Genomic DNA, 66,705 nt, shown 5'->3' with positions numbered 1-66,705 from the left:
GAAGGCAGAGAGCTGGGTCAACTTTGTTCTCTATCATCCTCCTCAGATGGTATACTCCTCATATTATCCATCTCAACATTTAAACAAAAGCAGCAGCTGTCTCAAATTGAACCTCGTCATGATTAGGGTAATGCTGATTATGTACATGTTGTACAAGCTGTATATGCATGGATCCTAAACCTCCTTGGTTGTCACTATAAACTTCCCAGACTTCTGAGAGTCTAGAGCCATAGTTCTAACTAACTACAGCAAACTCTTCAGCATTAGGTGTTTTGCTTAAAAATGTGCTGGGATATTAAATCATATCTGTGTTATTTCACACCCAGAAGTGGGAGTTTCTGTATTTTTCTGAGCTGCCATTTACAAAATTTAATTTTCTGCTGTTTCTCACAATATAGCAGTTCACTGCCTGCCGTGCTGCCAAGAAACCCTAGAAATACAATTTACCTTGTAATCTGTACTGTTTAACTCTCCTGTAGAGGCAAATCATGTCTGATACCATTCATTGTGTCGTATTTAAGAACAATATGGATCTTCCCATAACAGTGATTTTTTCATTTTGTTTTATTTTATTTTTTTGGAGCCTGAAGTCCTGGTTGTTAATAAAGGGGCTTCTGAGGTTAATCCTGTATGGATTTTCTTAAGAATATAGTAGACATTTGTTTTTCATTCTTGAGATCATTAGAGCAGCATATGGACTACTTAGTGTAATTCCAGACAGTAATGCCTATTAGTAAACTACTCTTCCCACCTTTAGTTGGCTTTGTGTCTGATTTGCACTGTGTTTAAATATCCAACTCCTAAAAATGGATACACCATCCATAAAGTTGTTCTAGTGGGTATGGAATACAGCAGCCTGCATCCTAAGGAATGCTTATTAAAAAGAACTTTCTAGTTTCTTGCTTTCCTGTTTGCTGTTTTGTTTTACTGCTAGGTCACAAATCTGGATGAGGGCTGTAGAGTTCGCAGTACTGCATGTTCTTGAATGAATGCATGCAAACTGGTTTAGTAACTTAATTTTTTTTTTTAATTTTTTTTTCAATTTCAAGAGCTGTGGAGCTGCCCACTTGAAGGCTAAGACTGGACAGGTAGATAGAATGTTTGCTCAAGGTCTAGCCCACACCTCTTGAAAACTTGTGCAATTAAACATTTGATTTACTGAGAGACGCTTAGAAGAAATAGCATTTATTGCACACATGATTAGAACAAGGAGGTTTGATTGCAAAGGCCAGTATTTTGATCATTGAGTTAATACTTTTGGCAAGGGTTTATTTTAATGCAAAATTGACTTGTGCTTTGGTAAGGATAAAGTCCTGAGAGATTTTGATAAACTACAAACTAGAACTTATTTCTCATGATTCAATAGCAAGGACTGATCTGAAAACAGTAAACAAAAAGCTACGCTGATATGATTACTGCTAGACTGATAGCCTCTATTTTGTGGTGGAGGTTGTAAACTGTTGCTGCTATTTTTAAGAGAAAAACATTAAAGCTAGCATCTTTAAATGACAGACTCTTTGCATTAGAATGATAGAAGTAAGGCTTTGATATGGAAGTCATGACATGGTTTTATGCAGTCACTTTTACTAGCAGGCTTTGATAGCAGTGGCTTTCATTGGTTTCAGTGGCTTCCACTGTTCGGTTTCTGCACGTTTTTATTGAGCAAACTGAGAAGGGTTCATGTGGCTGACTCCCAGTATGCTGAATTGAATAGGTCTGTTTAATTAGTCAGACCTCTGAGCCTGAACTTAAATGAAGAAGTGCTCTAATTTCAGATCATGAAGACCAGAGAGGGAAGTAGTGATAACAGTGTTGGCAGATCCTCTCAGTTATTGTCTCCTGCCAAGGAGACAATAGGGGTAGGGAAATGTGCTCAAAGACATTGATATCATCAGCCATACACAGTAACACATCTAAGGGTTCTAAGAAAATGTTATCTTTTTCAGTCAGCTGCTCAATGCTTTGTGAGCTGTGCTGGGCACAGTGACCATGCTGGTTAACTACCCAGTACAATAGATCTCAGCATCCTGGCTGCTGCAGGACACTGAGCACCACAGTCTACCCTACCAGGCATCTCTAAGGACAGATTCAGGTTTTTCTTATAAACCTTGCATATTCAGCTCTCACAAACACAGCAACTTACTTGCCCTGGAGGTTCTAACTCTGGAGCACTATTACAGTGCTCCTACTGAGTTCAGTGGGAGCACTGTAATTTTTTTTCCGTAAGAGCAGATTAGTGGGCTATTAGATACAGTAGCTTTTACTGTATGTATTTATATGCTTTTGCTATTTTATTTTTTTTTGTGTGCCATGATTTTATAACATATTGTTTAGACTAATTTGGAATTTGTGGTTTTCATACATCTAAAAAAAGTCATAATATTTGCTATAAATAAACGTCATCTGGTTTATTTTGGCTCCTTTGGCTTCTGCACATTTGTAACAGTGTTAGTACTCCCCCTCTTTGTGTAACAGATGATAGATAAAATGCTTTGGCTATGTAACAGTTTTGATGGTTCGATCCTATCTTTTGCTAATGTATATATGTCAGTAAACCATTTCTGTCTAAGCTCTGGTTGGGGTGGGACACAAGACTTTTTTAAAAAATCATTTCAGCTTTTTGAATTTTTAAAATTTTCATACTAAGGGCACAGAATATGTGGCTTCCTTGTCTTTTTCTTGTTTTTTCTAGGCAAGGGACAGCTTTTGTCCCCAAAATCTGCCATAGTCAGGCTCATTTGGGTTGTTGGTTTTTTTTGCTAATAGAGTCAGAGGTTGTAAACGACACTGGTACAGGGCTCAGTGGAACTTGACTGAAGTACTGTTGTAGGTATGAAGAATTTTTATGAGCTTACATCAGGCCTGTAATTATTTGAGTGCTCTCATTTGCCTCTTGTGCTGTATGGTATGAAGAGAATGATGTAAATCAGTTTAGTTGAAAAAGCAAAAAGAGTTTGCTTTATTTGTCTTACATGGATTTTATTATAAATCTTTCAAGTGTTTTAATTGTTTACATTCTCACTGGAAAAATGTTATTTACATTATTTGTTGTTCACATTTTTTAAATGTTGTTTACATTTTCACTGGAAAATGTTGTGAAGCGGCATTCTTTTATTTGTTCTAGACTGATGTACCACCCAGTGTTGGCTCTCAATTTCTAGCGGATGTGTGACTCAGTATAAAATTTTGTAGTCAATAAACATGCATGTGTGTGTACCCATGCATGTGCATATAACAGAAGTTTAAGAGAACAGTATGGCACAAAAGAAAATCAGTATATATATTTTCAGTATAATTCAAATAAGAATGTTTAGATTTTCTAGATTGGACAAAAATAAAATATGGCCGTTACCTAATCAAGGACCTTGCAGCTTCTACCTACTTCTACCTTCTACCTTCTAACCTTACAAGGAGCAGGTTAGAACACATAATGAACTTCCATAGATTTTTAAGTAATGCTTAAATGCATTACATAACGTCTGTGCAAGAGAGCTCAGTGAGGATTTCATTGTCTGCCCAAAGCTGACAGAGATGAACATGTAGCAACTTGGGCTGAGTCTGAAAAGGGGCACATAGAACACAGTTATAAGGTCCTTTATGTGGAAATTGACCATTTTCTTTCATTTCAAAAATATATGAGTTAGTTTCACCTTGTTAGTATTTTCATGATAATGAATAGCCTGTACTGTTTTGTATGATGTTTTCCTCTTAAACTGCACTACTACATGTCAGTATCAAGATAGCAAAGATTTCAGCAAGCTTTTCAAAATGCTGGTGACAAGAGATTCCATCATGCTGAGGGCAAGAGCCACCCCCCTGAGTATGTCATTTGACAACGGACAATCATTGCAAGGACAAGTAAAACAAAAATTTGAACATAAATTCTGACAGTCACTTCCTTCCGAGACTGTATTTTTTCATAATTTTTAAGATTATTTCTTCAGGCCTAAATTTTCCAAAAGACTCAGAACTTTGAAGTTTCATTTTAACAGATGAGTTATGCTATAAAAGTGGCACCTGTGAGTAGGCTTGTGACTTATATTTACTGCAGTTATGTGTTGCAGACTTTTAGTGCAATTAGGTTTTCTTCTTTTCACTCCTGGAGAAGCTCCAAACTAATAGAAAATAGGGTGTTAATTTTCTGGCTTGCACAGTCAGGATGGGATTGTCAGTGACTGTTCCATATCTGGAATGTTTACATTAACACTGCAACCTGAGTCACGTGCGTTGGAATTTTTATTTATTTATTTATTTATTATTGAAAGGCCCAATAAGTGTGGATTCCAAATGGTCACATGTTTCTCACTGTCTGTGATAAAAAATTTTACCTGGGTTCATTGAGAGGTTTTTCTTGCTATTTCTTTGATCTCATTTCTTATTTTCTCTTTGTCATCTGGGTCTTATTCCAGTATACTGAGTGATTTTCTGTGTCTGAGATAAGTTTTTGTGTCACATGAACTGTCTTAAGTGCCTGGTAGATATTACTGCCTTTCATCACTTCTTTTTTAATGTGATTTATATTACACCATTTCTCCACTCTCTTTGATAGGGCAATACAGTTGTCTACCACATCATTGGACTTTGTCTTATCTTTTGTTTAAACCCTTACAGTAATCTTCATGCTAACAGCTTTATAATTCTGATGCAAATCCAAATGATGACCAGCTATCATTCTATTCACATACTTTGGATATGCTGATTTGGTCTTAAAGAAAACTGTTGAATAGCTTTTTGTTCTGTATCTTAGGCATAGTAAAACCACAAAGCATCATATAGTCATATATGAAAGGAAATTAAGTTATATTAGCTTTAATATCCATAAATGTGCAGAATAAGCAAAGTATGGTATTGGATTGTTTTTCATGTTACCTGAAACTCATACTGGAATTGATAGAACCAGGATGAGAGTCCACTTTTGTCAACTGACTGTGAATCCAGACTCTGATGTGATTTAACCTGTAAATCTTCAGTTCCTAACACGGACACGAATGGTTATTTGTGCAGGAAGGAGGGACTGGACATGGGAAGTGCTTAAACTGCAGCCTGGTTCATCAGTGCTGCTCAGCTGTTTGTGCACAGATGGCAAGCAAGTCAAGCCTGAGCTACAGCAAATGGCTGGCATATCTCAGAGTTCACCAGAAACTTATTCATCTCTCCCTGAAGACACAGGCAAAGAGGCATAGTCAGCATAATCACACTGAACAAATTTGTCTGGATAGCCTTAGATATTTAAGAGTGTGAACACAAGTTCCTGCTGTTTGAGAGGTATGAGGAGGAACAAGGAAAGTGGCTCATTGCCTCATGTTCCCTTATCCTACAATTCAACATTAAGAAGTTAATGATGCTCATAGTAGAGAATCTGTGATCTGAACTTCCACTGTAAGATATTGTTAGAGATTTTTTTTTCTGTATTTGTGTATCTATATATACACACCATCATGAAGACTAATTTACTAACAAGAGAGTAATATAAATTCTAGTATTTCTAGAAAAAGTTAGTTGTCTGAGGACTTACAACTTTGAAGTCCTACTTCCTTTCTTAGTCTGTTGCTTCTCTTGCTTATTCTTAAATTGAATATAATTGATGCCTAGTACATCCTATTCCTTACTTAGAAAATGTCTAGAAATTTGTTTTCAAAAAAGCATCAATCAACACTGATGCTGTCCTTTTCACAGTCTAAAGACCAGTTCTGCAGACAGCACAGTCATGTATGCTGCTGTTCCTGCTCATTTCTTTCTGCGCTAACAGTATCCACAGACTGTAGCCATAGCAGCTGCATATCTTCCCTGGCACAGAACGGTTTAGGGTGGAGAACAGATTCTTTCCCCTTCGAATCACTTCAGAAATTTCTTGGCAGCAAGCCAGCTGGTTTGTTTTGTGCAAGTAAGGAGGTTTGATTTATCAGTACAGAAGTAATCATGCACTCTGCTGAATTCTATGAATTCAGTTTCTGTGTCCCAGACCAGTTAACTTTGTTATTTTCCTGCTCACAACAATTTTTTTTTAATGATGTTACTAAAAATTACAGAAATGTGCAAATTTCAGACAATATAGTCATATTACTTCATTTCAATTTATGAAATAGTTTGTGATATAAGTGTGAACTGGAAAGTGTTGGTCACAGACTAGACTGGGAAATACAGATTAAGAAATGCAAGATAATAAAAGCAGTGCAAAGAAACAACTACGCATGACAAAATTAAATTGCAATCCACAAATCTTACATTTCAGCTTGTTGGTTTTTTTTTTTTACTTCTGAAGTACAAGATCTATTAAACAAAGAAGCCTCAATATAAAAATATGATTTGTATTGTTTTCATATGTGCTCATTTCTTTCAAGTCAGTTTTTCTAAATTCTTAGTAAATTATTTGTAAAGGAAACTCTATGAAAAGTATTTTTTAAAGTAATAATGTAAGATGCCCTGTGATATGCCATAAAGCAAAATATTAAAAATCTTCTCAATTCTCTATTAAATCAGTATGGGATGTAACCCTTTGGCTATATTTACAATTTAAGAAGTGTGGGTTTAGCTATAAAAATGGTAACTTTTTCTATTTCTTATATATGAATGCATGTGCACATGTGTATATTATAGAGATACATTTTATCTCAGTTCTTAAAACCATGATGCCTGAATGTTTTCCATAATTCTGTGTTGACATCAGATATGTTTTATTATTCTGTCTACTCAGCAGAAAATTTATTTTATTTCTGTAGCATATTACTAGAAGCATAGTCAGCTGAAGACTGAGATTTGCTGTTCAGCCTGAAACTAGAGAGTCATGCAGAAAATAAAGGTATGGCCCATTTCAAAGATACAAGGGCAGATTTTTGGATGGAACAGGAAGCCAGAATGTTGATACAGCTTTCAAAATCCTTCCTTTTTCTTCAGCAGGATTAATCTTGTCCTGCTACAATCTGGCTTCAACTGTTTGCTGTATTTTTAGTTACCAGTCTTAGCCACATCCTCAAATAGCTCAGAGGTGGAGTTGTTTGTGTCTGATGTAAAACTGATACAGACTTGGCTGGTATTTTCATTCATGTTTCATAATGTTTCCCAGTGCATACATGAAGACAGTGCCTTTGGTGTTCTAGGAGATACTTGTGTTGCTGTGGAGTAGATCAGACACCAATTGTTTGAGACTAATGGTGTTCCTCATGTGACCATCAAGAAATAAGTGAAAACATTTTCATGAAAATGAAATTAGTTATTTACATTGAGCTGAAGAGAGTGTCACAGTTAGAAAGGTTCAGGAAGCTCTTTCTTGAGAGATACCTTAGGGGAAATCTGAGGGTAACTCTAAAGTTTCTCTCCTATTTGTGTTTTAAGTTTGTTGTACAGTCTTGTATGCCGTGAAGGCCCTAAGTGTACAATAGAAGTAGTGGTTTAGCTGGCCCTTTGAGAAAACAGTTAATTCAAAATTAGGCCATTAAAAAGCTTTTCAGACATCATTGGTGTAAAGCTTATGTCCACAAAATATAAACAATATATATGTAAGACCTTACAGGAAGCTTTTATTGATCAGTTAATTTAAAATGGGGACAGTGGGAAACAAATTACTGGCAAAAACTATGAAGGAGGATCATTAATATAATTTGAAACATCTGCTGTTAACTTCTGAAATAAGATTTTTCTTCTCTGTGAAATAATGCATGTTCTCAAGCATTGTAGGATTATCAATTCTCATATTTAGAAGATTGGAATGTAGTTGTTAATTTTGGTTCTGTGCCTCTGAGAAATACATTCAGCAATCCACACAATATTCCGACATTCTTGTTCCTTTAACTTTACGTAGGCATAAAATACTCCAAAATGAAACTGGTTGTTGAATGCAAGCACATTCAACTTTACCTGTGGAAAAGTTGAAACAAGTGTTATGATAAAGAAGGCAAATGTGATTTTTCTATGGTATATTTTATGATCAGGATTTCTATGTAGCTTTGCAACCATGATTAGATTTAGGAGTGTCTTGAATATAGATATAACTGAAATGTCATCTGTGGATTAATTTTGGTAATAGACTACAGCAACATTACAGGTAAGTAAAAGGCAGTGGTGAAATACCTGTTTCAGTAGACTCTTCAAAAGAAATTTTGTTAAGCAGTTTATACAAGATGGATTTTGGATAGGCCATCTGAGTTGACAGTTCTATAGCTAGTCTTCAGAAGAAAGTCCTGGGATTTATTTTATTTAAAAAGGTAAATCCTTCTATTATGATTCAGCCAATTGTTAACAGTCATAGAAACACTGAATTCTTGAATATAAAGGTGAATGATGTGGTATAGTAGAATCAAAAGCCTGGGTCCTCATTCTTGTTTTAAATGTTAATCCAGGTAACTTTCATTTTGGTATTTGAAGGTTAGAAGCTCTTACCTCATGTTCAAAAAATGCATCTTCCAGTGTCTTGTCTCCAGTGCCACTCCCTACACGTTCAAACACAGCCTTGTATTCCTGAAAGCATAAACAACCACCCAGTGGAAATGAGGTACTTTTGTATTCTGTGCAGCACAGGTACCTTACATTACCTTATCAATTAATCTACATTATGTAATCTTCCTGTATAGAAGAATCATGCAGAGATTACAGTTCTATATAAATCAAAAGTTAAAAGCATATAGTCAGCGAAAGAAAGAAAGATCATGTTTGTTCTTGTATTTCTTACCGTCATTTCCTAGAACTTAAAGTAATTTACTAATTTACTGAAGGCACTAAAAGAGACTTGACTTACTGTAGAATGACACATGACCTTTCACTCTCTTGGACAGAGAGCATTGAACTTCTTGTACAAATACTATCTGCCAGAGCCAGAGCTGTAAATGGAGCCAAAAACCTGAACTCTGATCCTCACATGGCTTCTCATTTTATTTCCAGTAGCCAGCTGGATTTGCTTTATGTGTTAATAGTGTACCTAAATCCATTAGTCTGATGCATCATCCTGGAATATTCTGCACAGATAAATTTGACTTTCATTTCTTATGTGTTATATTTCTGTGCAACTTGCTTTTCTGTGCATTTGTTTAGTTTTTCCTATAAAGTTGCAGTACAGTATAGGTCTAGTACAGTGGTTCCCAGATTCATGTATGTATCCCACCATCATAGTAATAGACTTCCTCTGGTACCACATTGACATGGTGACATGCTTCTAACATTCTGCTTATACACAGGTACAAATGTGCACCTCTAGCGCTGTTTCTTCTGTGGGAAAAGGAGTAGACCAGATATAATTTTGTTTTGTGTACTTACATGGAGGTAGCTTAAATAATATAGGTAGTCAGAATATCACAGTTAATTCAGTGTTGCATATTGATTAATCTTCAATGCACTAGGTGCATCAATATTAACAACTTCATCTACTTCTTTATCTACTTCTTTAATTCAATCACAGATTTAGAGAAAACTTTTCAGAAAGGCATTTTTTTATAGTACCCTAGCAATAAATCAGGTTTGCACTGATCTATGTCATGAATTGTTTGGTCAGCTCACTTTAAAATGGCTTATGCATTTGCTTCAAAATCTTGGAAGTAGGAGCTGTGAAGTAAAACTCAGTTTGGGGAAGGTTAATGAAGTAGGAAACATTTTGTTTATTAGAATGTGGTTTGGTCTTATTTAAACATCACTGTAAGAAGAACTTTGTATCACACTAAGGTGATAGTATATCTTATGTCTTTGTATCAAAGGCCTTTGATTCCATATATATCTTTATGGGATCTTTGTTATCTTCATTGGGTTTTTTTCTCTCTCAAATATGCTTTTGAGTTATGTGACTACTCTGAAACTTTGCAGATGTCAAAAGATGTTAAGTGTTTGTATTTTGGCTTTTTGTTCTAAGAAATTAGTTTACATACTGCATAGTAATCTGCAACACACTTCACTTGCTCGTAGTCATCTGCATTGGCCAGCAGGTGTAAGCCTTCTGGATGCAGTTTTCCACAGGTTGGATACAGCTTCTCTCGGTCATCTTTACTCAGCTCAGTGCCAAATGAATTAATGGTGATGATAAAGGCACGTCTGTCTGCCTCAAACTTAATGTGCAAAACAAAGAACAAAGAGGTGTTATTAGAGATCTCACTCTAAATTAAGATGGGATATAGGGGGAATCAGTAAGCTAAACTTCAAAGCATTAGAAACATACCTTATATTAAAAATTGTAAATCCTTATTTGCAAATAAGTGTTAGATTTTAACTAGAAAACGAACAGTATTTTGCAAGCACAGCTTTTATCCTGTTCACTGAAAATATAATCTCTGCTACTTCCTTATTTCCCAGTTTAGTTACCCAGGTGTTGACAACAGAAAATCTCCTCACACACCCTTCTGAAGTTATGAAATAAAGCTCTTACAAATAATGCAGGAAAGTACCAAGAATCAGTAGTACTGTTCTGGGTTAACTCAAAGTGCTGTTGAGAGCAAAGGCTGAAAGGAAATTCTGGAAAAAAAAAAAAAATTCTGAATGCACATATTTAAAATGACAGTTTAATACTGTGGAGGGTGCTGTTTACTTGCCAAGTTAAAGCTTTCAAGTGTTTCAAATACAAGTTAATTTTTAACCCATAGAATCAGAGGCTGTGTTTCTTCTCCCAGCTTTAGATGCCTTTAGTGTCTGTATTTTCCGTGCAGCAGTAGACTGAAAGTCATTCTGATGTCTAGATCTCAGGTTGTTCTTTTGTACAAGGCAAAATTTCATTTGTCATTGTTAGAGTATGAATTAAAAATATAATGGTAAATAAAAATAATCGCACTCAATTCAGTCTGATTTAAAGCTAGTCTTCTGAAATCAAAATTGACTACAGTTTTATTTCTTTATTACCTAGTTTCATGTTGTAAGAACAGCAGAGAACAGCTAATTGTAGACATTATGCAGAAGGATCTTCAAAGGAAGCATATACTGCATATCCACATTTTAGGCAGCTTGCAGAATTTCTCATGCTGTAAAATTCTGATCTGTTTTAAGCAGAAAGGTGCTCTCTTCTGTTGCATAAGACAACTGCAGTTGCAACACAGTTCTACAACTTCAGCAGTTAAGCACATATTCATAGATCCTACTCCTGTGTACTGGAACACACTGTAACAGGGACCCAGCTGCCCTCTGGCACTGACTTCAGAGTAAGGAAAATGAGTAAACAATAGAGAAATAATCAGAAGAAAATAAGCGTGCTTGAAAGGATTTCTAGATAATGAATAACAGGGTCAAATTTCACTTGCCTTATTAATATGAACAGGCATATCAACCCCAGTGAAATTGTTTGGAAGGACAAATGCTTGGTTTTTTTCAGCTTGTTAAAGCCATGTAGAATTTAGCTGTTAGATTTGTAATTTGTTGGAAAAAAGCATTCTCAAATGCAATTGCAACTAATGCTGGCAGGGCATACTGCTGGTGACTCCCAGTTTGAGAAAATTTGCAGGATCAGTCCCATCCATACAGATACATCAGTTCATCAAATTAGTGGCATATGAAGCTCTCCATAATGAGTAAGGCCATGAAGCAATTACTTTGTGACTTGGGATATTTGATTGCTGGAAGTAGAGGTGGAGTCACAGGATGACCATTTCCTAAATGTTCTAGTTTCCATATGGGAAACTGAAATAGCATGTTGGCTACTTGAGAATTAGCATGGGGTTCTGTAGTTTCTTGCACATTCAGGGTTAAACATGCAACATAGTGCATGTTCCCCACTCTTCCATGGTACAAGAGAGACCATCAGTATTTTCAGTGTGGAAGGTTGGCATTGTGACTAGTGGTCAAGGCGTTTGGGAGCCTCATCCTTACAGGGTCAGGATGGTAGTTTTACATATAAAATTACAAAATAAATAGTGAGCATTCTTTTGAATAATTAAACTTTGGCTTTTTGTGAATACAGCCATTAGCAATCTGCTGCATCTGAGTCTTCACACTATTAAAATGTTATAGAAAAAGAAATAATTTTCAAAAAGTTTATCCTCCTGGCTGATTGATGTTAGGTAAGGATTTTACAACATTCTTAAACTAAAGTTGGTAAGTAATCTACTCTCATCGTGAATTTCTAGCTAAAAAATGAACTTTCTGAAAAATCTTGAATCAACTGTGGAAGCAAGTCTTTAGCTCCACCACCAATCTCTTGATTTTAATTTTTTCAAAAAAGAATATTCAAAATTCTTAACTTCTGGTCAATTTAACTTGATTAAGAATATTTTTGTTAGAATATAAACTGAAACATTATGACCTGGTTAAATACAAAATGAAATTGCAATCCCTTGGTTTCATAAGATATAATTTAGGCTCATTCTTCCTTCAGGAGAGTGTTCCTAGGAGTATGATCTCTCCCTTATAATGCAAACTTTTAGTATGATGTCATCAGAGTGCAGGGAATTTTCCTCAGTTTTGCTTATCCAAAAAAAAAACAAAAAAAAAAAAAAAAAAAAAGAAAAAGACTCCTGGGGGCAAATGTGATCTGACTTTCTAACCATGTGTGATAAACCCCCGGGGGGGGGTGGGGGTTGGAGGGGTGGAAATAAAGAGATGAATGCCGAGAACTCAATTTTAGGAACTTTTCATAATTTCTGCATCTTTTATTACAGTAACAGATATAAATGTATCATTACTGCGCTGAAGGTATGATCTGGGTAGGAGGATGTTAGTAATTTTGTATGTCATAGAAGGAAAAAACCTATCCTGAGTAGAGACAAAAATAAAACATGGAGTGTCGGACTTTTCTGTATGATAGTAGTTTCAAAGGTCATTCAACTACAAATTCAACTGTTAATAGGAGAGTAAACAAACATAATAGTGCCATGACACTGAAAGATTATTGATTAGTAAATACACAATAATGACAGACCTTAGCTATCTCAAATTCAATTTTGAACTAGGAGGTGTAATAATAATTATTATTTTTTGTGTGGGTTTTGTTTGTTTGTTGGTTTGTTTTTAGTTTTTCTGCATAACAGAGAAATGCTAAGGGGCAACAGTTTGAGTGTAGTGAAAAATTTATTCTGTTCTGCTTTCTGTTACAGAAAAACATTAACTGAGGCCAACTCCTCTCCGGTAATGGAATAGCTGCACCTCTAGTTAAGAAATAAAAGTCATCCTAGGATAAAATCTCCATTACATCTTAGAAAAAACGGTTTTTATTCAGAGGAGAATCAAACATTTGACCAATTACATTGCAAATGGAAACAAGAGGAACAGGAAAAACAAAGTAACCTCATAATCAAAGCACTGTGGAGTCCTTTCATGTACAAAGACTGAATTTTTCTTACCTCAAGAATAGGTCTCATTATTTCTGCTGTAGAACCACCTTGTTTTTCACAAAATGTATAAAATGCCTCAAGATAAGACTATACATGAAAGAAGAAGAGAAATATTTTAGATTCTCCTTAAGACCTGGACCAGCACAGCACATTATCATGAACCTAATTTTTTATATATTTCAATTAAATTTGATAATTCTACCTATGAATTTAAATTCAGGTATGTGCTTAATTAACTTGCTGGATTTAAAGTTCAAATATTGAAATGCAGATGTCTTGTTACTACAATATGGGTTCAATTTTTTTCAAAAATTTTGAAGGACAAATATGTTTTCTTTGCTCTCTAAAGAAGGAACACTCAAGCTCCATTGAGCTTCCACTGCATAATGAGCAGATGGCTGAAGGAAACCCTGCATTTATACTGTGGAGGAGGGGATTTGGGAACAAGCCACAGCCGTTGGGCCAGCACTATGAGGATGCACAAACTAATCCCTACTGCTCTACGCTAAACCCTGGATTAGGACGAAACAAGAGAGAAAGCTTCTGTAATACTGGTCTGCAGAGCCCTCTGGTCTATTAAGGATTCTGGCTGTCATACCCATTTCAAAATACCTGTCAGGAAGGATCCTAAATATCTCAAAGATGCAGTACCCCCCTCCCATCCCCCAAAATACTGTCTTAGCAAACATTTATGTTACCAAAACACATTTGCTACAACTTCACACAATCTTGTTAAAAGAAGCTGTCACTAACTGGGCAATTAAGTGAATTTTAAATAGGGACATCTCAAGGGGAATCTGCTGCATGGGATTATGCATTAGGTTCTGTAGAGGGCTATTTGATAGTAGAGCTGAAACATAACTGATCACACTGACAGATGAAGCAGAGGAGAAAGGCTATATTAATAATTTAGAAGTGTTTGAAGAATGATCCCCCTGATACTTAGAAGAGTGAGAAGAAAAAAAAATAAGTGTAAATGTATGGTCATCCACACAGGATATAAGAATCAAATCTGTATGCTATCAAATGGAAAAAGAGTGTCTATTTTAGTAGTACCATGAAAGAATTCAAATACTTGGGCATAACTGGCGTTGTTTTGAATGAGAGAAAGTAGCAGAATATTTAAGAATCAAATACTGGCTTGGGAATTTATAAATATCACTTGTAAGACAAACAGAAAAATTTGTTTGTTTTCTCCTAGTGCAATCAGATCACTGTAAGAATAATTCCTGCAGTCTGGGGTGTCCATTGTGAAAGCAAGATAACAAAATAATTTGGAGAGAATGTGCTGGGATGAACCAGCAGCAGAATGAAATATGGATAGCCTTTAGAGACCATCCTACGAGTATTGACCTGTGTGCTAATATTTGTAAAGTACATTGAAAATGCATGGTACATGTTAGATGCATATCTTTACAGCAGTGTTCTGTAGCAGTGCCAAAGATAATTTAAAAAGGAAGAAAATTATACAAAACCCTTAGGTTAAAAAAAAAAAAATAGACTCAAAGCTATCAGACCTTTTCAAATCACGCCTGCCTTTTACAAATAAAAATCAATGTTAGCCAAAAGCCTGTCTAGGTTCACTTAGGAGCTAACAGTTCTCTGGCATTTGGTGGATAACTGAGTTATTTGTAAACAAATGGATCTGGATATTAGCCTGACATCTACAGCATTTTCTTTAACGAGGTATTAAATTAGAATTTGGATGCAGACCTAAAATTTGAAAACTCTCCAAACAGTGGCATAGAAATGACAAGAGCTGGATTTGATTTTTGGACTTGTCATCAGCCAGGTGACCATAGACAGCTTGCTTTATCTCACTATACTTCTGTTTCCCCATCCATAAAACAAGATTAATGATACTCATCTCCTCTTCTGAGACACTTTGAAAAGCCCCAAATACTACTGTTATGTTGCAAGAACTTGCCTTATACAGCTTGTTGCGCATTATTTCAATGTTCATTTCATCCAGGTCATTTTCAGACAAGCAGTCTTGAAAGAAAGCAGCTGAAAGCGGAGATAATTATATTACAGTATAAATCTACATGCTGATAATATGCATCTCTTGTCTATTGTCATTCACTAGTGTGTGAGTAATGATCTGAGGTTTCTGTTGTATAAGACTGATATAGCAGAGAGGAAGAGGAATCCTCTTGCTTTTCCCCTTATCCTCCTATTCCCTCCCCCCCCCCCCCGCCTTTTTAATGAGAATCTGCTGTGAAGGGAATCAATCAGTGCTACAGCCAGAGCCCACATCTCCAGAACAAATCAGATGGAAAATGCTAATGAAAGCCTTAATCTTCTCTGAAGTGTATGGTCTGGACATCACGAGATTTTCTAGTGAAGAACATGAGATACTTTTTATCTTAAATCATGCAGTCATTCTGCAATTGTTAAGGAGAATCTTCTTTCCCATTTTCCCTTCTCCTCTTTGGGCATGTCTGTAGTGGAGGAAAGGAAACAAGTTGTAACCAGTAAGGGGCAGAAGCCTTGACCTTGACCCTCTGTGCTTCCAGGTCCTCTGCAAAACTAAGTAGGTAGAAAGCTTTTGAACAGGGAGATAGATGACAAAGTTCATTTGTGCAGTTAGACTGCATAAAAATACTGTATTCATAACCAACAAAAGCATGACAATCCCTTACTGCTTCTAAGTTGTGCCAGTGGGACAGACCAGTGCTGCATGGCAGAGTGTTGTCTCAAACAGTGGCAATTAAAGTTGGTATTTAGAGCACCTGAGCCTGGCTGTGCTTTGTGGTCCTCTCCCTTCCTACTGTTCCAGCATCCAAGTTTCGGATGGACATTAGAGGATGTAGGTTTGACAATGAACTTTACTGTATCTTTGTAGATAAATGGCCCTTTAATTCATCCCATCTTTTTAAAGATCTGATACTACTCTCTGATTTTACAAATTTGTTTAGAGAAAAAAAAAAATAAAAAAGCTGGAAATTTACTTTCAGCTGTGTAAAAAGTGATTTGTAAAACCAGTTTTCTGCTGGGATTTCGTCTTCTAAAGGATTTGGTAAGCAACAGTTCATAGCTCACTGTGGTCAAATCACTGCCCTCAGAACTTTGTAAACACTGTTCATATCTCTTTCCATCCTTGTCTAGCTACATTTCACTGTATGGGGTGTTAGTGCCCAGGTGCTGGCAGCAGGGGCTGCGTGTCCTGTCCTGTGCTGGACATAACCAATTCCAGACAGTTCCAATGGACCCACCACAGGGCACAGCTGAGCCCTCAGCCTAGTGGGAGGTGCCTCTTAAGGACTTACATAAGGAAGAAAATACAGGATGTAAAAGGAGGTGTTAAAAAAAAAAAAAAAAAAAAAAAAGAGAGAGAGAGAGAGAGAGAGAAACTGCCTTGTACTGACTGTAAACTCCCCCTTCTCCTTGTGCCACTCATTGCCTCTCCAAAGGCATGGAGTGTAACCTGTAATGATAACAAGGTGGCAGAGGAGAGGAGCCTGGAGGAGTGGCACAAAGAAAGGAGGAAAGATGTTTTCCTTAAGTGTGTAAATATTTCTTTCTTTTCTGTTTGTTTCATAATGCCTGGATCAGTAATTAATTCTGCATATATTAATCAACAATAAATGAGGTTAATTTTGCCAAGTTGAGTCTGTTTTGCCTGCAGTAATATTTTGTGGGAGATCTCAACCTACAAGCTCTTTTCCCCATTTTGTCCCCACATTGTGGGGCCAAGCTACTATGCCTTCCTGAGAAAGCAGAACCCAGAAGTACTCAAGGTGAGGGCATACAGTGGTTTCATACATGTTAAATCTATCCACTTTCATCTTATTCTTGGTACCTTTCCCAGCACTGCCCCAAAGCTTGTTAGTTTTGGATTGTGTTGGGTGCTGCACCACACTGAGCAGAGTTTCATCCCAATTTCGGAATGAACATTCCCAACCTTGACTCTGTTTTGCTTTTATATTTAGTTTTTCAAAGTAGCAATTGTGTTTGAATCATGCCCAAATCCTAAGAGGGAATCCAGGTTCTACCACAACATCTAATATTTATTAGTAACTGTCCGCTATTTTTGAGTTATAAATGCAGGTGTTGAAATAAAAATCTAGATGCTCTAAATCAGTGGCTGCTTTGGCTATAAAAGATATTCATTGCACTTCTTTGTGTCTGCTACCCAAGGTTGATACCTATTAATAAATGTTACTAGAAAATGTCTTGAACGTCACTTTAGAACTGCTTGATCCATACTTTGTGTTCCGTGTTACTGAAATACAGCATATTCAATGGAAAACGTTACTTCATCTGAGATATCACTAAGAATATAGGATGAGTAGTTTCAAGAAGCAAATAAGAAATAATTTAGTGCTCTTACCTAACGGTGTGTCAACCAAAATTGCATTGAACAGCTCAGTGGGGTTTGAGGCAATGCTGACTGCTTCCATTTGCTCAAAGCTCCCCAGTGGATGGCACTTGGGAACCAGTTCAGCTATGGGCCGCTGATGTAATGTGCCAGTTATTAAAAGGATTATGTTGTCAATCATATAGCTGTATCTATTTGAAAGAAAAAAGATATGTATCTTTAAGATGAATTTCCCTTTGAAAAAATACAAAACCAAGAGTTTTGAAAAGTAGCAAAAATACTGAAGTCAGAAACAAGCACAGTACTTGCAAGTTTGTACATTCACTATGTATCAAAATGTAAATCACCTGAGCTAGCAGCTTCTCAAGTTTGGGATTTTGTTGTTTCCTATAGACCATCTGGACAGAGAAATGCGGGGGAATCTCAGCACTAAAACTGCTGAGTTCATGCAGGGCGACCAATCTTGGGGCTTTCTTCTCACTCAGCAATAAACATCCTCCCATGAGGAAACTAAGACCAGGTTCTCACAGATTTCTTCTTTATTGCTAAGTTTTCTATCAGCTTCTTACTAGTTTTACTGTTGGAGAGGACAATGACAAATTTGTCAGCGACTTGGAAATGGGAAAGCTATTCCCTTGGATGCTTAGAACAAGGATGCCAGTCTTCAGCTTGTGTTGTTGATTCTCAATGCAGCTAGAGACATAGGAATTAATATGATCTCACACAAAACCTGTGAGGGGGCTTAAGGATCTGGTGAAGTGCAGATCAGTGATTTAATAATTGTGCTAAATATCTTAAACTAGTGTCTCCATTATTCAAAAAACAACAGTGTTCAGAGTTTGTGCCTATACATGTACACATGCGTGTCAGTCAGTGTGAGAAAAGAGCTTTCATAATTTTCCTATTTTCACTTTCATATCCCTGAAGCAAATCGTAAACATTGTATGCCTACTGGTCACAGCTCTCTGAGGACAGTGTTTAAGCTCCTGTTGATATATGAGCCTAAAAGTGCTCAGCTACACTTGACACAAAAAAAAAAGAAAAAAAAAGGAAAAGAATAATGGTACTTTATTTTGCTGTTATGATACAAAACCTCCTTGAAAGTAAACTGGCCAGTCTAGTGTTCTTGTTATAATATATTAAAAAGTTAAGATAAGGGGAGTGAGCATCATTGAGGTAAAATATCCTGCTGATATTTCACTAATCCATGCTGGTAGATCCCTTTTCCTAAAGTTGGTTAAACCATTCATTTACAAGTTTTATTTGTTTATGACTGTATTGAGACCAGAACTTTCTATTCAGCTGGCATCGAACGGCACTTGTACTTTAAAAAAGGTACTTGAATCTTAGTATCTTGCAAGACACAACTGTTTTTAATGTTCAGATGGTATGAAAATTATGGTAGGTGTATGATGTGTCATCTTTCCCCTTTTAAAAAAGTCTTAACTTGTCATGCCTGAGAATTAAACCACTGCCTTGTATATCGTGAAACTGTTCATCTTGCAGGAGTCACCCCTACAAAGTTAAGTTTTGCAAGGTCTCTGACTTAAATGATGTTTGAAAATTAACACCATTTTTCTCAATCTCTTCCACTCCTCCTGCCACTGAATACAGAAAAAAGTCTGTTTGTGTTCTTTAAAATAAGTATTTGCAATAACAACAGGTCTTCATATGTGTATCTTTTCATAACTTATATTAGCAAATAAAGTATGTAAATATTGCAGTATCAGAGTAATTTTGCTATTTCTGAAACTTGATGGAAATTCCAGTACAATACATTTACACTGTTTTAACTGGTAACTGTGTGGTCTTTGAGTCTGTGTGGTGAGCTATGTGGTAATATTACTTACGTAATAAAATTCAGAAATGTGGCAAGTGGTTCAAAAGCATGGTTTCTGAAGTAATGAAATTCTGCAAGTAGCTTTGCTTTCAGTTTGTCATCGATGGTGGAAATAGTGAGAGGGCCAGTTTCGTTAGCCAAGAAGTTGCCATAGTCTGTAGTCTGCAGATGTAACTTCAGATCTGGAATTAGATTCAAGGAAGACCAGGAGAATAAATTGTCATTATTATTGCCTACGAACAAAATAAACTCATTTTAAATATTAATTTCTAGCATTATACTTTCAGATTAAGCAACTGTTTATCAAAAAGATTTGGGCATACATTCAATATAGAGTAAATGCATAATTAATGCATTTTTGTACTGCCTTCTACCAGTAAGAGTTACTGCATGCCACAGGAAAGCACAAATAACTTGCACCTTTGTGTGAAGTTTCACCAGCAGCTTTCATTTCCAGCCACAACAGGTACAGTGTTAGTTACTTCTGTCCCTAGCCCTTTCCCAGTCAGGTTGGTTCAGTGCTTTGCTTTCACTGATCTGCACCATTATAATACATCGGTTGTTTTGTCTCCTGCACTCCTGTGCACTGTTATTCATTGATAGGAATTGTCCTTTAACTTTGTTAAGGTCTTGATTTTTTCATATGAAACATTTAAATTTCAGTTAATATTACCAGCTTATATTATCAGGCTGCCTGAAGAAGAAGAGAGAACACATCTTGCCTGGCTCAGATTCTGGGCTCCAAATGGCTTCTGCACTGAAGCACTTGAAACAGCAGAGTTACACCCTCTTAGCGTTTCTAGTTTGGCTTTGTTTGGTTTATGGCTTCAACTACCAAATCCTATGAAATTATTCCAGAAATTTGGGTTAGCGTGTCATATCCTGTCTGAGCTTCTGACCCTGGTAACTGAGGAAAATATGTTGCTTGGGCAACAAAGTTGAAAGACACTTTCATAATATCAAAGAATTCATTTGACACATTTCCTCCTCTAGCTGTTTTCCACCATGAAGCAAAAGTAAGAATTTGAATTGGTTCTTAGGGTTCAAAGCAGTGTAACATTTATTTTTAGAAAAGCCCCTGCTATATTGCATAATTATTTTCAAATGCTATATTAAAACTGCTGTAAATTGTAGATTGGGATAATATTATGTGGTTTGGGCATTCATAATGTTTAGATTTCCAGGTAAAACCTGGATATTTAAGGAAAAAGACAGCAACACTTCCACTGACTCAAATAAGGGAAGTCAATATGCAGTTATTAAGGTCTGCAGTTATCAGTATCGTAGCTACGCTTTCCTGTTTCCCCATGTGTATTCTTTCTTAGCATGCAGTAAGGTTACCGACACTGAGATGCAAAGCAAAAGAACTAGTACACTGCAAATTCAAACTTCTGCCTTACTGAGATAGACAACCCTCAGAGTTTTCTGTTCAGGTTGGTTGCCACTTGAACTCACTATGCTAGTTACAGAATCATCTAGTGGTTTGGATTGGAAGGGTCCTTTAAGGTCATCTATTCCACCCACCTTTGCAATGAGCAGGGACCTCTTCAACTAGATCAAATTGCTCAAAGCCCTGTCCAACATGACCTTGAATGTTTCCAGCCTCTCTAGGCAGCCTATTCCAGTGATTGACTTATTATAAAAAACATCATCTTTCTATCTAGTCTGAATCTCCCCTCTTTTAATTTAAAACCATTACCCCTCTCCTATTGCACAGACTTTCTTACAAGACCTCTTTCTTATAAGTCCTCTTTAAGTATTGAAAGGTCACAATAAGGCCTTTCTGGAGCCTTCTCTTCTCCAGGCTGAACAACCCCAACTCTCTCAAGCCACCTTGTAGGAGAAGTATTCCATACCCCTGATCATTTTCGTGGTCTTCCTCTGGACCCACTTCAACAAGTCCATATTTTTCCTATACTGAGGACTCCAGAGATGGACACAGTACTCCAGGTGGAGTCTCATCAGAGTAGGGGAATCACTTCCCTTTACCCACTGGACATGGTCCTTTTGGCACAGCCCGGGATACAGTTGGCTTTCTGGGCTGCAAGTGCACGCTGTCAGCTTATGTCCAGCTTTTCAACCACCAGTACCCTGAAGTCCTTCTCCTCAGGGGTACTCTCAGTACCTTCATCCACCAGCCTGTATTGATACCGGGGGTTGCCCAAACCCAGGAGCAGGACCTTGACTTGGCCTTCATGAGGTTCACAGGAACCACTCCTTGAGTTTGTCCAGGTCCCTCTGGAAGGCATCCTGTCTCTCAGAGTCATTGTCCACTACCCACTGGTGACCATCCAGCCAATACCTTATCTATGAAATAGTCCAGCCATCAAATCCATATCAAATCATATCAACAGATTCTTGGATGTGATAGCCTTACTCAGCGAGCACTCAGGATTTGTTAGCATTTCTGTAGAGCTTCCTGCAATAGACTGAACTTATGTTATTAAAAAAAAAAAAAAAAAAGTAAAAAGGTAAACGTACACAATTTAGGAAAGGAAGGAAAGGAAGGAAAGTAAGAAGGGAAGGAAGGGAGGGAGGGAGGAAGGAAGGAAAGGAAGGAAAGAGGAAGGAAAGAGGAAGGAAAGGAAGGAAGGGAAAAGAAAAGAAAAAAAAAGATTAAGAGATAAATAAAAATGCAGAGTTATGCCCCAAAATAAGCCTAAATTTGTTAAGACCATCTTTTTTAAAAATCACTAATATTTTATATCACAGCTACGCTTACTGTGAAAACTGATTATTTTTACTATCTTTTTTATTGCAAAGAAATTAAAAATACTTGGCTTATGGTGGGATCAAATAATACTACATCAGTACATGCAGAGAGCTGAATTCCAGCTTTCCTCGATTCATTTTCACACTAGCCACTGATACCTACCTTGAGTCATATTCTGTCAATGCATTTCAAACACAGAGGTTTTCAGGTACATAAAGCAGACTGCAAAACCCAAATATCAGTCCCAAGCATTGACCATTCCAAAGTGTGTTTAACATCATCACGGGATGAACAGAAACCAAAACTGCTGACAGAGTAGTTTGACAAGACTCTGTTACCTTTGTTAGTTCTTTGGTTGACTGAGTGGCTTCAGAAACCATGCCCTAATGTAAAGCATGAAAAATATTGGCTGCAACACTAATTAGCTTTAGCTGACTCTCAAAAGCTAAGGAGGAAATACTGTGCTGGGATCATTCCATTTAGGACCCTGTCAGTTCCACAGCCTGCTTTATGAAAGTATTTCTTCTAACTGATTTAATAAACACAATCATGCATACTGTATAAAAGGAACAAAATTAAACCCTATATCCTGGCCTTTGCCAAAACAACAAAGAAAATAGTTGTCCACAAGCTCCAATACCATATAATATCAATCAGGAATGTCATCATCAGAGTTCTCACCATGACAGAACTCAGTGCAGCTCAGTCTGCTCTGCTGGTCTTAAATTATAGTCTGCCCTTTTGCTGTTGGTATTTATAATAAGACCTGAGAATTTAACACACTCAGACACCTGTAATAGTAATGTGACCTGATGACCTGGCAGAAGTAGGTGGTTGAGTGTTACATGGGCTTCAGATATTCCTGTCCACCAAAACTTCTTAGTGATGCTAGCTGCTCCTTTGCTCAGGGGCTCTTGGAGACCTATATAAGACTGGGCTTTTCAGCATGTCCACGAGATCACTAGGAAAGAAAATTGCTGTATTTCAGGTATCATTATTGTCATCCATCTGCATTGTGTATTTCCTCCTACAATTCTATGCAGGAAAATCATATGTAGGAAATGCATGACTTTAAAATAATGTCACATCATTGAGTAAAATCACATGATTTTACTCACAATTGAACAGTGACCAAACACAAGTAACAGTTTGCCTAAAGGGAATTAATGCACAAAGTCAGACGAATTTAACATGATGCTGATCAGAAAGGAGTATAGAAAGAACTTAAACAAAGCGTGAACCTGGTCTCTTGGCACCAAACACATGGTGTCTTGTCTGACTCCTCACTTTGATAGCCCACTACCATGTTTTCAGTTACAGTTATTTCAGCCACTGTGTGCTGGTCTGGCCTGGCTCTGGCGAGTTAAGTGAACTTATTTCAGCGGTGTTGGTGGAAGCAGAGCTGGGCTGCTTGTTCTTCTGTGACCAGGGTTCCCTTCTAAAGAGCAGTAGTCTTTCCATCACACAAGGAAGCAAGAAAAGAATTTAACACCCCCCTATCCTACTCCAAAGACTGTCATTAGGGTTCCTCTGGGGATCCCATTCCCCAGAGGGAATAGGGCCAAGCTAATAGCATGCCATGTTGCAGAGGTTTCAAGCCAGCATTGCAGCAGGGTACTTCCATGGAAATTATAATAATTCAAACAAGCCCACAAGGATGTCTGAATTAACCTGAAGACTTCTCTCTGTGTGGCCCTTAACTGAGAGGACATGGTGGTATCGGAAGTTAATTCACAGCCTCCTTTTTTCTTTCTGTCTCACTATTACACTTTGTGATGATCAAGCATACGTAAAGCACTTAGCTACAAATTTCTTGTGGTTCTCCTGTACTGTCATTACGGTTTCCCCTCTAGAGATATCAAAACCACTTTGAAATTAAAAGATCTTTTTTATTCTATTTAGGGGTTACTTGCAGTTGTTTTAGTTTTGTTTCTGCTTGTTTGTTTTAGCGTATTTATAATATTTTTAATTTAGGCCAGGTTTTGTGCTGTGGTGCTATGTAATAGAATGCAGAATGTGGTAAATTTATTATCTTTTAATATACATGACATGAACTGAAGGTACTATTAGATAAGCACAATAGTACTGCAGTACAAATCCACATGCTGAATCTTTCAATTCTATGCATAAAGCTCCAGGGAACTACAGACCAGGCAGTCTCACCTCTGTGCCTTGCAAAATTTTGGAGCAGATTCTCCTGGAAGTCATGCTAAGGCACATGAAAGACAACAAGGTGCTTGGTGACAGCCAGCAGGGCTTCACTAAGGGGAAATCCTGCCTGACCAGTTTGGTGGCCTTTTATGAAGGGGCTACGGAACTGATGGACAGTGGTAGAGCAGTTGACATCATCATGCGCAAAGCGTTCGACACTCTCTCACATAACATAGAATCATAGAATCATAAAATAGGGTTGGAAAGGATCTTAAGATCATCAAGTTCCAACCCTCCTGCCATGGGCAGGGACACCTCGCTCTAAACCATATCACCCAAGGCCTTGTCCAACCTGGCCTTGAACACTGCCAGGGATGGAGCATTCACAACCTCCCTGGGCAACCTATTCCAGTGCCTCACCACCCTAACAGGAAAGACTTTCCTCCTTATAGCCAATCTAAACTTCCCCTGTTTCAGTTTTAAACCGTTACCCCTTGTCCTATCACTACAGTCCCTAATGAAGAGTCCCTCCCCAGCATCCCTATAAGCACCCTTCAGATACTGGAAGGCTGCTATGAGGTCTCCACACTGCTTTCTCTTCTGAAGGCTGAACAGACCCAACTTTCTCAGCCTATCTTCATATGGGAGGTACTCCAGTCCCCTGATCATTCTTGTGGCCCTTCTCTGGACTTGTTCCAACAGTTCCATGTCCTTTTTCTGTTGAGGACACCAGAACTGCACACAATACTCCAAGTGAGGTCTCACGAGAGCAGAGTAGAGGGGCAGGATCACCTCCTCTGACCTGCTGGTCATACTCCTTTTAATGCAGCCCAGGATACGGTTGGCTTTCTGAGCTGCGAGCACACACTGCCGGCTCATGTTCATTTTCTCATCGACCAGCACCCCCAAGTCCTTCTCCGCAGGGCTGCTCTGAATCTCTTCTCTGCCCAGCCTGTAGCTGTGTCTGGGATTGCTCCAACCCAGGTGTAGGACCTTGCACTTGGCATGGTTAAACTTCATGAGGTTGGCATCAGCCCACCTCACAAGCGTGTCGAGGTCCCTCTGGATGGCATTCCTTCCCTCCAGCGTATCAACCGAACCACACAGCTTGGTGTCATCGGCAAACTTGCTGAGGGCACACTCAATCCCACTGTCCATGTCAGCAACGAAGATGTTAAACAAGACCGGTCCCAACACCAATCCCTGAGGGACACCACTCGTTACTGGTCTCCAGCTGGACACTGAGCCATTGACCACAACTCTTTGTGTGTGGCCATCCAGCCAGTTCTTTATCCACCGAGTGGTCCATTCATCAAATCGATGTCTCTCCAATTTAGAGACAAGAATGTCGTGTGGGACAGTGTTGAATGCTTTACACAAATCCAGGTAGATGACATCAACTGCTCTACCACTGTCCATCAGTTCTGTAGCCCCATCATAAAAGGCCACCAAATTGGTCAGGCAGGATTTCCCCTTAGTGAAGCCATGCTGGCTGTCACCAAGCACCTTGTTGTTTTTCATGTGCCTTAGCATGCCTTCCAGGATGGATTGACCACTCAGGCTTACATTGTGATTACATTAATAGTTTAGGCAGCCTCAAAATTCTGTTGTATATGGAAATCATCAGGTTCTGAGCTTCTGATTTCCCAAAATCCATTACTGCATACCCAAAGCAACCAGTGCTTAAGCCAGTGTGAACTTATTATTTCTCCTTGTTCCTTTTTCAAATTAATCTGATAAACTTCATGGTAAAGAAATTATTTCAGTGTGCAATTATAGCTTTAATTTTAGAGTCAGGGAAAGAAACTTTATGTCCCTGTAGAAAAGTGTTTTTTTTTTTTTTTTTTCTGTGGCGTTTTTTTCCTGCCAAGTGACTAAAGGTTTGTCATATGATTCTTTGTACAAGTCTGTCCACATCAGGCTGTGACCAGTCTTGGCCACAGAAGGCTGTTTTGGAAACTAGTGTGTGTTCTCTTTATTATGGTGGCAAAGTCACCTTGAAATAAGCTTTTTCTTTCTTTTTTTTTTTTTTTTTCTTAAAGCTTGAGATTCATTCAGTTTTATCTTTGTTACCAGGTTTTCTTTTCCTGGTAAGTAGACTGTACCCCACTGCCCTAAAACTTGTGAAGTAATAAAGTAATAAAATTATACCTTTTCTAGATAAATTCGTAACCAAATGGTAAGCTTTTAGTGAGGTTTTTGGGAACTATTTTATCGAGCTAAATGATATGAAACTTGAACAGTTTTATAGAGTGGTTAAAATCTGTGAGAAGGTCACCAGTCTTCATAGGAACTCTATGGATGAGATTTCTGAACCTTATCAGTAAACTGGAAAACCTCATCATCTGGATTGCTTTCAAATCACAGTCTGTGCAATCCTAGGGTAATTTATCTGGAAAGCTATTAAATATGAGAACAGCTCTTCAAAGGACATCAGGGTCATCTCTGGTTTTTCAGATAAGTTCTCAACAATTCAGGCTTTTACCTTCCCTTTTTCAGAGGTCTAAACAACCATATTTCTTCCCAAATAAAACAAACCAGCAGACTTACCTTCTAGCGTCTCGCACTGTGCTAAGTTGACATAGTCTGCACTTGTCAAGATCCCAGCTTTGAATCCTCGGACTAGACCCTCCAAGTAGCCATGATCCACATTGAAGTAAAACTCTGAGTATCCCGGCATGGAGAAAAGGAGATTTAATTTCTCTGCTGGGTACTTGATGGTACTGAGTATCTGCCACCAACTGTTTTCCTCCTCTTTGGAAGGAGTGACAAATAGTCACTGATTTTCTGCCAGCCTATGATTGTGTTTTACCAGCTGGTTTCTTCCTGTTTATTGCTCCTAGTGTAGTTCCAGTATACTTGATGCTTACACAACAGCCAGCCAGCAAAACCAACTCCCTCCTGCCAGAGTTAGAAAATGAGCCTACTATTGTTGAAAGAGAAGCCAAAAAGGAAGTGTAAGATTTAACCACTGCTTACAAGAATGCTCTGTAATGACAGAATAATAAGAAAGCATATTACAAAGCCTGATAGCATGTTTTGCATTTTTTAAAATGTATTGCAAACGGGAAGTTATCTGTGAATACCTGTTGAAAAAAATGTGTCTGCTCTACAATGGTGGGCTGTGGTAGAACATAGGCTATTCAAGGAACTCAGATGATTTTTTTGGTATCTCTGTATACCTTTTTTTTTTTATGTTTTTGATTGCTGGAAGTTTTCTTCTGCTCATCACTAAGTGTGTATAAGAATTATAAGACCCTAATAATAATCACAATGAATATTAGATCATGTCCATAGATGAAAGGTTCTTGAAGGGTTTGACTTTAGTTAGCCTTTAAAGTGAATATCCAGAACTGACCTTAAAACGGGTTTGTCCAAGTTCCAATAAAATACTCTAGTTATATTCACTAAGATGTGGAGAAAACCTAATATTTTTTCTCTTACAAAATATTGTTTTCAGTAACACAAATTTAGACCCTTTTTAGACTTCCTGATTTTGATTCAGTTTAAATTCAAAACTGGTAAATGTGTCAGTGACTTTCATATTGAACTGTTAAATCCTTTCAGATTTAAGTGCCTAACAGTTCAAAGTGGCTATGCTTCTGAAATCAGCACAAAAAGTTCTTTTTCTCCCTAAATTCACTAGTGTATGCAACACATCTGCAAGCTTTACTGGAAGGGGAAGTCTTATCACACACAAGGTGATATTTAGATATGTAGTTAACTAGAGCTTGGGAATGTTGCAATGAGTTGTCTGAAGACTGATGCACGGTTGGAGTGTTAACACCAGCAACAGAAATTACAACAGCTGTCTGCCAACCTCATCTCAACACTCAGACTCAGTTTTCAGTGTCTGAACATGTTTGGTGTATTGTGTCAGCTGCAGACATGCAGCGTGGCTTTTCTATTGATCCCGTGTGCTGAAATGTGACTGCAGTGAGAGTTGTGAGTTTGCAGCCATAGGGGCAAGGCTGTGATTATAAGATCTTTGCCCTATCCTGGGGGCCAAGAGACTCATAACATCTCTTTTCTCACTAAGTGATTCCTGTCTATACTGCCTATACAGGCCATACAATGAGGCAAGAGGTGCCTGGGTGTTTGCTGCCTAAGCAGCCACCCGTTACCTCCTTTAGGAAGGTCACTACATATCTGTATTCTTGGCTGGCTGGCCAGGAGCCTCCAATGGACAAGAAATGACCATGAGCCACCTGGCAGGCCAGGCTGAGCCACAGGAGTAATACTAACTGATCCTTCAGGGTTAAAATTGTCTCAGGATGGTTATTGCTATCCTTGTAATTGACTACAGGGGAAATAATGACAGCATTTAGACATTGTTAAAAAAATCAAGTTCTCATGCACGCATCAGTAATTAGTTGAGAGTTCAAATGGTGTCTAGAGTATTTAAGTTCACTCCTTGTAAATTAGGCTTACAGTTTTAATTTGGTCAGTTCTTAGTACTGCAGACTTAACCCAGCTAAAGAAAAAATAGGCCTATTAGACAATAGAAATAAAACAGTTCCCTCCCACAAACAAGCAGTTTGGTTTTGTCTCTAAAGTCTGCATGCCAGCAGTGCTCACATCCTCCTCGTGCAGGAAACTGTCAGGGAATTTTGTTGTTGATATTTCAAAAATCAGGGAGATTTTCAGGATACATGACCAATGTCAGTGCTTCCCTACTGACGCATGGAGGCAACCACATTTTCAATTAAATCTGCTTTTTTTTTTTTTTTGTGTTGTCATCATCATTGTTCTAGTGTGTTTTGCTTGGCAGCTTCTGGTATTGATTTCTTCAAGGAAAAGAAATAAGGAGAGGTAAGGATACGAGGGACTCCTCCTTGTGTACACTATGAGGAGTGATCAGTTTGAACCCCCACATCTCTAAAGTGTGTGTTATATAAACAAGTAATGTCTTGCAGCAGCTGAGTTCATACACCCCCAGCTGCAATCACAGCATATCAAAACATGGCACATATCCCGCTGGTGACAGTCCAAGGTTATGCTGCCAACGAGCTTCCAAGCCTTCAGACGGCAGAGCCAGTGCAGAAAGGCTTTGCAATAGATCCTAAATTTAGTAAGGTGTGGGGTCATGTGAATACTGTCTGGCAAGTGCAAATGCCTCCACTGATGATCCTCCAGCGAGAAAGTGCTACCACAAGATCCATAAATACTGTAGGGACCATCACTTGAAGTATAATCACTCAGCAAAGTTGTTTCATGAAATACATGCAATCTTGAATAATTTCTGGAAACTGCAAAGTCAGGCTAAAGTCTTGAGTGTCAGGCTGTCTATTAAAGTGTCAGGTGATACAATCCTGGGTAAAAGGCTGCATCCAACATCAGAAATGCTCAGTTCTCTGCTTTTTGTTACAAGAAAAATTGATGAAAGGGGACAGTGTGTCAATTTAGACATAATACATATAATAAGATAATGCATTAAATTTCTGTATAAAAATGTATATGTTCAGTGTCTGTTGTTCTAATCTATCTATATAATGTTTAATATCTGTTGTTCTAATTTATTATAACGAGTCGCTAGTACCATAGGAGTTCTTTAATATTTTTTAGTGGGTAAGTTTTGATTTTAAAATTATAGTTCTTTATACTAATGAGTAACATAGAGCTGTGGAGTGGCTTTAACAAATTACCAAGTGAGAAAACATGATACTCTCATCTGTGAAGTTTGTGAAGTGCAAAGGTTGAGATATTTTTAAAAGAATTTTTTTTAGCAGTGAGCTAAATAAATCCTTATGGTATGTTTGGGAGGAGAAGTTAATTCAGGTTAAGCAGAATTAACAACATGAACCAACTCAGATTTAAGAGAATTTAACCTTTGATACTGAAAGTTTTCGAGAAAGTGTGAAACAAAATTAGTTTAGTATTTAACCACAAGAGGTCATCATAACACTGCTATAAACCACCTTTCTTCGGTTTTCTTTCGCCTTCGCTGAAAGACACGAAAGAAACACGAAAAAAGTTCTACGGTTTATTTTCAGCTAATCTAAAGCTAACAATTACTTACTCAGAAGTAACAAATAAATCGTTTCTGATTGACCTGTTGTCTTGCTATATCTGCAGATATTCCTGAGCTTCCTTATTTTTTATTTTTTACATATTTTTTTTAAACAATTTTGACAGCTCAGAGCCACGAGGTGAATAGTGAAGAACAAATGACCAAGAATCAGCAGAAGAGTGAGTAAGTGGTGTTACATCAGTGGGATGTTAAAGATGCTATTTTTTCATCTTGGAATCTCATTTAAAACTCTATTTATAGCAGCTTTACTAGGCATATCTGTTTTTAAATTGCGATTTTGCTTATCCAGAAACAAAATTCACTCAATTCTTCACTGTGTAATTGCTTACACAGATAATTAGCATTATGTGTTCCAGATTCGCTGTTATACTATATAGTTTTGCTTCAACTATAGTGTGGGTGAAACAGATTTCTTCATTTGTGTGGATAGACGTTTTTTACTCAGTTAAGGGGAATTTTTGACCTAATGTGGGATCTATACTTCCTAACCTGTCATTTTAAAAACATAACTTGTTCTTTCAGCTGTTTCCCTCTCCCCTGAAAATGGATCATTTTTAGATCAGCTGGGTAAAAATTATGAGCTCTGCACTATTCAGATTAAAACTCTTTCAATTTTCTAACAAAGTAATAGTATCTAAACTGATTTAGAGACTTCTGGAGTGCAGTGTTTCCAGTGGTTCATATGTTACAGTGCACTGGCACTGAAAGTCAATTACATTAAAACTCCTTAAACTTTGTAGATTCTGGTTTCTTCTGCTGTACATTTCTGATGGGTGTGACTCACTCCTAAAATCCCTTCCAATGCATGGTATGTTATAACCCCCCATTTTCTGAAATAATAGTAGGACTATTCTGATTGCAGTATGCAAACTGAGATTCAGCCTTTCTGAAGTGCTGAGTACCTGCAAGATGAATATCAAACACAGCTAAACACAGCATGGACAGTAGCACTCTAACTAACTAGAAGTATACTAAATAAAATACATGAAATAACTTAAATATTTTCATAAAATATATGAAGATGGAGAATGAAGAAGGACTGTACCTGTATCGACATAATCCAGCTACTTTCCTTTCTATTTTTAAAGCATAATAAAGATGCATTCCCATACAGATCTTATTGATAGCTAAGCCCTCTTGTGCCAACAAAAATGTACCCAGCTGACACATCCAGCGCAAACCCACACCCCAGCTAATTTACAGTCTTTGCTATATAAGTTGTGTAATCTCAACAATTATGCACCCCCAGCTTTCCTATCACTTGATTAGCTTCAGACTGACTTTATATAAAATACATCTTTTGCTCCTGTTCCTTGTTAGAAATGTTATTTTGATAGTGGGTTCAAAAATATCACTCACTGATGCTATGAAATACCAAAGAGCTTCCTTTTTCCCTTCGCTTGCCACCAAAATATAATCCAACCGTTTTGTAGGTCAGAAAGGAATTGTTCAAGGAATTGCATGCCAGTGTAATAAGAAGGATTTTATCAGAGCCTTAAAGTGGTAAGTTTGTGGAGAGAAGCCAGATGAAAATAATTATCAGTAGATGTAAACCCAGAGTAAAGCAGATTTGAGAGAATTAGCAAAGCTTTGGAATGCTTTCAGAAATGAAGCTGGAATTTTACAAAATTTATGCATTCATTTACAAAATTGGGCTACTTTGGTGTGAATAACTTGTACTTCTGGGCACTGATACTCACATGGACTCACAGTTGTCTGCTCAGGATTCAAGTTCTGTCTAACTGCAGTGAGGACAGCAAGAATTTAGATCCTGTGTTTATCTTTAAGGTTCTTAAGCCCTTCTCTGCACAGTATCTGTTCTGTTTCTGGTATCTTAATTTTCTTGAGAAGTTTTTATGCAGATTAACACCCTTTTCTTCATGGATCAGTTATTCATTAATTCTCACAAAATTCATAATCAACAGGTAGTATTTTTCAATTACTTCAGGTGTTATCCTTGATACATCATGAGGAGCTGGAGCACCTCCCATATGAAGACAGGCAGAGAAAATTGGAGCTGTTCATCCTGGAGAAGAGAAGGCTACGTGGAGACCTCATTACAGCCTTCCAGTATCTGAAGGGGGCCTACAAGTATGCAGGAGAGGGACTCTTCAGCAGGGACTGGAGTGATAGGACAAGGGGTGATGGATTAAACTTAAACAGAGGAGTTTCAGGTTATATATAAGGAAGTTGTTTACTCTGAGGGTGGTGAGGCACTGGAACAGGTTGCCCAAGGAAGTGGTAAATGCTCCATCCCTGGTGGTGTTCAAGGCCCAGTTGGACAAAGCCTTGGGTAACATGGTCTCAGGTGAGGCCTCACTGCCCATGGCAGGGGGGTTTGGAATGAAATGATCTTAGGGTGCTTTCCAACCGAACCATACAGTTCTATGAAAAAAAAGAATTATGATAAAAACTTTGAGATAAAATGCACAGACAATTCCATATGAAGTGCAAGTGGTCCATTAATTCCCCAAATTTACTTTAGTGTACCAAATCCCCCACTCTGAGGACCATAACTTCAATGGTTTCCTCATCATCATACCCATTTCTAAAACAGATGCAAATTCTGACAGCTTTTATTGCTGATATAACAATTGGCCATTAAGATATCTTTTAAACCTTCAACTTCATCTAATTAAAAAAACAGCCAGAAGATGTATGTGACTGCAAAATGTAGCATTTTGTTAACATCATGTTCAGTTGATTATAAATTGGAGAAGGATCTTTTATTTCTTACTCTATAAGCACAGCAGTTAAGCACTCTGAAGCAATGAACATGATGGTGAGTGTACTGGTGTTACACTGTGTAACATGCCAGACATCTATTAGCTATCTTTTTTATGGCAGATAATTGAAGATCTAACAGGAAGACAAAATAGAATTGAAAAAAAAAAAAATTTTAGTTAGAAATGGTTGCTCCTTGAAGGACAGAGTTGCAAAATATTAACATTTAGATATCATTTAATACATTTCATCCAACAAACCTTGTTTCAAATAAAGTGGTAAGAAGTATTGTTAAAATTCATGTTTAAACATTGATCATATGGATAATTACTTTTAGTGATGTAATGGCCTCTGGTGTTTCTGAGGTCCTGGAGTTTTAAACATTGATATAAGGAATTTATACAGAACATTCTTATTGTTATAATGACTTTTTTTTTCTTTCTCTAGCAATGCCCACCACCTGTTTAAAATTCTTAAAAATGGGTTCATGAAAACAGAATAAAAGCTCAACTTTTAGTATGAATTGTATCTTAGTATGACTTGAGAGAAAAGCTGCAAGTGTGAAACCTATTAAATATTCAGACACAGAATGAAAGAGAAGAAAATTAGAATCATTACATTCTTACTTTCAGCTGTCTTTATATAATGCTGTCACTTTAAACTTGGTTTCCAGTCTCCTGGATAGTAGCATGCTCCTAACTACACTGGGTCCTTGTTAAATAATTATTAAATGGGGAAGAGCAGTTAAATATTACAGACACTGAAGAGAGACTTCCTATTATTTCTTCTCTTACAAAATCTGGGGGGTTGCACCAGTTCTCACAGCATTTGTGTTACTTTAAATTCTGCAAACATTATGCACAAGTGAAAACTGTACAATGCATGATGTAGAAATAAAAATGTGCACAAATGCAAGATAAGTTTCTTCACATGAATTATTTTGAAAATCAACCAGCCTTTCCTGACCAGGCAGGAACTGGAGCACCTGGAGAAGAGGAAGAACATCTTCCTGGGGGCCATGGTTTTCTAGTATTTTAGTTCTGTTGCTTTCTCCACTGCTTAATAAATGGAGATGATGGATGTGTATTGCTGCCAACAAAAAGCACAATTTAAGAAAATCAGCATTAGGAAGCAGCTGTTGAAAGGGTTGGTTGTTACTGGAAATTGTGAATATAACTTGAATATGGTTTGAAAGGGGAGATGGGGTATCCAAGGATAGAAAAATCACTAAAAATTCTCAAGAAAAACGGAAACAATAAGATATTAAACTAAAAGAACAATAGGGGTTAGAGAACATTTGATTGCAAGAGGGAGAAACCAGGGACGGGATGGACTGCAGTCATTTGGGATGGAGAACTTTTACACCCTATTTCTTTTAACCTTCATTACAGTTCAATTTTCCATTTATGACTTATATCTGAAAAGGTTATGAAGAGTCTTAAACCTGTGACTTAATGTAAAATCAGAACTCAATTTTAATAGGGGGATGAATAGAATTTTACTTGATACCGAATATTTTGTTCTTTTGTGAATCGATGGATTGTAGATTAAAAAAGCATGTTCTACAGCTTTAGACTTGACACCTGATGGGTTCCAACTTTTCGCTAGATGGAGCAATAGTGTCTGTCTTAAAATGCTAGCTCTTCACTGAACTGCTGTGCCAGGAGCTTTAAATATGCAAGGATACTCTGATCCAAATCAATAAATTTCGTAAATGGGGCATTTAAATTTGGGAATATATTATTATTCAATCTGAATGTTTTCAATTTCTGATAAGAATTTTTCTAGCTTTGATACCTTGTAAGAATTATTTAAATGTAGAATTACTGATTTTACTTCTATTTTATCCTTATCTGTATGAATGTTACATAACTGATGGAAATACTAACATATAAAACAGTCCAGATAAAAGTTTGGTACTTGCACCTTTTTTTTTATTAATGCATGTAATAAGAAAGGAAAACAAATTCTCAATCATTTGCATCCCTGCATATGTGGATTTAGAAAGTCTGAAAAAAAGGTAGTTCAGCTATTTAAAGGAATATAAACCCTCTGTCTTTACCACTTCAGAAAGAATCCCCACATTTGAATAGGCCAATTATCAAATGGGTAAGATTATATAACTGCAATTTAAACATGAAAGGTTTCAAAAAGTAGAAATGCCTCAGCTTATTCTGTAAGGAACAGGTTTGATTTCCAAGAGTTATATCCACTGGAAAATCATATCCAAAACCAAATACTAGGCTATGAGCTCTCAATATTGAAGACATCTACCTACTGCAAGAGAGCTAGATTAGATCTCAAGTTATTTTACTAATTGTTTAATTATTGTTATTAATATTGCAGTATTTTGTGCTATTAAAGACTGATAAAATAAACCATATATCTAGAAAGAAAGCACATAGAAATTATATTCTGTTGCATCTTAATGAGAGCCTTACTAGCTGTGTAAGCTCTTTTGCTGGTAGCTTGCTCTTTCTCTCTGACATGCTGGAATCTCTTTGATAAATTAATCTCAGTCTTCAATAAAGTGGCAGAGTTGGTTTTAACAATCACTGTGCATTTTTGTCATTTAGGTTTAGAAGGCCACAATACAAATAACCAACACATTCCTGTCTGCTTCTATAAAAGCAGATTCCCCAAATTCAGACTTTAAACTTTATAACAAAAAGTGTTGCTTTTGTACAGTCATAGAAGATAGGTAAAGAGGTTGTTTAAAAATAATACTGTTAAATGCCTGGTTAATTCCCTAATCTCCATGAGTTCTCTATATTATCTTGAACAAATTACATTTACAGTTCCTTGCCTTTGATATTATGAACAAAAGGAAAATACAGTGAGGGTTTAAGCTGGTACTATACATACAGTCTTTTCACTCTGATTGGTACATATATGAACAACTGATTACGTACAGAAAGAACTCCAATTACAGAGAAGATAATTTACTGGAAAAAAAAAAGTTAGGTTGGGCTTCTCATAGTAAAAATTGCCTTAACTTGGGCTTCTCTAGATCTTTGGCTACTGCAATTTCACATAAATTGCAGTAAGATAAATTGCAGGAAGAAATTGCCATGGTTAGTTTTCAAATAATTGTAATTTTTGTTATAGTTAAAAAAATATATATATAAAATCATGTTTTCCTTCCTCTTCCTTCTGTTCTGTAAAGCAAACAAACCTTCTTAAATACATATTGCTTCAGTACTTTTCTGCTTAGCTCCTATTCTTTGGCAGGCTTCTGTTCACTGATTTTCTTCTAATTCACAACGATGTGCAAGGATTTTTCAGAGCTGTCTTTCTATTTCTGCAATGGCTATATCATATCTGAGAGAGCTTACAGTTGCTTTCATTTTAAAACATTCTTGAAGAGAATTTATCCCACTTCGTCTGGCTTCTGCAGTGTCTGCTCATAGCTGCCAAAGGCATTAGTTTATTCCTTTTTAAGCGAGTCTTCATGGACACAAGAATGCGTCCCTGCCAATTCATTGACTTCTTAAGTCAGATTCATTTTGAAATTCCCAGTGTTAGCTGTAACTCAGAAGGCAAGTTGACAGACTATCCTTAGCTATAAAAATACTTCTTTGTGCTTGAACTAAAAATTTTTGGGTAGATTTTTCTGCAGGCCTGAGGTTTTAGATCAGATTTGCCTGCGTGCAGATTAAAAGTTAAGTTTTTATTTTACAAGTTTTCATGAATAACTACTGTCAAGGGATGTATAATTAAAATCGTGCAAGCAAGCATGGTATTAATTAGAGTAAAACCACACCTTTTCATGGAGAGTTTTAGCATAATTATATATTTTGAAGGGATACTTTCACAATGTCATAATTTTGCTTTGCAATTAAAACAAAACTTGCATTAAAGATACAAAAAAAATTTTTAATAATCCTTCTGAAGTCAGTGAGCCTATTTACTGTATCTTAGAAGTCAGTTATTTGAATGATTATTTATACATTAACAATGAATTTGAACATTATGAGTCGAATGTATGTTTTTATTTATTAACAAATTGAGCTGTTGAATATAAAGGTGAGGATTTAAAATTGCAAATTGAAAGGTATTTGTAGGAATTCAGAGGGAGAGAAATTACTTTCTAAGCTGTTCTTTAGAAAACCAAACAATAGAATATACAACTATTTCAGAATTATTTCAGATGCCTATTTCAGATGCCTTAATGAAGGGCAGGGAACCACAGCTTTGCTGAAGCGGAACTGGATATTCCATCAAATTCTTTGCAACTCTGATGTATACATAATTCAAATTTTTCAAAATGGCTACTATTTTTCCATCTAGGTGGTCTGTAGGTATTGGCAGCTATAAACGCCAAATGTCTTTGAAAATCTGATCCACAGAGGACAGTTCCTAGGCTGAAGAAGGCTGTAATGCAATTGAGTCCCAGATGACATTGGTGAGACTGGTGTCCTAATTTCCCCTTGTCTCTGGAAAATATGCCGCAGGGTGTCTGTGATGGAGTGACCTCAAATTAGTGGCCTTTTCTGGAAGTTTTGGTATATGACATTACAGCTATGCCTGCCTCACATAGCAAATTAAAATAGAAACCACTGAGTAAAACCGAAAAACTATATTCAATTGGCAGCATTTCTTACCACTTAAGTTACTGCTGATAGTATTTCTAGAAGTGCCACTACAGATAAACATTAAAAAAAAAAAAAAAAGATATGAGACTCATAGAATCATACAAGTGGCAGATGCTCAGTTAAGTCCAAAGAGTCAACACAGGTCTATGAATGGCTTTTCATCTAAGATTTGCGGTAATTTTGTGGCACTATCAGAGATGCTGCTCCAATCATGAGCATCTGGCTTTCCCAGCAAATGAAATCCTCATTGTTTTTTCTGCTCAGACAAAAATTCCAGGTGGAACTAAAATGGAACCCTCTGAAGAAGACTGGTTACACATCTCTAATCTGCTGCTTATTTAATATACTGGGAACAAGTAAAGAGTTGGTGTATGTGCTCCACCTGATAACTTGAAAATAGCGTGGTTCTTGGGACATAGATCAGTTGAGTACTGGTCCAGGTGCTTCTATATGAACTATTCCAGAGCATCCCATAGTTCATGAATTTTGCTGAACTTTGACATGGAGCTTGAAGGCCTGCATATCCCTAACACAGTCTTTGATGTTCTTTATCAGTTTATCCTTCTGATTGCTTTAAGACAAATTTTGACTTGATTGGTGTATTGTCTAGAGTAAATTCTCCAGTGGAAGGAGCAGTGACCTTATGGTGCAAAAAAACCAAAAAAAAAGTCATATACTAATATCTGATGTAAGAATATTTCTAAATAGTCTACGAACAATTTACAAGATAAGCTTGTGGGACACTATGTGATACCTTTGATGGAACCATAATGAGGGAAGACATTTAAATGAAATTATGCAGTGATTTATATCTAAAGAGTTTTGATGCGAATGACATTTTTATGAAATGAAGTAAAAGCTTGTGGGATGCTAAAGCATCACAACTGGTAACAGAAATTTAAAACCTTCATACCAAACACAGTATGTAGTTGTATGGTAGATTATACATTTCTGTTTCCTTCAACTTTAAAAGAAAGAGGAGAGGAGACAAGCGTTTTAGAGGGAAATGCTGACTTAGTGTTGCTTTGAAGTTTCATACTTTAAATGTTAATCTTAACTTCGATATTCTTATCATTTAATATGTTTTGCTTATTATGTCTTGTTTACATTCCTGTGGAATTTTAATGGTACTCAGTTATTTTACTAAAAACGCTAGCTTACTACACTCCCCTTCTCTACAATTAGGTTAAGATAGGATTGTGTTTTGCATTAAAGATTTCATTAGGTGATTACACTCTCCACAATCCCAGAATATATATTGGTTTCCACCACCAGTCAGCTAAGGAGATATGAATATCTGTGTATGCAAAGTCCAAAGGGGAAGTGGCTTCTTAGAAAACAAGACTTACCTTAGACTCTGTGTGTGTTAATATTTAGCAAAGCAAAATGTCACGTAGCTGTGTGGAAGTTCTCAAGTAAGCAACCTGCATCAGTATTAAGCATTTTAACTGAAGTGTATTTTAAATAACCTCTATTGTTCATTCAGCTGCTTTACAGCAAAATTACCAATTTCTAGTCCTAATTATGCCCAAGTACTGACAACACTGCTGCCTGTGAGGTAAAAGTGTCTTGTTATTAGAAGAGCTATCCACTGTGAATGATTTAATTTTCTGCTCCTGAAATCACCTTAAATTATGTTGCTCATAAGAAAGTGACTGCAGACAGAGGGTTATTATTTGGACAAGCTTCTGTGAATGCAAATTCAATAGTCAGACTCATTTGTCTGCTTAAAGATGCTGTTATATTTTAGGTTCACTTCATTTTGAAAAATTTGATGGTAACAAAGAAAGACAGTTTTTGCTGGAGCTTGTCTGGTGGAGGAAGGGCCAACTTCCATCTCTCTCATCTAGTCTAACAAAAAAAAAATGTCAAATCTTGCTGAACAATGGCAATATTTGGCTTCTTTGCAGAGAAACTTTAAATAGGGTCTTCACAAAGTTTTAATTGAAGTACCTTATGCTTGACCGCTGTTCAACTGCTTGTCAAGCTGCTGTTGGGCCTTTCACTAACATATATCTGACTTTGGTTCCTATGTATTCCTTTTCTATTGTGGCAAGGAAACCTTTAGGAAAAGCTTAGCCAGTGGTTGGTTTTGCAGTTGTGAGAGCAGAGGTCAATTTTGCAGAGAAGGACATCTCTGGAAGCAGAGGAGGTGCTTTCAAAAAGAATTTGCTAGGTTGTGTGAAGCAGTGAATGTTTCTCCATGAAAAACACGGCCCTGTGAAAGGACTGTATTGAGAAAATAGAGTTGAGGCTGAGCTGTAAAGGCACCAGTTCTGCAAGCCACACAGGAGCTTATTAGACAACATGACTTTTATACATTTTGTTATAGAAAACATCATGCAAAATTTTAAGCTACTGTTGCAACTAGAAACTAATAGCTGGGGACTGATTCTTCCCAGTGTGTTTGGTCTATGTGTGATGGGATAGCATTTTTCTGCTAAAGGAGAAGAAAAGATACCACGTGTTCCTCAAATGCTTGTCACAGAATGTTTTCAGGTGTCTTTTATTAGAGCACATTAAGAAATGTGGAGATTATAACCTACTTTTCATGTTTCCTGCAAAAAATTCTGATTTGGAAAGCTTGGATGAAATTAGCACTTATGACATAGATTCATAGAATCATGGAATAGTTAGGGTTGGAAAGGACCTTAAGATCATCTGGTTCCAACCCCCCTGCCATAATGTGGCAGCATATATTTAGACAGAAGTAGTACATATAGAAAAGCAGTAATCTTTGCATCTCTGACACACTCAGCCAGTTAAGCATACTAGAAAGAATTATAACTAACAATTCAGTTCTGGGCATCTTCAAACACCAGACTTATTTTTCTGGTTTCCTAGATTGCTGCAAAAGAGCAACTTGCTGCTTGAACCAGAACACTAGGAAATTAGTGCTAGCAGTGTACAGGTTGAAAATCGAGGAAGTGATTGGTATCGACAATTTGCCATCAGTTTGTATATAAAGCTATGGGAGATACTGAAGTATTTTTTGACAAACAGTAATTCAGAATATTCTGCCCAAGAAACAATGCTCTTTCTGCATAATGCTGGTAGCAGATTTATGTTGTCTGGCATTAGGATGCTGCTGTTCATTTTGCATGTTAAAGTGTGCATGGCTATATTCTGTCAATATTTGAGATACCCAATGTACACTTACTTAACAGCAATGTTAAATTTCTTCTTTAAAGAGGCATTTTTAATCTTTCAGGCTTCTGTACTAATTAATGTGTTATGGAGACATTACTGATATGTCATTTGTCTTTTATTGAACAAAAGCTTGCAAACCAATCATATAGTTCAAAACAGAAAGCAAGGACATGCATTCTTATCATGGCATCAGTGTATGAAGTTTCGCAAAATTTCCTTCATTCATCTGTACTGGCACTCCAAAGCAGATCCTAAGTGGGAATGTACGTGCTGTTCATCACACAATAATGCAGATGCAGTATCTAGGTCTCTGAAACATGTGACTCCAGTGAACACTGCACGGGTCAGTTGCCATTTAATTTCTGATTCACTAATAATCATAAAGAATGCCATAGGGGCTTTTAATGGGCACTAACAAAACAGTGGCTTTTGAAATACCACTCTCTAATGTGAATGAAAACGTTTGATAATTGAATTTAGCTATCTCAAATCTTGGTTTGGGTTTCCTGTGTTTTCCTAGTGACATTCCTCCATGCTTCTAATAACATGGCAATTTCTATAGAGTGTGTCTGTGTGTGCAGGCAGGCAGCTCTCTGATGACACTTTTCTTTTGTTCCTGCAACACAAAGAGGGATATATTACTCTATTGAATACAAAGGACTAATTCTACTAAATCAGCTTGTGGGCTTATTAGTGGATATAGCAGTTTGCAAAACTTAATTAACAAAGACTCACAATCACATTTTCTAAATATTATTAGTTATTAGTTTTCTTTATTATAAGCCATTTTACATGACCTAACTGCTACAGATGCATGCATTTGTAGAATATATGGTTTTCATTATGATTGATATGAAGGACACAGTTACGGCATATCTTTTTGGTAACTTTTCAAAACCATTTCCTTGCATATGAATTTAAAAAGTCTGTTATCATGATTCAGTGGTATGAGCACAATACATGGGTTTGGAGACATGAGCATATACATGTTTTTAATACATTATCTTCATTTACGAATATTAATAGACAATATTGATGACTAATACATTAAAAATGTGTTAAGATAAAAAGAAAGCAGACATGATAATAAAATAATTGTGGTATCTCTAGTCCAACTAGTGAATTGTTAAACAATTTAGAATTACTGTCTGGTACTTCAAAATATGATGTACAAATTAATTTGCACAAAAGTGTTATTTGCTTTTCCATCAAAAGTGAGATAAAATCTACTAAACATGTCGCTATGCAACATATCAGTGATCCAGCTCTGCAAAAAAACAAAGTACTTAAGATATTTTGAGTATTAAAAAAAAATCCCGTTAGCAAACATTTAAAAGCTGTGTCTGAGACAAGCATGTGATAGGCAAGGCAAAGTACTACTTTGAGACAGAGAAAAGTATAAAGCATAAATGTATTTGCATAATGTATTAAAAAGTTTTTTAAGTTTGTGAATTATAAAGTTCTCAGAGAGAATTCTCACACTCCACTGTGTATATCCCATTTTGGAAGCAACCCGGTTACTTGAAAAAGAACTTGAATGGAAGCTCAAACACATTTGAGAATACTTTTGTAGGATTTTCCTATCTACAGTATGATGTTTCAGCTCACGCTCTGGCTTTTGCAAAGTGCAGCTGATGTCTGGCTTTGTGAAGTGATGTCTACACATAGGCAGAGTATATATTTAGTATTTGTTGGGTTTCATTATTAATGTATTTTAGAGTAAGCATCTTTGAAACTGTGATTACCAATGATAACATTCTTGACTGAATTATGTATGCATGTATGAATGCATGTATGAATTATGTATGCATGTATGAATTATTTTTAATATATTCTGTTATCTGCTTTTATTTATCAATTAGTGTTTCATGTTAATTCATGTCTCCTAAAATAGTTTTCAGCTAAGGTAGCTGTATGCCATTGCTTGCCTGATCATGCAGTAGAAATAGATTGCTTTCACTAGAGTGAGGCCCCCAAACTCGGCAGTCGGTTTAGTAATTGCACCTGAACGTTCAATATTATTACAATTGCTGGCTCAAAGCAGAGGGCACAGATGTGCAGAGCCACTGCAGGCTGCACCTGGATATCGTCAGTTCCTAATGGACATGAATGTACATGAAATGTATATGAAAATCAAGATCCAAGTCCAAATTGTTTTGATAAAAATAATTTTATCAAAATTCTTTTACCTCCTACATCACATTTACGTAAGTGTGATAAATGTCCTTCATTCACAGAGTAAGCTTTAAGGCACGCTTATGTTACTGCAACAAAATAATTTGGCATAATCCCAGTTTCGGTTTCTTGCTGCTGGTATTTTTCATAGAATCATAGAATAGTTAGGGTTGGAAAGGACTTCAAGATCATCAAGCTCCAACCCCCCTGCCAAAGGCAGGGACACCACGCTCTAAACCATATCACCCAAAGCCTCGTCCAACCTGGCCTTGAACACTGCCAGGGATGGAGCATTCACAACCTCCCTGGGCAACCTATTCCAGTGCCTCACCACCCTAACAGGAAAGAAATTTCTCCTTATATCCAATTTAAACTTCCCCTGTTTAAGTTTTAACCCATTACCCCTTGTCCTATCACTACAGTCCCTAATGAAGAGTCCCTCCCCAGCATCCCTATATGCCCCCTTCAGATACTGGAAGGCTGCTATGAGGTCTCCACACAGTCTTCTCCAGACTGAACAGCCCCAACTTTCTCAGCCTATCTTCATACAGGAGGTGCTCCAGTCCCCTGATCATTCTCGTGGCCCTCCTCTGGACTTGTTCCAACAGTTCCATGTCCTTTTTCTGTTGAGGACACCAGAACTGCACATGATACTCCAAGTGAGGTCTCACAGAAGCAGAATAAATGGGCAGGATCACCTCCTTTGACCTGCTGGTCACACTCCTTTTGATGCAGCCCAGGATACGGTTGGCCTTCTGGGCTGCGAGCACACACTGCCGGCTCATGTCCATTTTCTCATCAACCAGCACCCCCAAGTCCTTCCCTGCAGGGCTGCTCTGAATCTCTTCTCTGCCCAGCCTGTAGCTGTGCCTGGGATTGCTCCGACCTTGCACTTGGCATGGTTAAACTTCATGAGGTTGGCATCATCCCATCTCACAAGTGTGTCGAGGTCCCTCTGGATGGCATTCCTTCCCTCCAGCGTATCAACCGAACCACACAGCTTGGTGTGATCGGCAAACTTGCTGAGGGCACACTCAATCCCACTGTCCATGTCAGCAACGAAGATGTTAAACAAGATCGTTCCCAACACCAATCCCTGAGGGACACCACTCGTTACTGGTCTCCAGCTGGACATTGAGCCATTGACCACAACTCTTTGTGTGCGGCCATCCAGCCAGTTCTTTACCCACCGAGTGGTCCATCCATCAAATTGATGTCTCTCCAATTTAGGGACAAGGATGTTGTGTGGGACAGTGTCGAACGCTTTACACAAATCCTGGTAGATGACATCAACTGCCCTACCTCTGTCCATAAGTTCTGTAGCCGAATGCCTTAATTCATCGTGCCTTAATTCATCTTAATTCATCTAGAATCATAGAATCAAACAATAGTTTACATTTCTCCCATTTAGATTCAAACTGACCAAGGATTTCCACAGTATCAGTGAGGCTTGGATTTGTGGTTTTATTTGAGATTAATAATTCCACTCCTCTGTTCCTCTCCTCTTAGCTGGCCTAGTAACTGTGATCATACCTATTGGCACAATGTTAGCATGAAGATTTGCTGCTGTGGGTAGAGCAGAAAGATGGTCTGAGGGAGTACATTCAAACCAATTCATTTAGTGAGTCTAAAACATAAGATATGTGGAGAGCAAATAAGAAGCCTGAGAATTTGTTGAACCTCCCCTCCTACAGGAAGGGAGATGTTAGGGTCCAGCCAGATGCATTCAGTTAGTGTGAAATCATGGAGTGCCACGTCTCTTTTTTTCACTATTGGAAGTGTTGCGCATTTAAATGTAATGCATTCAAGGCTTGCCAACATATCTGCTACAAATATATTTTATTCCAAAAAAATACACCTTCCAGTTCTGACTTCTCACTCTGAGGCAAAGCAGGATTGAAGGGATCCAGTAAAATGGGAAAAAGTAGGAATGTAAGTTTATCATGTGGTTTTATGTTTCTTTGCATTAAAAAAGAAAAGGTGATCTATAAGCAAGTCATTGAAGTTCTAGCATGTTGCACTAATACTTTAATGTGTAATTTGCATAAATTGTAATGTCATTAGTGACATAGCAAATTAATCATGCATTCTTGTGGAAGTTATTTTGCATACATACTGTAATGTCCTTAACATGCAGATAAGAACATAGAGTCTGCATCCCCATTTTTTCAACAGTGGAAAAGAAGCATCTCTTTTAACAATCAAAGGGATGTCCAATATATCATATTGAATTATTAAAATTTCACAACAATATTGATTTACCCAGTTTGCTCATTCATAGGTACTAATACAGTCACTCACCAGAAGAAATAATATTTTTAAATAGTACAAAATTATTGCAATAATCCTTCAAAATATTCACTTGTTAAGATCAGGACTCACTCAGAAATATGTATAGCCCTTTTGATGGATGTGAAATTCCTGACTGAGATTCACTATTCCTGAATGCCTGGAGAAGCTGTGGCTGACCCAAACCTGGCAGTGTTCAAGGCCAGGCTGGACGAGCTTTGAACAACCTGGTCTAGTGGGAGGTGTCCATGCCCATGGCAGGGGAATTGGGACTAGATGATCTTTAAGGTCCCTTCCAACCCAAACCATCCTATGATTCTAAAGTATGAAATGCTGCTGTTTTGGAGGACCTGACTATTAAAGAGCTCTGTCCATTTGTATTGGGGTAAATTTAAGACTTTACCTCCTCATCCTTGTGCTTTGCTATGGAGGACACACTTCTAGCAGAGCGATGCCTCTTTGGGCTCTCCCCTTTCAGGTAACTGGCCTTGTCAGCATTTGTCTGATGATGGTTATATTCCTCAGGATCCAATAAAAAGCATTTTTTTACATTGGTGACAGAAGCTGACTGTATAGCCTGACAGAGCAGTAACTTGGCTGAGAAACAACCAACATTTGTGTTTGTTATTTGATAAATACTTACTTTTACCTTTCTCAGATTTGTAATAAAGCTTTTAAACATGTTTTGAAGTCAGCTGTGTGTGCACGATTCAATTCAGAATTGATTTCCAAGTAGGAAATGACAAAATTAATTTTGGGAAAGTTCACAGACATTTGAAAGGGTTCACATCAGCTTTTAAACTTCTTTTGAAGAAAAGAATGTGGGGAATGAGGTGTGAGGAAGAGTGTGAATTTTTTTCATATGATACTGTGATTGCTTCAATACTCTGTATGAGTGACTATCCTTTCATTTGTACAATTTATTGCAACTTTGTGCCCAAACCATGAGTGCTACATCATGAACAGAAAACTAATGAAAATTTAATTCCTGATAGTACCAAGTCTGGTTGACCCAAGAAGCACAACCAGAGCCTTGCTTAAGGAGGAGGATACTGTGTTGGGGTACGTATGCACAAATCCTCCTGGATGCTGCTCCATTTCTATTGGCATTACTGCTACCACAGGTGGCTGGCTGGAAAGGCAGCCAGCCTGTGTCTCTGTAAGGAGCCAAGCAGAGAGGAATTGCATGGAGCACACAGGGGAAAGCTGCTCATGCCTCGAATGCATTGCAGGCAGGGGGAGACAGACTCCCATGGGCCTGATGTACTGCTGCTCCTCATCTCTGCTTATTATTCAAACTTAGGTAGAATGCTGATGCTTTGATTGAATATGATTTTGCATCCTCCCTTCACTCCACTGAAGTACGAATGGCTATATACTATCATTCAGCTGCAGAAAACATTTTTATATGAAGTTGGCAAAAAATAGACTATGCCACAAGCCACAATAGTGAAAAAGTGTAGAAACATGATTAAATAGCAGTATTTAACAATATTGTTAAAATCATAGGTATACTCCAAAATACCTTTATGTCCAAGTGATGTTTTGTTCAAAGGAAAGAATTAATCTGAAACAAATTTTTAGCTTGGAGCTCTGTCTTTCATCAGCAATACACAGTCTCAGTAGTAGTGAGAGCTATTATTATTATGAAGTTAAAGTGAAGTAAAAAGACAAAAATACCTGAGCATCAGTCATGATGGTAGTAGGTGGGATAAGCTAAGTTGCAGGACATCAATGGTGCTAAGTTTTGTTCATGTTAGGCAACATTTACAGTGGTGTCATTGATGGCAATCCTTTTTTTTTTTTGTTGGTCTTGTGATTTTTATGCGATTCTTTTTTCTTTGGCACTTGAAAAACACATCATTCTTTTGGTACACTTCTGTAATACTGCATTTGTGACACTAATAGAATAGTATGTTGCCTGTACATTCTGTGTTTTTTATATTGTAAGTTTATGGAAAAATGCAAGAAGAAATCAGCCTTCAGTGCAAAATATCTAACAAGGTGATTAGATACTTAGGTTCTGCATTTGCTGCTGAAGCAGGGGCTGTTCAGATTAGTCACAATAACTCTGTTGTGATTTGAAACTGTCTCAGACTGTATTTGTATTTTGAATCAATAGCTGCCCTATAGCCAAGGTTACTATGGCACCAGAAACAAGAATCTCAGAGCTGAAGGTTGTTAGGAACAGGATAGTTTTGTGGTGCATCACCTACCATGGGATGCAGTCAACAATATGTTGTGTGAGTCTATAAACAGAAAAAAGAATGAAATGTGATGTGTTCAATTCAGATACGGATAAGAAAGGGTAGCACTAATCACATTGCTAGTGTTGATTTGTTTTTTCTTTCAGGCTTTTTTTTTTTTTCTATTCATATTTGTTCCCTGCCATTCTCTTAATCTTCTGTTCTTTGCCCCCTCTGCCTTGCAGACTCACAAGGCTACCTGAGGTTTTGCAGCTTTCAGTGTGCCATTGCTGAACATCTTAGGACACTGCGTTTCTGATGCTTTTTTTTTTTTTTTTGGCAACTGAAACAAAAGTCAGTGTTCAGATTAACAGTGTTTCTTGATACCATCATGTTGCTGCAGAGCCCTCTTGGTGGCCAGAGTTCCGGAGTGGACCCTGAGTGGTCTTATTCCTTTTGCAGTCTTGGGACCATGAGAGGCAATGGTAGCATCCTTATGAAAAACAATTCACCCACCATAAATGCTTGAAAACTTTCTGGTTGTGATTGTCTTCACAAGGGGAAGTGCTGGAGCTTTTTGTGTGACCAGTGGAATGTGTTTTCAACAGATTACATTTTATACTGAACATGGACTCAACTGCACTGCTTTTCAGGCTAGGTTGTTTAACATAGTTCCTAGTAACTTTTCAATGTGACATTTCAATTCGGAACTTATATTTTTTGGAAAGCAGAAGCGGATTTCTCTGGGGGTAGAGTGTTATGTGCTAGAAGAGTTTGGAAGACAGTTTTTTCTACTAAAGAGGAACATGTGGTGCAAAACCATTTAGCAGCTTTTTAGGAACATGATGAAGATAGGGTTTTTTTTTTCCTTTTTCATCAGAGTTGTTGGAAGAACATCTCCTCCTTGATGAGACTACTTCTACAGTAATTTCATACTAATTTTCCTCACTTACTGATGTTCTCTTTCATTTGCATGTTTTTTACCTGATTCTTGGAGGATGCAGAGGGAAGAATGATGCAAAAAGACCAATTTACTAGTGTACCCCAACACTGTATGAGGCAGAAAGCAGGAATATATAAAATGTTTGTGTCTTTGAGCTTGACTTGAGACTGTTACCCAAACTGTTCTAAAGCATTACTTCAAAACCAGGTGTAGCCAGTAGAAATAACCAGTCTTTGATCAGATACGTTTCTGACTTTGACAATTTTCAGCTGTTGTAATTTCTTCCTGGCTTTTAACAGATGCCAAGGAATGATACTATGGACTTTCATCTGGGGCTTTTTGTTCATGTTTTGTTAGCTGTTGAAAAGCAGTGGGATCCTGTATGCTGGATGTGGGGAGCAAAGTCTTTTTTGGGGTGCTTCTTTCTTTTTTGTTTTTCAATTTAATTTCTTCATTTGACTGAAGAAGTTAGACACATGCATGAGAAGCATGTAGCTATACCTGAAAACAAATGAACACAGATTTCCTAATTACCTCTGTAATCCCTCTGAAAGGCTGCAGGGTTCAAGCGGCTTGTAAAGGCTTTGAGAGAAGGCCTGGCAAAGGGCAGTGTGTTTTTGATCATGGGAATGGAACGACAGTGGCACTGTCTGCTTCAGCTCATCCACAAAGGACGTTTTTTAGAAATGTTTATTTGTAATTGTCCCAGGTTTTCAAAACTATCACTGCCATGCGCTATGTTATTCATATTCTTGTTGGTAGCCAACATGAGAAGGGTGCATATTAGAGAAGTAGACTGGATATTTTTGTGAATGAACTTTTCACTACTATTTGCTGTTTTGAACAAAGGGAATATGTAGCCTTTCATAGTTTATTTTTGATCTTATACAAGCTAAGCCTGGAAATGGAGATTAAAGATAGTCATGAAATATGCTGTTTTCCAAGGTGTAACAACACATTTATTCTTTCCATCTTCTGTGACATAGTTGTCCCCAGCCTTGGAGTTGTGTGACTCCAGAGCAACCCATTGCAGCATTGTGGTTAAACACACCGAATATTCTTTCCCTCACCAGCAAGGAATGGCATTTGTAAAGCATATATTTCAAGGGACTTTCTTGTAAATCTCTCTTAGTCAGCCATTGACATCAGACATACCCCATCAACATTCTAGGAACTTTTATGCAAAGTATTGTGACAATAAGTAATTTGGCTTGTCAAGTAACAGGGGAAAGTTCTTCATGTGTAAAGAGCTGTGAATTTTTTCATGGCTGTAAGAAACATCTTGTAGATAAATAAGATAGAAAAAATGGCTTTACACTTCTTTGATGTTTGTAGCTAGTGTTGTGATTTCTAATTTTTGTCAGTTAAAAACATGTTCTTTTTTCTTTTGCTACAAAGCAAACAAGAATCCTGTCAGTTGAGCTCATTCTTCACTTGAGCCAAGAAAAAATTTGTTTTCAAATTAAATTGTGTATGTAAAAATGTTAATGGTTTAGGGTTTTTTTTTTTTCCTTTTCTCCCCTGTTGTAAATTTTAATCACATTAAATGTACTTTTCAGGATAGGATATTGGAAGAAATGTTGAGTACATAAAATATGTAAGAAAACAGGAGGGAGGAGAATAAACACAGTTCAGCTTCTAAAGAAGGCCACGGATTGAATTTTATCATTTTATATACTGTAAGATCTCCTTCAGAAATGGATATCAGACAGATAATGCTGTAATTCTGTAATTTGAATGTAGCCATAATGTAAACTTCAAACCTTCCCTCAGTCACAGGACTGATCTATCTGTTGTATGTGCTGGTCCATTTAGTTGAAAGTATGATTATAGGTTAAACTAGACAACCTGGCTTAAAGTATTACTGTGTCTTCAGATGGAACCTACTGCCCTTCAGTGAGTGAATACTGAAACTCAACTGCAAGGCAGTAAATGTCTGAGCACCTTATACCAAAATGAGGTAGATCAGATTCACTTCAAACATCCTGGGAAAAATAAGCCAAAGTGACTGACGGTGATATCTCAAGTCCCTCAACCATGACAAGAAGTGTTTGTCACATCATATGCAATATAGGAAGCTTTATCTTTTACAGGATATGAACTCTTGAATGGATTCAGCTGGGATGTACAAATACGACAAACTTAATTTGGAGAACATAATTATTTTAGTTTCTGCATTTGGCAGATTTTCAAGAAAGTTTGCATTGTGTGAAGTATTTAAAATAGCAGATGGTGGGGTAAAGTGAAATAATGATGTATTTTTTTGGAACCGCCTGCCCAACATATTCAAGACTTCAGTTTTATTATGTGGGCTGTCCCGTGCTTCTTCCAACTGAATATACATATGCTCCTGTAAGAAAAGTTATCTATTACTTTTGAATGTCACCAAATTTTGGAGCAAGATCTAAGCAGTAGATGATAATTCTCTGCATATAATTCTTTCTGTGTGCAATTCTCTGCCAGAATTCCTCATTAGATTGTTCCATACAGACAGTCCACTTCAGACCTTTTATGTCCCATGATGAATATGTTCCTGTTAAAAACTAATTGCCAACCCTCTTTGGTATGGTCTCTTTTTGAAGTGGCTACAAATAAACCACTGACAAAAGACAAATACACATATCTTGGAAATTTAGGTCTGTTTCAGCACTGTTTCAGCATTTTCATATCTAATTTGGAGTCTTAAGGTTCCTTCATTAGATTCTGAAGTAATGCTGCTCCCAGAAACCTTTTCTATGTTTCTTCTTTTGCTTCCCCCTCTTCTTACTATCATCTTCTCATCTTCTTGTTAGGAACTGGAAAGTCTTCCAGGTTTTAAGGAGCTGGGAAAGACTATTATAACTGCAGTGGTTTAGTAGCTGCCACCCAGGTCTCAAAAAATCTGCTTGCAATACGTTTTCTATTTTAGGAGATACCAATTCTTCCTAGAATGAGAAGGAAAAGCTGGGGGTTTTACAGTTTTAGGATGTCAGTACACTAGCAGGAATAGAGCAACAAAAACAAGTGCAGGCAGATGTACTCTCTGAATGAAGTGGTATGGCTGTACCAGGGTAACTCCTCTGAAGTTCAAGGGATACAAGCTAAGGATTTTGTCTGCTGTGTAGAAATAGGGTCTGAAAGTCATTAGAAGTGAGGAGCTTTAGAGCAAAAAGAATAAGAAAACAGATGTAGAAACCAGCTTTATATCAATAATCTTAATGTCTGACAGCTGACTGAAATTCAACTGTGCTGCTAAGGGAGTACATACGAAATTATTTCTAGTATGCCAAAGCCAAAACAACACAGTGGATGATCTATTTATATATGCCAACACATAGGTATGTATGTACATACACAATAGAGCAGACTATATGCATTAGTGTTCATTAAAGCTATGGCTTAAGATCTTAAAGACCTTTCCAGCCCTAACTATTCTATGATTCTATGTTCCAGATGTGCTTTATGTGCTGCCCCAAATAAAAACCTGTGGGTTTGACACAGCACAAAAAAGGGGGAGAAAGTGCTGTTGTCTCCTCCCAAGTTCCTAATCTTTCTTGTAATGGCATAGGAAGGACCATGCCAGAACTACTGTTGCTCTTCCAGTCATGATGCTTCAGCTATTTCTTCCAGAGGCAGTAGATGGCAGTTTTCAGCCACTTTACTTGGATAACTCTCCGTGAAGAAACGACAGAAAAAATGCATTGCCTATAGAAAACAAGTGCTAATATACCTATGAAAATTTTTCACAAACGTGGTTTTCAGGAGAAAATTTTTCCATACTTTAGTTCCAAATTGGCATCATCCTGAGAGTCTGAGGTCTGTAAAGAAGACAAAAGACTTACTTCAGGATTTTTTTATTTTTTTTTATCTCGTAAGAAAAAAATCTACATGAAGATGAAAAAAGTCCCCTAAAATGTGAATAAAATATTCAAGTCATCTGCTTTCATTAAGCAAGTTGCATCATTATTTAAATCTCATGAGTTTTATTCTATTTTGTGTATGATGGCTATTCCATACAGGAAACCTGCTGATGTTTGCTACCAATGCTCTCACTTGGAAAATTACTTTAAAATATGTGATAGAAGAGCAAGTATTTATGCAGTGTAAAGAATAATAGTGGCATATTTTTACCTATTGGAAAAAAGTTTACTGCAATGTATTTTCTCAAGAAAAAGGAAAAGAAAGGTACATTTTGTTCCTCCTTCTAATGACCAGTGTGTGGAGATGTTGAGTCTATCATAATCTTCTGGGAAAAAAATAATAAAATGGGAGCAGGGAAGTTAAATGCCAGGTTTTATTTTTAGGAAGTCAAGCATACTATGTTTTCAGATTAATTCAATCGTTGAAGGTGAGTAGCTTGGATCTAAATATGTCCTATTTTATGGGTCTGTGTGTGTGCGGGTTTAAGTGGTTTTTAAAAATAAACTCCTTGAGAAGATAATTGTACGTAGCATTGGTTTCTAAATCCTTACTGTTATACTGGAAGAAATATTCTCTATCACATGCAGGTTAATTAGTTCATTCCCCAAATACTACGCTGTCAAGTACTGATTGTTCCCATGTAGTCCATTAGAAACATTCTCTGAAGAGCAATATCTTGTAAAGGGTGACTCCAAGGTGAAGTCAGGCTTAGTGTTCAGTCTGTTTTCTTCCAGGCTCATCCTGCTTCCACAGGATATCTTCATCTAGGATATCCGGCACAATTAGAAAACTAACTTTGTAGTTCAGCAAATGATGATGTTTCATCTCAAGAGAGTAGGGATTTCCTGAATGGAACTTGCAGAACTATTGAGAAAGGTACCACTCCATCGTTCCCTGAACAGTCAAATTGTTATCACTGTCACACTTCTGCTGTGACTTCCCTATGAGGGAAGAACCGGCAGCTAAATCTGGCTCCTATCCTTTTACCTTAGGGTGACCTAGGATTGTCTTTCACAAGCTGCATTTGGGAATCATGCTCTGTAGTAACATCGCTTTAAGAGGCAAAAAAACTTCCACCCAAATGGGCACTAGGCTGGGCAATGCTTCACACATTTTACTGGAGTGTGAGTAAGGGCATGATAACTGGTGACCACAGACTGGTGCTGCCACACCTAGGCTAGTTTTTAACCAGCTGTGTCGGGTACTTGTTATGAATCCTGTACTGGTACTTACCCAAAAGTGAGTATCATGTAAGCTGATGGGTAGTATCATTGAAATATTGTGAAATAACCTTCCAGCTGTAACAGCAAATCATTTGCATTGATACATGAATCCCTTGGATCACTCAGTTTCAAGTTGCTTTTGATATTTGACTTAGGTCAGTATCTTTTAACCAACTGAGCACTTATCAGTGAATTTGATATGATCAAGCTTTTCTCCAGTAGGAGATAACTAATATTTTATGAACACTGTGACATAAAATCTTGACTTTTTCACAGATAAAGCATAGCATCTCTAAATGGCATCTGGTCCTAAAGGGAGACATGAAGCACCTTCCAAAGATGAATCTAGGAAGAAAAAAAGCATTAACTTAATAGAATTCAAAATCACAGAGGAGGGCTATTGCTTCTATGGCACGTTCCCTGTCTTCCCACAAGCACTTCAAGGTTCCACTGAAGATAATTTGTTTTCTCTCTTTCTCCTTTATCTGATCTCTTCTTAAACTCCCCTATTCTCTACAGATGACAGCATTTTCAATTTCTGATTGTGTAGCTCACTAGTATAACCTAGTTAAACTCAGTGAAGTTTTTTTTTAATCTGTGCTAGACTGAAAGTTGCGGTTTTGCCCAAAGTATACCTATTTGATTGGTGGTGTGTTTTTTTCTCCCAACAGCATTAGTTAGATAAAAGAAAGATATCTCCCTTCGAATTGTGTTTTCCTAATGTAGTCAAAACAATCTGTTGTCTTCTAATAGAATAACAGAGCTACTAATAGGAATGATAGCATTATTATGATAGCATGCCAATCTGCATTAACACTACCCGTTTTATTCTTGGGTGTTTACTTTGTGTTACCACAAGTTATTTTAAGAGCATTAAGAACAAACTTACTTGAGAAATACTGTTTCCATGCATAATTTCAGGTAAAACTTTAAAGCTGTGACTTCATATTGATTAGATGACAGATCTTTTGGTTCCATAGATGCAGCCAAATCTACTGTGTCACTGTCTCTAAATTTTACTTACAAATGTCACCAATATCCCTCCTTAAACCTAGACAAAACCTAGGTTCAGTTTTCTCAAAGCTGAATGTTGGTATAGATATCAAGTTTTGTGGAATTTTGAACTCTTCTTAGGAACAAGAAGTAAAAAATAGGTTATGTCTGTATTCCTTTCTACAGATCTAGCTATATTTCTTTCTGCTGCAAGGAGAGATTTTGAAAAAGACTACAGGGCATCAGACTGGAGATCACTACTCCTGAAAACTTTTCCACTTTGATAAGTTTGCGGTATAAGTTTCTCTGCCAGTGCTAGGACCCAGCTGCTCAGTACTGGTGCCCACCCAAACCTTCCTGATCGCTCTGTAAAGCTGCAGTGTCCCATCTCTCTGAGAAAAGCATTGTGCAAATTTATAACACTCTATGAATGTTTTGGACTTATCATCTTCTGTTTCAGCTTTTCTTTCTTCACAGCTATATCTTGGGTTAATTCTTTGTGTTTTCATATCTGAGAAGGGTAAATTGTCGCTCTTAAAATTGCTGAACAGCTTTCATCACACTTAGCAGAGCATTTCCAAAGAGGGAGGAGAGAAAAGTGAGATGAATAAATTTATAAGTACAACACTGCCCAAGGAACAGATTATTACTGTCAGCATTTACCAAAGTTCACTGGAGCCAAAACAGGGTAAGTAATAAACTTTTACAGGAATTTTTGTTCTGCTCTTACCACACTCCTACGTTTTCAGCATTCATAGGCCTAAACCATGGACTTTGAAACAAGAACTGAGCCTCCTTCACTTCCAACTTATATGATTAAAAGGTCTATTTGCCAGAAGAGTTTATCTCTTTTCCATTACTAAAATATATCACCTATGAGCTAGTGACTTTATTTGAGCTAAGTCTCTCATGCTTGATGTGGGGCCATTTTAAACACAATTTTCCTTATTTACAGTCATCTGTCATTAGTTGCCAGTAAGAAGACTAAACACAGAAATTATTCTATTCTGATCCTCTGTACAGTCCTTCCTTACTGCCTCCTTTCCTCCGTCTCTTCCTCCCTATGATTCTTGCTGTTGATCTTTATTTTTAGGCAGCAGAAATCTGGCAATGAGCTATAACTTTTCTGAATTTGTAATATATGTAACAAAAAATGTTAGTGTGATTTGAGCTCTGGGCATACAGTAGATTTTCACTATTGCTTATATCTGTCTGATATCTAGATATATAAAGATACCTAAAGTATGATAAGATGCTGTTCAATACCTTCTGGACTGCAATATTAAAGAGTGCATTTGCAGGAGTATATCTGAAGCATGGCAGACAATCTGGATTTTCACCTTCCAAGGCTACTGTTGAGCATCAGTGTTCAAAGCAACAGAATTATACTTTACTGGGCACAAGGCATGGCAGTGGTTAACAATTTTTTTATTAGGTCTTAGACTTATATTCCACTTCTCCCAGTGGAAACATATATTGACAGAACTGATTTAAACTGGGCTTTAATGACTCCATGTAATATTGAAATTATCCAGGCAGCTAATTTAATGTGTCATTGTTGGAATAATGCGGGTTGTGTAACGTGTAAGAGTTGTGCTGTTAAAATTAACGTCTACAGCACTCTGCCATGAGGGAGCCACTGTAGACATACTGTGGCCAGAGTAAGGTACTATTAAATAGTTTATACTAAGCTCCAGAAACTAATGCATAATTATTTTAAGCCATAAAAATCTCATCATTGCTGAGAGCATTTTGTGTGCTTTTATTAGGGACCTCCCCCCCACCCCAAAAAAAAAAAAAAAAAAAGGAGGCAGAAAGCCTGTGCTGGATTCTTGCAATTTAGAAAAAGATCTGAGCAGATACTTGATTGACAGCACTCATGAGGGGATGATTGCCTGCTTTCACCATGAGGCACACCAGAAGACATGGAAGCAAAGCATGGTCTTGGCTCTGCTGTTATGGCAGCCAAAGACTTACAAGCTCTTTGAGATACGGGTTAAAACAACAGACCTGATGTTCCAAGTGACCTTCAAGGCTGTACCTGTGAGAGTCCACATGGCTGATGGTGTGCATGTGTTGCCTGTTAATGTTTTCTTTAAAGCCTTGTTGAATAATAGTTAAAGCTGCCATTAAGGAGAGCTGTGCAAGTTCACTGCCATAATTAGAAGGCTAAATGCAAGCCTTTTTGGCTTATCTTCAATGTTTGTTATTTAAGTAATGACTGGTTTTGCTAATTACATCTAAACCAGATTAATATTCCATTAGAGAGAAAGCCACACAGCTTATCCAACTGATAGAAAGCTTAGAAGGTGACCTGTGCTTGCAGTAATGTTGTCAAACTAGTTATTTCTGTTCTGCTGTATTTGTCATTTGTCTTTGGGCTGGTGTTTTAATCTAGACCCCTGTTCTGACTAACTTTTCGCTCTATATCGCATACTGTCAAATCTTTTCCTGGTTAACACTGGTGTGTTAATTTCTCACTACGGCTGGAGTGTTTGCACGAAAGATGGTTTTGTTTAATAAACGTATCCAAAGTAAATTAATTTTAGTGAAAAGACTGATAAAGCAAAGAATGTGTAGGTTAACTGATAACTTAGCCTACTTTATTGAAATTTGCAGTTGAATTGGACAACAAGGGTGAGACACTTGGAAAGACTCTATTCTAGAAAGGACTCTTTGGGCTCAGTATTTTGAAAATAACTTTCAGTATTGTTTTGCTCACTGAAGTGTTTTCAAAACAGGCTTCTTGGAGGGTATCTGTTAGAAGTCCTCTGTGATACTGATGACAAGACTGAGCTAAAAATGCAATGTTATCTTCTGAAAGGACAAAGAAAACACACTGGTTGTGGCTGGATATGCTTATTTCCTTAACACTAGAGTATTTATATCCCAGCATCTGATTTCCTTCTTCCTTTGGAAGGGAAAGCCACTCTTGAACCTTGCAGTACCAGCTACTAAGCACTACAGAACTCCATCTTAAGACTGTACTTCTGATGGTAGCTCTATTTAACAGGATGGAGCCCTTTACATGCTGATGAATCGGAGCAGCAGATTTTCATCAGTGAAAAATGGCCTGTTTCAGAGCCACAGATGCTTGTTAGAGAACTCACTGTGATAATGTCATGATCTTTGCAAGTTTCCTTCCATGCCCTAAAAGACACACATAAGACCAAAAAGAACCTTTTTTTTGGTTGCGGTTGGTTGGTTTGTTGCTTTGGTTTGAGGTTTGTTGCTTCGGTTTGAGGTTTGTTTTAGTGTTTGGGGGTTTTGGAGGGGGGGGAACGGGACTGTTTTTTTTGGGGTTTTTTTGTTTTCTTTTGCTTTGTTTTTCCAGAGAAACTCTTTTTGTGTTTGTTCTTAACCCTCCATTTCAAATATGGTTTATGGGGATTTACACCCTTCTTTCTCCCCTCTACACATACAAACACACCTGCCCCTGGTATTTCATGGTACTAATTTCCAAACTCTATAGCCCTTTATAGGCAAATGAAAGAAAGGCCACTACAAGCTCAGCCAGACACCAAGGTGGGTCCAGAGTCCATCTTATCTTGCTACCTTCTAGCAAATACAGCATATTGAAAGTCCAGTTGCATTTAAGAAATTCACTGCTTGCAAAAAACCTACAATAGTAAATTTTGTGAATACAAGTACAAACTAATATAACTGTTGGCCAGAGGCTGACTCCTCTCTGGATGGGGAATGATCCTGAAGGAGTGTACCCTGAAAGGGTGTCCTTTTGGAGTTCCCTTCCTTAACCAAAGGCTTGGGAGTTGCAAATAAGCTTCAGGAGAAGGAATGCAGACTGAGCTTTGAAGAAGATAGATAAAAATAGTGGTGCACAGCCGTGTCATCTTGTATTGCTTATCATTCATTAGCACAGCTATTTGAACAGTAATGGGATCCTTGCTTAGCACTTGTTTTGATGAAAATCCAATAGGACAGAAAGCTATCAAAGTCAAACTTCTTTAAAGATCACAGTTCACTGAGCAACTTAAAAGCTTCAGTAAAACAAAGAACATGCAGCCCTCTGTTCTGGTGTTGTGCACAAGATAAACTTCAAATAATGTCTGGAGAAATAATAGCTTATTATTATATCAACTATTCACATCTACTCACGGGACAATGCCATAGCTAAAGTAAAATGCTGAGAGTTTTATTTGTGAAGAGGAAACTTGACAATTAGCTTTGTCAAGTCATCTGGTTCAGAGCCTTATTATAGTGTGTGCCTGATGAAAGGTTCGGCTCCCACACATGGATATTGAGGACGTAATGTATGTTTGTCACGACAGAAAGCTGAATGCCTGAGTCTCAGAAGCATGTGAGTCCTGCCGTGGCATTGCTTTTGCTTAGGTGGGTGAAACTGTGAGCTAAAAATACACAATTTCCAGAACATCTAGAACACAGAGCAGATGTTTGAATTCAGAGCACAATATGGTACATGCAGACTGTAATTAATTAGCAAATACTTAGAGGCCCAAAAACTCTTAGAAATGTGTGTTTTGTCAATTCACAATTAAACTGTTAGATAAAATGCAATGTAGGTTAATACATGTGATAAGCAGTGTTGTCTGTTTATGACATTTGAGAAGTCACCCAAGCAACTGGGATGTATTCTTCTCCATTATCTGCTGCCATTGCTCACAACTGCATCGATTTTATCAAGGTCAGACTGACATAATTCATAACCTGGATTTTTAAAAGGTCAAATGGCCAAAGCAACGTGTTTGGTGCTTTGTCACTTTCAAACATATTGAGAATTCCTACCTACAGAACTGGGTGAATTACATGAGAATGGTTGAGAAGAAGTGGGCACAAAACTGAACTACATGTGCAGGTATCTGGCTAGGACACCACTGAATAATATTCTCTCAGGTTTAGGAGGAGGATACATCAGTTTGAGGAACTTTAGAAGAGGTAAATAGGCATCACAATACAGATGAGCTTGTGCTTTTGCTGTTTAGGAAACTGCACAGGAATGAGATCCTGATTCAAACAATGCGTTCCCTGGTTAGCAACACACGAGAGGTTACATCTTGTAAGCATTGTCATGGTCTCTGCTGCTGATTTCCTCTATGACCATACAACCTATTGACCTCTGTGTTCCTACTGAGAGGTAAAACCTACTCTTTGCCTAGCAGCAAATGGAAAAAATGAGTAAACCTACCCTTTTGGTGAATATCTGGAAAAATTCAAATCTGATGTTCCAGGTAAGTGAATAAACTGCATGTATTTTTGCTTATGCTCCATCAGTGAGGGTTTGGTTTTATTCTCTTGGAATCAAGGAATTATATTCACACTTAATGTAAGTGCATATAGGTAGGATGCACAATGTTTATTTAAAAGTCATTCAGAACTGCAGAGTCTAATTTATCTTTCTTACATAAAATTGGAATTCAAAGAGTCTCATATCCTGTTGTTCTATGACTAATTTACTTTTGTCCTACTCTATTATGTTTTTGTGCAGTTTTGGGTAATAGTGTTGCACTGAATTATTTGCCAATGCTGTGGTAGGTATGGTCCTTTCATTTGCTATGTGTGAATATCAAAGTGTGCACCATTATAGCTGAAAGGGAGTAACCTGGTATCTGAATGGCTGGCAACATTAGGTATAAGACAGAAATAAAAGGTCTTTTATTGATCTGCACAATTCTTTTCCAGCAGTTTTGTTTCCTTATTACTTGTGTTCAATTTGAGTCTTCTATCATGCTGGAGTCTTTTGACTATGTATGTTCAGAATGTACAGTGATGCCCCTGTAGTTTTGCCATCAGATTAACAAATATTTTAACTTCTGGAACAGCTGATTATCTTATAGTACCATATCAAAAGTTATAATAATACTATTTCACATTCCAGAGAATATCATTTAAATAATCTTTTGTTGGAGGAAAATGCCAGTATATAACACAGAAGAATCAAAAAATTACTAGCTACATTTTACTACAAATTACTAGTGACTACATTTTCTGGTAATCACCCTGAAAGTCTGAGTAGAAAAGATCAGATCTAAAGGGCTGGGACACCAAACTACCCTTTACCTCTTTCTCTAGGGTGAGCTAATCTCTGCAGGTCAAGGTTCAGCACAGTGGTGCAGCAGGAAGGAATTCATACTGGGGTGATAAGGCAGGCAGTCAAACTGCAAGGTCTGAACATGCTAGGAAATGTGTAGTCAGGAAACATAAGCAACTAGAATGAATATATATACTCATGTTCTTCAAAATAAACAACACAAAACTGTATTAAAAGAGCCTTTTCTGTACTTCTCCCTCAGGCAGGTTTGCTTCAATGTTAATTTTTTATGAACATACCAGGGAAAACTAGCCATTTGTAATGAATTTGCTACCCAACAAAAACCTCAGTTTCTCTTGAAATCATTGAACAAATTATATTTTTTAGCAAAGGGAAGACCATATTAATAACAGAGAAAAACCCTTAAATTTCCATGTATATTAACAGATTTTATTAATTTAATATTGATAGAGATAAGCATAATACAGAGAAAAACCTTAGATGTAGCATTTTAAGTGCAGGCCACCAAGCCAGGGAAAGTCTGTAATTTGCATCTATTTCAAAGAAGATTGCTAGCCCTTGCAGTTCTGAACTTCATCAGTTATGTTAAACTGCAATACATGGCAGACTGGAAAATTAAGATTTTTAAGAATTAATTAAGAAAATTAAGATAATTTTAAACTTAAATGTGTATTCAGCTACATTACAGTACAATAAAAGGATATTATATATGGTATCTATTATTCTACACTAAAGTAATATAATAGCTTATATCTCATACAAATATGTCCAGGTTGAACATTTAGAAAAGGATCTTTCATTTAGAAAGGAATGGCTGCTGTATAGTGTTGTATATTTAAAGAGGGCCTCCAATTCATGTATACACTGATTTTATCTGATCAACACCCTTGCCTGCTGCCTCCTGCCCTTGACAGCTTCCTCAAGCTCTTAAAGGTACCAGAGCAATTCTGGAACTATGCCAAAGCTGAAGCTGGGTATGCCATGGAATGAAATGTTGGATCAAATGCACAATTCCTGGGAGAAGACCCAGAGACTTTTATAACAGGAATGGAGTGAAATTGTGCCTTTTCTTATTGAGTCCTAAATTCCATTGAAAAGGAATCTGAGATTTCAGAAAAATAATGTAACATTATTATGTGGCATATGAAGAGGTAAATCCAGAGTAGAAAAGTCACTCTCTGTGTAAGCATCATAAAGCGAACACTTGAACTATTTTTTTACTTTTTTTAAAATAAGGTAAACAGAGAGAAGATATAGACCAAAAATGTGGTAAAGACTGGAGCCCCTTCAAAGGGTGGCAGAGGTGGTGTAAGGTTTTGCAGGGTAGAAGAAAAAATGTATCATGGAGGATGAGGGAAGACTTGATGCCATAAAACATGCTTGTCGTTCTAGCTATCATATTGTTGTGAATGGAGCTGAGTCCTGACCATGGTGCAGAAGTATCTTTGGAATTTTTGGTCAGAGAAGTTCCAGTGGGCTATTGGAGATTGCTTCTCTGGCACTGCAAAAGAGCTCAGGAGCTCCTCAAAACACAGTAGTGGGAGAAGTACTCACCAGTCACACCCAACCACTTCAGTAAGTTCTAAATATAAAATGTATTTACACTTTGATTTCACACATGTCTAAAAAGCCATGCTCAATTTTCCACACAAGCAAGGAGCCTAAAGTTAATTCATGCTTCTTCAGGAGTCGTACACCGGCAAAGCTTCCCCTCCCTAGCATGACTTTACTCAAGTAACATTATTGTATAAGTACCATTTGTCAGGGAATTAATACCTTTCTAACACATATTTTTACTTATGCCCAATCCAGGACTAGCCACACATTGGCAGGTCAGAACAGAAGCTCCTTCAAACAGTACCAAGATTTAACTGACAGCAGAAGCATTCTTGGATTTTGGATTAACAATCACATGAGCAATAGAACAGGAACTTGCAAGAGAAGGCTTTTTCTTTTTCTTTTTTTTTTTTGAGGATTACATTAGATTAGTATAAAGCAGATGGCAAGATAGATATGGGCTGGTAGCAGACAGCAGTAAAGTTAGTTCAACGGACCTGTTATTTTTAGGATAAGAGCAAGAATAAGGATAGCTTTGGCTGACAGATAAGAGGCAATGATCAGATCTCAGATGCAATGAGCCTAGGTTTAGGTGCAGGGGCAGATGTAGGATAAGATAAATGGGTAGAAGCAAGCACAGACAGAACAAGAACAGGCATAGGACTGAAAGCCAAGTTGTTATGTTCACTGTGACACAGTACACTGACTTCCGTTCTTCTGTGATTTCCATGCACCATGCTGAGCTGCTGTAAAAGCCCTAGAGCTCTCTTGAGCTCTCTTTTCTAGAAGAGGACTTCAGGAAGTTGGGTGAATTAAAGCTTTTCTTATTACAGAAAAGCAAGCCACGGCATTTTTCTGTTAGACTTTATAGACAAAGCTGGCAATGGGGATGAACATAGAAACATAGAATCATAGAATAGTTAGGGTTGGAAAGGACCTTAAGATCATCAAGTTCCAAACCCCTGCCTCTGTAAAAGATTCAGGAAAATCCTTGTCACAATTTGCAAAGTGTTTTAATTCTTTGTGTTTTACTTGCAATCTGAGTACTAAGTTAAGGTCTTCCAGAAAGTATGTTATTTGGTTGTTTTTTTTTTCTTTGGGTTTTTTTTTTTTTTTTGTGGGTAGTATATATTCAATTAATAATTTAAAAAGGCAAAAAACTTTGGATATCATGGAATTAATACTTGGTTGTTACTCTCCTCTTTTTTTTCAATCTTGGAAACTTTACTTTATACTGAAGAACAAATTTAATTCATTACCTTTGATTCAATACCTTGCACTGTATGAGGTTTTAATACCTATATTTCTTCTCTATTTAGAGTTCTATGTTTTCACCACTGCTATGTACTTGTGACACCTTTTTAAATTACTCTGTTGGTCTGTACCTCATTCCTTCTGTAAAAATGTAGATGTGGTATAAACTGAAGAGAAGTTAACAGTCTCCAGTACAGGAGTGGTAGTATAGGCATTCATTCATCATCTCTCATTATAGCTCTGGAGGGAAAGCTCTCTGTATAAAGCTGTATGTTTGGAACTAGATGATCTTTAAGGTCGCTTCCAACCCAAACCATTCTATAATTCTATCATTATTAATGAATTATTATCTAAGAGGGAAACAAAGTGATGATCAGAATTTTAAGTAGCTTTGTGAAACTTTTACATTTACAAACTCTCCAAAGCAAACTGAGGTATTCTAAAATGCCTGTCAGTTACCTCTCATTTCTGCTTAATTTCCCAAACACCACAGTAGGGACAAGCATGTGGGAAGTGTGGTTTTAAACATTAAGAATGCCAGGTGCAGCAAATAACTGTTTTGACTGCCCCTGAAATTAATCTGGATGCTTGAATTGAGCTCCTCAACAGTACAGCAGAACAATCACTATGGGCCACCAAACATTCTACAAATCATTGTCAAATTCAGTTCTACAACCGTCTACAAACTTCCACTGAAGTACTGCAAAATAAGACACCAGTTTGGTAATAGATGAATGCATTGCCAAGACTAGGATGGGCAATGGTAAAGGGAGTTATAACAAAGAAACACAACTGTGGCTCCCAGAATCAAAACAGTGGAAGAACTGAGTCTCACATTGCTAAGGAAAGGCATCTTATAGAGTAGCTACAACAGTACTCCCTTCCCCAGCTCTCTGCCCTATCCTTTTCTTGCAAATTTTTCTCCCTTCTGCATGGATGGGTCAGCTACCCTTGTAAAATAATTCGGTCAGCAAAATTTATAGTTTTGCTTCCTTAGGTAACCTGAAATTTGTGCCAGTGTACCATTATGAGCGCATCTGCAAATGGCAGGGGTAAAGGAGCAGAAACTTACCTGACCTAGGAAAAGGAATTACTGTGAAGGAGTCAGGACTAAGGTGGCCAAACCATTTCAAAGAAAGCCAGTCCCTCTTCTGGAAGTTTTCAAGATGTTTTGAGCAGGGAAACAATGACATGGAGAAAAAGCACATGGCAAAAGACATCTTGCTTCATGAAGAATTGAAAGACGCAAAATTAAAACCAGGGAAAGAACAAAGGTCAACTCCCATTAATAATCTGTTACTGATTAAACCACTGATCAAATTCTGAGTAAATATGTATTCCTGCCATCTTAAAAATAGTCCTAGTAAATACTTCTGCTTTGAATTTTTCAGTGTCTGAACTGTTCATAATGCTCCATGAATTCCTAAACTACAGCTGATTTCCAGTTGTTAATCTTTGCCAGATTAAAAAAGAAACAACAAAAGAAAACACCCACCATTGAGTGCAATGCCCAAGGACTCTCTATGTCATTTGAAGGAGATCAGGCTTCTCCTCCAGCCAGCTCACATCCTTGCCAGCAGATGCTTGTGTAGGGAAGGCACAGGGAAACAGGTAATAGCAAGAGGGTGGACAGTTCTCCCAGATCCTGTAGAGGCTGAGTGCCATGTTATGCCTCAGCCTCTACCACCCCATAGAGCTCTAATCCTGAGAGCCAGTCTTAGAAATGTGTTTTGGAAGATTGCTGGTGTGGCTTGCATCCTTTAAGAACTGTGAATACTCGTGTCAATTCACTTACAAGGTTAGTCCACTCTTAAGTCAAACCTTCAGAATAACACATGGCAGAGACATATCCTACTGGTGATCCATTAGGAAGGAAACAGTTATGCAAGCAACATAGCTCTTATTTGAAATCTAAGTGACTTGGCTATTGCCTTGAGAAGATTTTCCCTAAGTTGTTCAGTGTCCCAGATGACAGGTGCCATGTGAATGGCAAAGCAGTTGTCCTTTCTGGAGGAAGCATTTATACTTTCTGGTGGCTCAGACAGTTATTGTACATCTTGTTCCTTTGCTTCCTTGTTAGAAAAGATTAAGACATTCCAAACACTTTCTTTTACAGAAGAATCTGTTATACAAATGTAGTAAAAATGTAGTGGTATCCAATCTAGCCTATTAAAAATAGGTTTGGGAATCAAAAGACACAGTGAAAGATGGGGGTTGAATAAAACAAATGAGAAAAGAATGAAACAGTAAAATTAGTAGGGTTTTCTTAGTAAGTAGGTGCCTTGGCTTTTTAGCAAAGCTGTTTTTAATGTGTCTCTGCAGGCTGAGGTGACCTATACCATGAATCTCGTATGTCATCCTGACTAGACTTTGGAGGCAGCCCTGCACTGATTCATGCCTACAAAATTTTGTGAGAGACTAGATCTATTTTTATTTTCTTCAGATTAAATGTAGAGAAACTAATGTGTCTGTGAGAGCCATAGAGGTCATGTAGCAAATATGAAACATGATACATTTAATAGTTTAGATTTTTTCACCAAAATGTGTATCTTAACAGAGTGTGCATAACTGGCACATAAATTTCAGTTACTGGAAGCTCAAATGTAGAAATCAATGGAAACTTTGAAAAGAATGCTTCCACCAAAACCTTACTTTATCAATGATTTAAACTTAAATGGATCTGTCCAATTGTAAATTCAAGTTGCAGCTAAATCCTTCCTCAGGGTAAAATAGCATGAGCAGAGCAGCTGGAAGTTTCCTTGAGAGAGTCCATTAGCTATTCTGGAAAAGATTATAATGTTATTTCCTTGACAGCATCAACCTCTGTTTGTCCCATGTCTTGCAGCACACAGGACTATGGAGGTCTATGTCTCAAGCTGTGGTGCACTTACCAAAATGGAGTGTATGCAGCCAAAATCAAATACACAAAAGGAGGATGAGTTATTGACCCTGCTGTACTTCAGAGCAACATGAAGGTAAAGTATACACTCAGTGCTGGACTTCAGTGTGAACACCTGATAATTGCTTCACACTCCAAAACAAATGGCGACGCTTTCTGTCCCCACTTTTACTGCTAAAGAAATCAAGACTCTTGGTATTCAATGAAGTGCACCGTGCCATATGAACCAGTCTCCTCACACTGCTCAGTTTTATCGCTGGACAAGTGTCTAAGACCAGGATGTCCTCCTCTGTGTCTTATTCAGCTAGACCATGACTACTATTTATGCCAAGATTCTTTCTGCCCTTCTTTAGGAAATAGGAAGAATAGAAGAATTTATGAAATCATGATGCAGCCCAAGAAAAGCTTTTGCAGGACTTGCTGTGCAAATGAGTTTGAATTGAATGAACTTCAGGCCACTGGCTTCTTTCTGGATTTACAAGAATAGAAAATCTCAGACCATAA

At 37.4% G+C, this 66,705-nt stretch overlaps 1 protein-coding gene across 1 annotated transcript; it reads right to left on the bottom strand.

Moving 5' to 3' along the window:
* Positions 1-7,497: 7,497 nt before the first annotated feature.
* Positions 7,498-27,103, bottom strand: ATP6V0D2 (ATPase H+ transporting V0 subunit d2). Its single transcript, XM_061342783.1, has 8 exons — positions 26,805-27,103; positions 19,401-19,572; positions 17,563-17,741; positions 15,157-15,236; positions 13,239-13,316; positions 9,849-10,025; positions 8,377-8,454; positions 7,498-7,854 (listed from the first exon to the last, which is right to left on the bottom strand). The coding sequence occupies exons 1-8, from the start codon at positions 26,932-26,934 to the stop codon at positions 7,693-7,695; spliced, it is 1,056 nt and encodes a 351-aa protein (XP_061198767.1). The 5' UTR covers positions 26,935-27,103; the 3' UTR covers positions 7,498-7,692.
* Between the last annotated feature and the right edge of the window lie 39,602 nt (positions 27,104-66,705).

This window comes from Neopsephotus bourkii, unplaced genomic scaffold (genome assembly GCF_033783945.1).
Source record: "Neopsephotus bourkii isolate Nb327-2 ecotype Australia unplaced genomic scaffold, CSIRO-AGI_Nbou_v1 NB_1820, whole genome shotgun sequence".
Lineage (NCBI taxonomy): Eukaryota > Metazoa > Chordata > Aves > Psittaciformes > Psittacidae > Neopsephotus > Neopsephotus bourkii.
This window is presented reverse-complemented; position numbering and strand designations above follow the sequence as displayed.

Coding starts and splice junctions, on each gene's coding strand:
- ATP6V0D2 (XM_061342783.1), bottom strand. CDS start 26,934: ATGCCGGGATACTCAGAGTTTTACTTCAATGTGGATCATGGCTACTTG. Junction 10,026..13,238: donor TAATGAGACCTATTCTTGAG/GTAAGAAAAATT, acceptor TTGCACATTAAG/TTTGAGGCAGACAGACGTGC. Junction 7,855..8,376: donor ATGCATTTTTTGAACATGAG/GTAAGAGCTTCT, acceptor ACTTTTCCACAG/GTAAAGTTGAATGTGCTTGC.